Raw genomic sequence first — 72,089 nt, forward strand, 5'->3', positions numbered from 1 at the left:
TGAAGGCTTTCTCACCGTCTGATCCAGCTCAAATTTGGAGATCATAAAGATGGAAGTATCAGCTTTCCAGTACACTTTACAGCTTGGCAATCCAACGGTTCAATCCAAAGATACGCGAAGAGCAAGATGTCCCGTAAACCAGCCGGCAAGCGTTTCCACCCGCGGCCAACAGAGCATTTCCCGCGGTAAGAAGCACCGCGACCGCGGCCAGTGATAACACCGTATTTTGACCACTTTTATGGATCGTTTTGAAATACTTTTTCTATGTTTTTAATTGCTTTTAAGTACATTTATTATGTTTTTCTAGTATTTGTAGTTCCAAGACTCTTTTCAGGTAACTTAGGGAAAAACTTAACAAAATGGACAGAAAACCAGATTTCAGCTCAGAGTCAAACCGTCAGAAGTTCACCCCTGATTGAAGGCCTTCTCACCGTCTGATCCAGCTCAAATTTGGAGACCTTAAAGATGGAAGTATCAGCTTTCCAGTGCACTTTACAGCTTGGCAATCCAACGGTTCAATCAAAAGATACGCGAAGACCAAGATGTCCCGTGAACCAGTTGGCCAGCACTTACACCCGCGGCCAACAAGCATTTTCCCGCGGTCAGGAGCATCCCGACCGCGGCAAACCATACATTCCCCGCGGTCAGAGCACTCCCAACCGCGGCCTTCAACCTCCGAGCCCAAAAAACCCATTCCTGAAGCCCACATTTGGAGAAACCCTAAGTGACGTCCTGAGAGGTCTTGAACACTATAAATACATGTCTTAGGAACCCTAAATCGAAAAAAAAACCTCATATCATCTATCTTTCTTATTGCTTTAGAATACTTTTAAGCTTTAGTTTTTAGGGAGAGAGAGAGATTTGTTCTCTTGAACCCTTGTTCTTTCTTTTTCAATTTCGATTTCTATTCTACATCTTAATACTATGTCTTTGATTTCGTTCATTATGTCTGAGTAGTTTTATTGTTGGGATTAATGGATTTTCGATGGGAATTTATATGTTCGATGAGGATTCCATGAGCTTTTGAGCCGAATCTTAGAAATTTTTCTTCTGAATTCGTTATTAGTGCATGAGGGTAGCGTCATGAACTACAATCTGATCCAGATGCTTGGTGACGCGAAAGTGTTCATCCGGTATCAGATCTAGTTTGGGAGAGCAAAACAAACATAGGAGTGGAAACCTACCTATGGGCGATTTGTGAATTAGGACGAGTCTTAAACATAATGCAATCCTTCTCTTCCAGGGCCAGAGTGGAAACCTACTGGTCAGGGTTGAGAGAGATAGTTTTCTATGATCACGACAGTGGCGTATTCATACGTCCGTGACTCCAGTTCCAAAAGTTTAAGCTAAGATCTTATCAAATTTCCTCTCTAGCAATGTTTTGAATCGTTCGTACCCCTGAGAAAACTTCCCTGAAGCCCAACGCCTTTTCTCCATTGATTTCCTGCGATTTTTCTTTAAGCTTTAGTTCAATATTGTCTTTCCTTTTTAGTTCATTTTCATTTAAGCATTAGAATATCCGTTTTTATCATTTTTAGTCATTTTCGTTAAGTTTAGTTATTACGCCATTTAATTTCCGTACTCTCTTTTAATATTTTGTTTTTACATTTTAAAGACACCACCAAACCCCCATTAAACCGTTTAGTTCTAAACTTCCTTACTTTAACTTATTTTCAAAGGCTTTTTGCAGTAAAAGATCCTCCTTCTCTGTGGATTCGATCCCTAAGTACTACAATTGATCAGCTGTGCACTTGCGGCTATTGATTTCAATTAGGGTAAAACTTGACAACCCTTGACACCACACTCAACACCACATCATGTTTTTGGCGCCGTTGCCGGGGAAGGCACGCACTTACTCGACGTTCAAGCAAAATCCAAAATTGACGAGAGAATTGACGACTTGTCAATACTCTTTAAGAGAAAGCTTGAAGATCTTTCAGCTCAAGTCAAGACCGTCGAAAGCCAGCTAAACGAAGGTGCCGAAACCGTCCAGGAGAGGATGAAAGCAATCGAAGAACGAGTTGGAGCACACGAAGTTCGCATTCGTAAAGCCGGTTGGAGCATCCACACCTTAGAGATCAAACTTGGTGAAGCAGAAGAGACTATTAACTACCACAACAACCAAACCTATTCCTATGTGGAAGAGATTTGGGATGGAGTACACAAGGTTCAAGAGAAAGCAGAGACAATAGACTCAATTGTGGACGAAGTAGTCTATACCCTCACCGAAATCGAAAAGAAGGTCGAAAAGCTTATTCAAGGATGTGAAACGAATGGTTAGACACTTCTCATCGAAGATCTTAGCCTAAAGGAGGAGAAGACGGAGTTAGAAGGTGCAGGAATCAGTTCAGATGGCAGAGGAGCAGACGAAACTGAAGAAACGGCTCGGAGCCCCATTCCCGCGGTCGGAACTCACGTGACCGCGGCCAACAAGCTTCCAGCCGCGGTCGTGAGCATCCTGACCGCGGCAAAGCCCTCTTTACCCGCGGTCCTGGAGTTTCTACCCGCGGCCGGCACTCCTTCAGATGCCCTTCAGCCCTTTTCAACTCCTACAGGTCAATGCTCATTTGATACATCTGCTGGGATGGTCAAAACCCCTTTTCAGGAGCAGACGGTGTATGCTATCAACTCCAAAACATCTCAAGAAGAAAGGAGGTACTCCCTTGCAACATAGTCTTAGCATATGAGGATGAATATGAAGGGCACTACCTCGAAGATGAAGACTATCGTCTGTTCATAGAAGGAGGGAATCCAGACAAAATGGTGGAATTAGGAGCACCAATCTCCAGAGAAAGGTTCATTGAATTCAACAAGTTTGTGAAATCAATCCCTCTTTACACAGGTTTCGATGATATATGGCATCTTGGTTGTTTGCAAGTTTTCTTTAGGTACAGCAAGGAGACAAAGGAGGATATCAGAACCTATTTTGGGAGGGCCAGACGTCTGACTTTTCCCAGAACATCACCTGATGCTGCAGTTTATTCAATCCACCTCCAAAGACCAGAAGAGTGCAGCCACTACACCAACAAAATCAGCAAAGAAAAGCTTGATGAATTCAATGATGTGGTTCGAAATCTGCCTGAAGGAATCACGTTTGCCAGAGCTTGCAAAGACTTCATGATAGGCCACTACTTCTGTGAGAGCAAAGAATCAATCCCTGAGATAGAAGACTTTTTCAATCATGCAAGAAAATGTAAACCTGTTCGAACACTTCACAAAATAGAAGGTATAAGTCAGTTTCTTATCTCTTGTTCTATTAGAGGAGAAATGTTTAAAAACGTGCTATGTGATTCTGGAGCTTGTCTTAACATGATGTCCAAGGCAATTGCTTTGAGACTTGGTATTAGACACCTGCGCAGGACTAGAGCAAAGATTAGCTTAGCTGATGATTCAAATGCAACACCTCAAGGAATAGCTCATAAAATTCCTTTGAGAATAGGAGATTGCATAGTGTCTGTCGACTTCTACATTGTCGAGACGAGAGATGCAACATATCCAGTGATTCTGAGATGGTCTTTTCTAGCAACTTCCGGAGCTATAATGGACTGGCCAAACCGGAGGATTTCATTTGCTAATATCGACAAAGATGTCTTCACAGAAGCTGTTCCATAAAACAGCGAAGCAGGAAAACGTTCTGCAGCAGAAGAGTTTGAAGAAGAGCTTTGGAGTGACGAAGAACCTGCTAAGCAAAGCAAGGAGATGTCGAAAAAGACTTGTTTTAGGACAAGGTCTTCTTCATTGGAATAAGTCACGTCCAACACCAAAAGTCGAGCTAAACGACTTAAAATAAAAGCGCTTAATGGGAGGCAACCCATTTAGGTATTGTATTCTTTAGGATTTTTTTTTCTTTTTCTTTTGATCTTTTTCTTTTTCTTAGTTTCAGGTGTTTCTTATAAAACAAAAAAGCCAAAAAAATCAAAAAACCAGAAAAGACCAAAAAGAAGGATGGTACCTGACTGCTCGGCCCAGCAGGAACCAAGGAGAAGCAGGAAGAGGCCGCGATATAAGCCCCCGCGGTCGCAGGTGTTCGGACCGCGGGAAACTACTCATCGACCGCGGTCGCGTAGTCCTGACCGCGGCCAAGCACCTGGTTGCAGCGGTCGTGCAGCCCCTGGCCGCGGCACTTGGTCGTTGAGATCCAAACCCAACCCAAACCACCCCTTTCACCTCATTTCACCTCACCAATCACCCTCCACCTCATTCATCACCCTCCACCACCTTCATATCAACCATTACCTTCCCAAACCTCTTCGAATGAATCCGGTTCATCTCCACCAGCATCCCGGATCCAGGTAAGTTCTCTTTGTCCTTACCAATTCGATTATCTATGCATTTTTCTCATCCAATCTCGATTTGTTTCACACTGAGGACAGTGTGATTTAAGTCTGGGGGAGGATTTCATCCCTTTCTAACCACCTTTCTTTCATGAGTCTTGCATTATCTACATTTTTTGCATTTTCCTTAAAGTTTTTCAAAATCGGTTTTCAAAACAAAATACGTTTTAAAGGGAATGGTGAACATGAATCAATGATAGTTGACTGTGTGCTTTTAGACTGTTCCTAGTGACATGCTCATTCATGATTTAGGACTAGACTAGGCGGTAGCTAAGCACATTTGAAACGAAGTACCCCAGAGGAATTTGAATGATTTCGATTTAGATGAAGGGATACACTAGCTCTGTTTTATTTGGACTTAATTTGGACTTAATTTTCTCATTGAAGCATTAGACCAGGGAAACGAATCATACATTCAGGACTCCTTTATCCTTTTACCACTCTCTATTGATCCTGGATGGCTAGTTCATCTTTAGCTAGTTCCCCACCTTAACCAATCCTCTTTCAAACCACATGCACTCTTGTTTTCTATTGTCTTATATGCAGATAAGTGCAAAAACGTTGGAGAGAAAGAGGAACGACGCAGTTTTCAGTCACAAGGACAGAGACCTGTGATTTGCCGGAATAGTTCCCGGAAGGATTCAACACAAGAGGAAGCTCAAAAATCTCAAATTTTGGTACAATCTCGTCCTCTAGTCTCTCTCTCTTTAAAAGGCATTTCCTTTCTAAAAAAAAAAAAAAAAAATCCGAAAATAAGAAAAGAAAGTAAATAAAAGCCTTAGAGAGTTTAGAGAGGTCGAATTTTAAGTCCCAAGGCAACTGGAGTTTGATTTTATGGAGTTTTTGGAGATTGTTTTCTGATTCCCGGAAAGAATCTAAGTCTGGGGGAACAGCTGTTTACAACAAAGGAGGAAGGATTATGCAACAACATTTGGCAAGAAGAAGTGATTGAAAACTGTGGTCATCAACAGGTCTTTATCTCTCTTGCGGTTTTGCATATTATCTTGCATCCTCCAGATCTTCAGGTGACCCGAAACACTTTAACTCCACCACTTAAATAGCCCTTTAATGCCAAACGCCGTCTACCCTGGATGATGTCTTTAATGAAAACTCACTATTGAACTTAAAGAATGTAGAGAGCTAGTTGACTGAAATCAAGATTTAGATTGTTTAAGTTTTGCATGACGGAAAAAGTGGACTAGTATCTCTTGTGCTTTGGTGAGAATTTTCTAGACTAAGTTGTGGATTGATGCACTATCTTTGGTCCTAGTTTAGGAGTTCATGTCTATGAGATTTGTGCATTCCCTATTTTTGTTTTCACTTAACCAGTTTAGGCTTTGCTTTGTTTGAGGACAAACAAAGGTTTAAGTCTGGGGGAGTTGATAACACCGTATTTTGACCACTTTTATGGATCGTTTTGAAATACTTTTTCTATGTTTTTAATTGCTTTTAAGTACTTTTATTATGTTTTTCTAGTATTTGTAGTTCCAAGACTCTTTTCAGGTAACTTAGGGAAAAGCTTAACAAAATGGACAGAAAACCAGATTTCAGCTCAGAGTCAACCGTCAGAAGTTCACCCCTGATTGAAGGCCTTCTCACCGTCTGACCCAGCCCAAATTTGGAGACCTTAAAGATGGAAGTATCAGCTTTGCAGTGCACTTTACAGCTTGGCAATCCAACGGTTCAATCAAAAGATACGTGAAGAGCAAGATGTCCCGTAAACCAGCTGGCCAGCACTTCCACCCGCGGCCAACAAGCATTTTTCCGCGGTCAGGAGCATCCCGACCGCGGCAAACCATACATTCCCCGCGGTCAGAGCACTCCCGACCGCGGCCTTCAACCTCCGAGCCCAAAAATCCCATTTCTGAAGCCCACATTTGGAGAAACCCTAAGTGACATCCAGAGAGGTCTTGAACACTATAAATACATGTCTTAGGAACCCTAAATCAAAAAAAACCTCATATCATCTATCTTTCTTATTGCTTTAGAATACTTTTAAGCTTTAGTTTTTAGGGAGAGAGAGATTTGTTCTCTTGAACCCTTGTTCTTTCTTTTTCTATTTCAATTTCTATTCTACATCTTAATATTATTTCTTTGATTTTGTTCATTATGTCTGAGTAGTTTTATTGTTGGGATTAAGGGATTTTCGATGGGGATTTATATGTTCGATGAGGATTCCATGAGCTTTTGAGCCGAATCTTAGAACTTTTTCTTCTGAATTCGTTTTTACTGCATGAGGGTAGCGTCATGAACTACAATCTGATCCAGATGCTTGGTGACGCGAAAGTGTTCATCCGGTATCAGATCTAGTTTGGGAGAGCAAAACAAACATAGGAGTGGAAACCTACCTATGGGCGATTTGTGAATTAGGACGAGTCTTAAACATAATGCATCTCTTCTCTTCCAGGGCCAGAGTGGAATTCTACTGGTCAGGGTTGAGAGAGATAGTTTTCTATGATCACGACAGTGGCGTATTCATACGTCCGTGACTCCAGTTCCAAAAGTTTAAGCTAAGATCTTATCAAATTTCCTCTCTAGCAATGTTTTGAATCGTTCGTACCCCTGAGAAAACTTCCCTGAAGCCCAACGCCTTTTCTCCATTGATTTCCTGCGATTTTTCTTTAAGCTTTAGTTCAATATTATCTTTCCTTTTTAGTTCATTTTCATTTAAGCATTAGAATATCCGTTTTTATCATTTTTAGTCATTTTCGTTAAGTTTAGTTATTACGCCATTTAATTTCCGTACTCTCTTTTAATATTTCTTTTTTACATTTTAAAGACACCACCAAACCCCCATTAAACCGTTTAGTTCATGACTTCCTTACTTTAACTTATTTTCAAAGGCTTTTTGCAGTAAAAGATCCTCCTTCCCTGTGGATTCGATCCCTAAGTACTACAATTGATCAGCTGTGCACTTGCGGCTATTGATTTCAATTAGGGTAAAACTTGACAACCCTTGACACCACACTCAACACCACATCAGCCAGCCACCCATTTCCCGCGGTCACAGCCATCCCGACCGCGGCCAACTACCTCTAAGCCCGAAAGCCCATTTCTGAAGCCCAAAATGATTCCCTCATTTGGAGAAACCCTAACTGACGCCCAGAGATGTCTTGAGCACTATAAATACATGTTTTAGGAACCCTAATCGACAAAATACCTTTTACACCAGCTTGTTTTCTTATTGTTTTACTTTAGCTTTTAGGGAGAGAGAGATCTGTCTCTTGAACCTTTGTTCTTTCTTTTTCAATTTTGGTTTCTGTACTACTTCTTAATACTATGTTTTTGATTTCGTTCATTATGTCTGAGTAGTTTTATTGTTGGGATTAAGGGATTTTCGATGGGGATTTATATGTTCGATGAGGATTCCATGTGCTTTTGAGCCGAATCTTAGAACTTTTTCTTCTGAATTCGTTTTTACTGCATGAGGGTAGCGTCATGAACTACAATCTGATCCAGATGCTTGGTGACGTGAAAGTGTTCATCCGGTATCAGATCTAGTTTGGGAGAGCAAAACAAACATAGGAGTGGAAACCTACCTATGGGCGATTTGTGAATTAGGACGAGTCTTAAACATAATGCAATCCTTCTCTTCCAGGGCCAGAGTGGAAACCTACTGGTCAGGGTTGAGAGAGATAGTTTTCTATGATCACGACAGTGGCGTATTCATACGTCCGTGACTCCAGTTCGAAAAGTTTAAGCTAAGATCTTATCAAATTTACTCTCTAGCAATGTTTTGAATTGTTCGTACCCCTGAGAAAACTTTCCTGAACCCCAACGCTTTCTTCCTTATAGATTCACACCGTTTTTATTTCAAGCTTTAGTTCAATATTCTCATTCCTTTTTAATCGATTTTCATTTAAGCAATTAGATTAATCGTTTTTCTCGTTTTTACCTGTTTTCGTTAAGTTTAGTTATTAGGTCATTTAATTCCTGTATTTTCTCCGTAAGATTCGTTTTTACATTTTAAACACATTACCAAAACCCTCACAAAACTTTCCTGGTTCTAGACTTCCTTACTTTATATTTCTTTCAAAGGCTTTTGCAGAAAAGATCCTCCTTCCCTGTGGATTCGATCCCTAAGTACTACAATCGATCAGCTGTGCACTTGCGGCTATTGATTTCATTTAAGGTAAAACTTGAAAACCCTCGGCACACCACACGCACATCACACACCCCCGTTTAGGGCTGCTAAGAAATGTATTTATAGGTCATATGGTCTTCCAGGTCTCATTTAGGGCTTATCTGAAGAGGAATGGCGAAGTGGGATTTGATGTTAGGCCTTGTGGCTCGTCCTAAGGTCCACCGGGGTTGAGAGTCTTCCAGGTCAGGTAAAACATGTGTTTCCCGCGGGTGAGAGTCTTCCGGGACTGGTGAACTAGATCAACTTGTTCTCCATGTATCTTTTGATTGAACCGTTGGAGCTTCGTGATGTAAAGTGCTATGGAAAGCTGGTTGTCTCTTCTTGATTGTCTCCAAATTTGAGCTGGATCGGACAGTGGGAAGGCCTCCATTTGTTACCAAACTTCCGACGGTCTGACTTTGAGCTGAAAAAGTGGATTTCTTCCATTTTGCCATCATTTTCCCTAAGTTTCCTGAAAAGAGCCTTGAAACTACAAATACATGGAAATCATAATAAAAGTTCCTAAAACTGATAAAACCTTTGAAAAAACATTTGAAATCAATGGTGAAAATGGGTCAAAATCAGGTGTTATCACTTATGTTCATGTTTTCTGAAGTCTTAGGTACATTCGATCTGCCTTTTTTTTTCCAGGTGAAACAGAGGACCAATGTACCAATGTTTTGCAGTTTTGCTGAGGCAAACAGAGTTTTTCCTTTGTTGAATCATTCCGATTAAATCGCAGGTCTCCGTCTTCAGTGACTGAAAACTGCGTTGATCCTCTTTCTCTCCAACGTTTTTGCATATATCTTCATATAGGACAAAGAAAAACAAGAATGCATGTGGTTTAAAAGAGTTTGGGTTAGGTGGAGAACTAGCTAAAGATGAACTAGCCATTCAAGATCAACAAAGAGTGGTAAAAGGAAAAAGGAGTTCCGAATGTATGATTTGTTTTCCTTGATCTAATGCTTCAATGAGAAAGTTAAGTCAATGTTAAGTCCAGATAAAACAGAGCTAGTGTATTCCTTTATCTAAATCGAAATCATTCAAATTTCTCTGGGAACTTTGTTCCAAATGTGCTTAGCTACCGCCTAGTTCTAAATCACGAATGAGCATTTCACTAGAGAATAGTCTAAAAGTACACAGTCACCTATCATCGATTTATCTTCACCATTCCCTTTAAAACGTATTTTTTTGAAAAACTTTAAGGAAAATGCGAAAAATGTAGATAATGAAAGACTCATGAAAGAGAAGCGGTTAGAAGAGGATGAAATCCTCCCCCTGACTTAAATCACACTATTCTCAGTGTGAAAGAAGTCGAGATTAGATGAGAAAAATGCATAAATATATGGAAAAAGGTAAGCAAAAGAGAACTTACCTAGATCTGTGATGCTGTCGGGAATGAACCGAATCGATTCGGGAAGATGCGGGAGGATGCAGGAAGATGTTAAATGATGATGGGAAGTGGTGGGGAGTGGTGGATTAGGTGGAATTGATCATTGTGAGGTGGAATGGGTGGAATTGTGTTGGATGTCGTTTGAACGACCAGTGACCGCGGCCTAGGCTCACGCGACCGCGGGTGGGACATGCTTGGCCACTGTCACGAGTACACGACCGTGGTCGATGTAGGGTTTGCCGTGGTCCAAACTCATGCGACCGCGGAGGTTTAAATGCGGCATAATCCTGCTTGTCCTTGGCTCCTGCTGGGCCGAGCAGTCGGAAACCAATCATTCTTTTGGGTTTTTCTGGTTTTTTTTGTTTTTTTTTTTGGCTTTTTTTGATTTTTGAATAACACCTGAAACTAAGAAAAAAAAATCAATAGAAAAAAAAAAATTCTAAAGAAAAATAATACCTAAATGGATTGCCTCCCATTAAGCGCTTTTGTTTTAAGTCATTTCGCTCGACTTGGTATAGGAAGTGGCTTAGTCCGAAGAAATTGTCTAAAGAAATTGTCCTGAGACAAGTCTTTTTTGAAATCTCTTTGTTTTTCCTAGCAGGTTCTTCGTCACTCCTCTGCTTCAGACACCTCTATTGCAGGACTATTTCCTGCACTACTGTTAAAAGGAACAGCATTGAAGAAGCTGTCTTTGTCGACACTAGCAAATGAGATCCTCCGGTTTGGCCAATCCATGAAGGCTCCAGCAGTTGTTAAGAAAGACCATCCAAGAATGATCGGATGTGAATCATCTTTGGTTTTGACAATGTAGAAGTCGACAAGAACAATGTAGTCTCCTATCCTCAAGGGAATGTCATAAGCTACTCCTCTAGGTGTGGCACTGAATTCATCAGCTAAGCTTATCCTTTTTTTAGTCTTGCGTAGATGTTTAATACCAAGCCTCAAAGCAGTTGCTTTGGACATCATGTTGAGACAAGCTCCAGAATCACAACGAACATGGTTAAATCTTTCACCTCTAATGGAACAAGAGATAAGATTTTGACCTTTGTCTTCAATTTTATGCAGTGTTCGAACAGGCTTCCTTGTTTGGCATGAATGAACAAGTCTTCTATCTCAGGAATAGATTCTTTTCTCTCACAGAAATGGTGGACGATTATGTAGTCTTTACAGGCTATGGCAAAAGTGATTCCTTAAGGTAAGCTTTGAACCACATCGATGAACGAATCTAGCTTTTCCTTGCTGATCTTGTTGGTGTAATAGCTGCATTCTTCATGCTTTTGGAGATGGATTGAGTAAACAGCAGCATCAGACGATGATAGGTGTCTGGCTCTCATGAAATAAGTGTGGATGTTTTCTTTAGACTCCTTGCTGTATCTAAAGAAAACTTGAAGAGATCGAAGCTTCCAAACATCATCGAAACTCAAGTGCGCAGGAATTGTCTTAACAAAATTTTTAACGCGATAAGCTTCTCCCTAGATATGGTACTGGTTATCACTTCCAGGCCTGGTGAGTTGCTTCCTGATGAGTACCCAGCATTTGCGTCTTCAAACAGACTATACTCTTCATCTTCAGAGAATTGGTTTTCATAATCATCCTCAAAAGATAGGGACATGGTGCAAGATAGTGGCCTATCTTCATCCTGAGATTCTTGAGTGCAGATAGAACAGATCACTAGCTGGGTTGGAGGAGTTTTAGTCACTCCACGGGATGCATCATATGATCAGTGGCTTGTATGAGCTGAATAAGGTTAATTAGGGACGAATTGATGGTTAGCCGTGACTGCAGGAGATGCGATTACGGGAAAACGACTTTGGGCCGACGGTAGCCCGAGCACGACTGGGTGGGCCGTTTCTTAGCTGCAGTCATGAGAGATGCGAACGAGGGGAAATGTCTCCGAGGTGAGTTGCTTGATTTGCTTGTTTCTTTGCCTTCTGAGTGGTCTCCTCGGTCTTCTGTGTGAAGTGCTGAACCTTGTGCTCCATGTCCTTGCATAATCTCTTTGACTTTTTCTTTAACCTCATCAAGTGCATAAACAACTTTGTCTAGGGTTGAATCGAGCTCTTCGGTTTTGTCCATGACCTTGTGCACCTTCTCTGAAACTTCAACTGTGAAGTCATAAGACTTGTTTTTGGTTTCATTGAGTATGTTTTCCACATCGTCGAGCTTGAGGTCAAGGTCTCTGATCTTATTCTTAGTATTGCAAAGCTCATAAGTGTATTTGGCTTGCTCTTCCTCCATGGCATCGAATCTTTCACCAATGGTGGCTGCATCCTTGTTTGCTCGTTTTTATATCGATTTGACTAGATCAGAGAGGTCTTCTAACTTTTTTTTGAAGAGAATTGATATACCATTGATTCTCTCATGAAGGGCGGAAGTAGAGACGGCATGAGCATCAACGAACTACTTGATTGTGGCTTCAAGCTGCTCTAGACGGTTACTGATCTGCATGTTCTCATCATGTTGAAGGATTTGGTGAGGTAGGCAATGAACATATGGTCTAGGTTTGACCATAGGAGGCGCGTGGGGATCGTCTCGGTACATAGGAGGCTCACGGCGTCCGTATAGCGGATGGTTCGGATTAGTGTTCTGAACAGAGTTGAGAAGATTGCACATATACTGCTCTTTTCTGCGTCTGGTGGCTTGAGGAGTGTAGTAGAAACCTTTCTCGTAGTAGGGATTTTAGTTCATGGGATCCATTGCTTCAAAGTCTGAAACAAAGAGAACCAAAAATGAAAATAAGTAGAAAATGTGTTATAGAGTCGTTTTACTAACTCTTCTTAGGGTTTTGCGAAAAAGAAAACACATGCCTTCTCCGGCAACAGCGCCACAAACTTGATGTGTGCGTAGGTGAGGGTGTCAAGTTTTACCATAATAAAATCAATAAGCCGCAAGTGCACATCTGATCGATTATAGTACTTAGGGATCAAATCCACGGGGAAGGGGAATCTTTTCCTGCAAACGTAAATTCGGCTGAAAAAACTAAAGAAAACTTAATCTAAAACTTGAATAAAATCGGTTTGGGATGAAAAATAACCTAATGACTAAAGTGTAATGCAAATCGATGTAAGACAATTAAACAAGATGCTGAGTTTTCAGGGAAATTATCTCCAGGGTATGAACAATTCAAAACATTGCTAAAAAGTAAATTTCAAATATCCTGGCTAAAACTTTTAGAACTCAAGTCATGAACGTATGATCATAACCAACTATCTCTCGTAACATTGACCAGTAGGTTTCCACTCTAGCCCTAAAGCGAAAAGATGCAAGCTTGCTTCAGACTCATCAACATTCACAGCTCACCCATAGGTAGGTTTCCACTCCTATGCCATAATTGCTCTTCTCAAACTAGATCTGGCTCCTAATGAAAAATTTCGCAACACTACGAACTTAAATCATATTATAGTTCATGACGCTACTCCTATGCCTTAAAAATAAGTTTAGAAGAAAAAGTTCTAGGATTCGGCTTTAAAAGCTAATGGAATCCTCATTGAACATATATAGTTCCCATCGAAATTCCCTTAAACCCAACAATAGAACTACTCAGACATGATTAAAGAAAGGAAAAATATTGTATTGGAAAGCTGACTAGAAATCGATATTGAAAAGAAACAAAAAGGGCCTCCTTTAGTCCCAAGTCGCGTGCCCAACTCGGACAGGTCTAGAAAGGAGCTTCAGCGAGATAGAATCATGTAAGCTAGGCTGCATTCCTCTCTCGGTGTAAACCGCAATTCTTCATGTGGCTCAGTTCCCTTTGCTCCCTAGCTCTGATGGTGTGTGACTTGATGTGTCGAGAGGGTTTTCAAGTTTTACCCTAATTGAAATCAATAGCCGCAAGTGCACAGCTGATCGATTGTAGTACTTAGGGATCGAATCCACAGGGAAGGAAGATATTTTCCTGCAAAATCCTTTGAAATAAGTATTAAAGTAAGGAAGTCTAGAACCAAACGGTTTAGTGGGGGTTTGGTAGTGTGTTTGAAATGCAAAAACGAAATCTTGAAAGAAAATACGGGAATTAAATGACCTAATAACTAAACTTAACGAAAATGACTAAAGATGATAAAAACGGATATTCTAATGCTTAAATGAAAATCTACTAAAAAGGAAAGAGAATATTGAACTAAGGCTGAAAGAAAATCGGTGTAAATCAATAGGAAAGAAAGCGTTGGGGTTCAAGGAAGTTTTCTCAGGGGTACGAACGATTCAAAACATTGCTAGAGAGTAAATTTGATAAGATCTTAGCTTAAACTTTTGGAACTGGAGTCACGGACGTATGAATACGCCACTGTCGTGATCATAGACAACTATCTCTCTCAACCCTGACCAGTAGGTTTCCACTCTGGCCCTGGAAGAGAAGAGATGCATTATGTTTAAGACTCGTCCTAATTCACAAATCGCCCATAGGTAGGTTTCCACTCCTATGTTTGTTTTGCTCTCCCAAACTAGATCCGATACCAGATGAACATTTTTGTGTCACCAAGCATCTGGATCAGATTTTAGTTCATGACGCTACTCTCATGCACTAAAAACGAATTCAGAAGAAAAAGTTCTAAGATTCGTCTCAAAAGCTCATGGAATCCTCATCGAACATATAAATCCCCATCGAAAATCCCTTAATCCCAACAATAGAACTACTTAGACATGATAAACGAAATCAAAAGCATAGTATTAAGAAGTAGAATAGAAACCGAAATTGAAAAAGAAAGAACAAGGGTTCAAGAGAACAAATCTCTCTGTCCCTAAAAGCTAAAGCAAAAACAATAAAAATATGAAGTAATAATTCGGTTGTGATGAGGTTATCGATTAGGGTTCCTAAGACATGTATTTATAGTGCTCAAGACCTCTCTGGACGTCACTTAGGGTTTCTCCAAATGTGGGCTTCAGAAATGGGCTTTTTGGGCTCGGAGGTTGATGGCCGCGGTCGGGAGTGCTCTGACTGTGGGGAATGAGTGGTTTGCCGCGGTCGGGATGCTTCTGACCGTGGGGAATGAGTGCTTGGCCGCGGGTGGAAGTGCTTGCCGGCTGGTTTACGGGACATCTTGCTCTTCACGTATCTTTTGATTGAACCGTTGGACTGCCAAGCTGTAAAGTGCACTGGAAAGCTGATACTTCCATCTTTAAGGTCTCCAAATTTGAGCTGGATCAGACGGTGATAAGGCTTTCAATCAGGGGTGAATTTCTGACGGTTTGACTCTGAGCTGAAATCTGGTTTTCTATCCATTTTGTTAAGCTTTTCCCTAAGTTACCTGAAAAGAGTCTTGGAACTACAAATACTAGAAAAACGTGATAAAAGTACTTAAAAGCAATTAAAAACATAGAAAAAGTATTTCAAAACGATCCATAAAAGTGGTCAAAATATGGTGTTATCAACTCCCCCAGACTTAAACATTTGTTTGTCCTCAAACAAAGCAAAAGCCTAAACTGGTTATGTGAAAACAAAAATAGGGAATGCACAAATCTCATAGACATGAATTCTAAACTAGGACCAAATATAGTGCATCAATCCACAACTTAGTCTAGAAAATTCTCACCAATGCACAAGAGATACTAGTCCACTTTTTCCGTCATGCAAAGCTTAAACAATCTAAATCTTGATTCCAGTCAACTAGCTCTCTACATTCATTAAGTTCAGTAGTGAGTTCTCATTAAAGACATCATCCAGGGTAGACGGCGTTTGGCATTAAAGGGCGTTTGGCATTAAAGGGATTTTTAAGTGGTGGAGTTAAAGTGTTTCGGGTTACCTGACGATCTGGAGGATGCAAGATAATATGCAAAACCGCAAGAGAGATAAGGACCTGTTGATGACCACAGTTTTCAGTCTTGCCAAATGTTGTTGCATAATCCTTCCTCCTTTGTTGTAAACAGCTGTTCCCCCAGACTTAGATTCTTTCCGGGAATCAGAAAACAATCTCCAAAACTCCATAAAATCGAACTCCAGTTGCCTTGGGACTTAAAATTCGACCTCTCTAGACTCTCTAAAGTTTTTATTTCCTTTCTTTTCTTATTTTCGGATTTTTTTTTTTTTGAAAAGGAAATGCCTTTTAAAGAGAGAGAGACTAGAGGACGAGATTGTACCAAAATTTGAGATTTTTCTAAGGAAAACTAAGCTCCCTCTTGTGTTGAATCCTTCCGGGAACTCTTCCGGCAAATCACAGGTCTCTGTCTTTGGTGACTGAAAAATGCGTCTTTCCTCTTTCTCTCCAACGTTTTTGCACTTATCTGCATATAAGACAATAGAAAACAAGAGTGCATGTGGTTTGAAAGAGGATTGGTTAAGGTGAGGAACTAGGTAAAGATGAACTAGCCATTCAGGATCAACAGAGAGTGGTAAAAGAATAAAAGAGTCCTGAATGTATGATTCGTTTCCCTGGTCTAATGCTTCAATGAGAAAATTAAGTCCAAATAAAACAGAGCTAGTGTATCCCTTCATCTAAATCGAAATTATTCAAATTCCTCTGGGGTACTTCGTTTCAAATGTGCTTAGCTACCGCCTAGTCTAGTCCTAAATCATGAATGAGCAAGTCACTAGGAACAGTCTAAAGCACACAGTCAACTATCATTGATTCATGTTCACCATTCCCTTTAAAACGTATTTTGTTTTGAAAACCGATTTTGAAAAACTTAAAGGAAAATGTAAAAAGTGTAGATAATGCAAGACTCATGAAAGAAAAGTGGTTAGAAAGGGATGAAATCCTCCCCCAGACTTAAATCACACTGTCCTCAGTGTGAAACAAGTCGAGATTGAATGAGAAAAATGCATAGATAATCGAATTGGTAAGGACAAAGAGAACTTACATGGATCCGGGATGCTGGTGGAGATGAACCGGATTCATTCGAAGGGGTTTGGGAAGGTGATTGGTGGTGATGAAGGTGGTGGAGGGTGATGAATGAGGTGGAGGGTGATTGGTGAGGTGGAATGGGGTGAAGTGGGTGGTTTGGGGTCGGGTTTGATGTCAACGACCAAGTGCCGCGGTCAGGGGCTGCACGGGGGCTTATATCGCGGCCTCTTCCTGCTTCTCCTTGGTTCCTGCTGGGCCGAGCAGTCAGGTACCATCATTCTTTTTGGTTTTTTTTGGTTTTTTTTCATTTTTTTTTTTGGCTTTTTTGTTTTATAAGAAACACCTGAAACTAAGAAAAAGAAAAAGATCAAAAGAAAAAGAAAGAAAAATTCTAAAGAAAACAATACCTAAATGGGTTGCCTCCCATTAAGCGCTTCTGTTTTAAGTCTTTTAGCTCGACATTTGGTGTTGGACGTGACTTATTCCAATGAAGAAGACCTTGTCCTGAGACAAGTCTTTTTCGACATCTCCTTGCTTTGCTTAGCAGGTTCTTCGTCACTCCAAAGTTCTTCTTCAAACTCTTCTGCTGCAGAATATTTTCCTGCTTTTCTGTTGTATGGGACAGCTTCTGTGAAGACATCTTTGTCGATATTAGCAAATGAAATCCTCTGGTTTGGCTAGTCCATTATAGCTCCCGAAGTTGCTAGAAAAGACCATCCCAGAATCACTGGATATGTTGCATCTCTAGTTTCGACAATGTAGAAGTTGACAGGCACTATGCAATCTCCTATTCTTAAAGGAATTTCATGAGCTATTCCTTGAAGTGTTGCATTTGAATCATCAGCTAGGCTAATCTTTGCTCTAGTCCTGCGCAGGTGTCTAATACGTACCAAGTCTCAAAGCAATTGCCTTGGACATCATGTTAAGACAAGCTCCAGAATCACATAGCACGTTTTTAAACATTTCTCCTCTAATAGAACAAGAGATAAGAAACTGACCTGCAGTCTTGACCTTATGGAGAATTCGAACTTGCCTCTCTCTGTAGGTGTTGGCTGGTGTCTCGAACGCAGAATAGGATTCACAAAAGAAAGCTACAGCGTCATATTCAATGATTGAATCATTGTATGGCATCTTTATCTCGCTGCACGTCTGGTCTTCTTGGATTGAAGAGTCAGCTGAATCTTCAACACATTCCTTTGCCATCATACAAGGTAATGATTCATGCCAGACTGGTTCTTCATCTGAAACTTGGTTTTCTTCTTCCTGAGTTGCTTTTTTAGGTGCTGGAGGTTGAAGTTGGGACAGAAGATGTATTATTTTCCTCTCAAAACCCAGAGGAACATCTGAACGACCAACTCCCGCGGTCAGAGGAGTCGCGACCGCGGGAAAAGTGCTCTTGGCCGCGGTCAGGACGCTTGGACCCGCGGCTCCGGATCTGACTTGCTCAAAGTCCGTTTCTTCCTTCTTGTACTTGACACGAACTTCTCCTGCATCTTTATTGGGTAGACTAACATCATATGAACTCATACCAGGGCGTTGTTGTGCATCTTCATCAGGATTTTTGGGAGATTTCTTAGAAAGTCTCTCAATTTGCTCAATGTTGGGCATCTGCTCCATTCTTGCATCAATCTCTCGTGCTTTGAGCTCGAGTCTGTTCAGCCTGTGCTCGATCTCTTGCAACTCTTTGTCTGTCTTCTCTCTATACCAGGAAGCGGATTCTCTGACTTCTTTAATCTTCTGTTTTGATTCGACAATATCACTTGAGTTTTGTATGATGTCATACCCTTGTCTTGTCTGCTCTGTTGCGACTTGGTGGATCATCCCAGCTAGTGTTTGTGAGTCCTTGTGGGTTTGCTCTTCCAAAACTCAAACATGATTGGCCATCTCATCGAATTTTTTTGTTGAAATCTTCAGAGATTGAATCAATTTTCTTGAGCAGGGTGTTTTCGGTGAGAATCTGCTGATCAAGGAACTGGTTTATCATCCCTTCGAGGCGTCTCAAACGTCTGCTGATCCTCAAGTTGTCCTCTTGCTGACTAGGGTTCTGAAGTGGAGGATTATAGGCGTGTGGCTCGAAGTAGGTTGGAGGAGGGCCATAAGGATCTTCCCGGCGTCGAACAGTCTCTCTGCGCCGGTGGTACGGGTGGTTTGGCTGGCTGTATCGATCCATGTAGTTAAGATTTTGGGCTTGGTGTTCTTCCCTGCGTCTGGTGGCTTGAGGAGTGTTATAGAAACCTTCCTTATAGTGTATATTTCGATTTATAGGATCCATATCTTCTGAAATGGAAACAAAATAACCGAAAAATGGAAAGTTGCAGAAAATGGGGTTCTAGAGTTGATTTACTAACCTTTCTCGGGGTTTTGCAGAAAAGAAAACGCGTGCCTTCCCCGGCAACGGCGCCAAAAACTTGATGGTATGTGACTTGATGTGTTGAGAGGGTTGTCAAGTTTTACCCTAATTGAAATCAATAGCCGCAAGTGCACAGCTGATCGATTGTAGTACTTAGGGATCGAATCCACAGGGAAGGAGGATCTTTTCCTGCAAAAAGCCTTTGAAATAAGTATTAAAGTAAGGAAGTCTAGAACCAAACGGTTTAGTGGGGGTTTGATAGTGTGTTTGAAATGCAAAAACGAAATCTTAAAAGAAAATACGGGAATCAAATGACCTAATAACTAAACTTAACGAAAATGACTAAAGATGATAAAAACGGATATTCTAATGCTTAAATGAAATTCTACTAAAAAGGAAAGACTATATTGAACTAAAGCTTGAAAGAAAATCGGTGTAAATCAATGGGAAAGAAGGCGTTGGGCTTCAGGGAAGTTTTCTCAGGGGTACGAACGATTCAAAACATTGCTAGAGAGTAAAATTGATAAGATCTTAGCTTAAACTTTTCGAACTGGAGTCACGGACGTATGAATACGCCACTGTCGTGATCATAGACAACTATCTCTCTCAACCCTGACCAGTAGGTTTCCACTCTAGCCCTGGAAGAGAAGAGATGCATTATGTTTAAGACTCGTCCTAATTCACAAATCGCCCATAGGTAGGTTTCCATTCTATGTTTGTTTTGCTCTCCCAAACTAGATCTGATACCTGATGAACACTTTCGTGTCACCAAGCATCTGGATCAGATTGTAGTTCATGACGCTACTCTCATGCAGTAAAAACGAATTCAGAAGAAAAAGTTCTAAGATTCGGCGCAAAAGCTCATGGAATCCTCATCGAACATATAAATCCCCATCGAAAATCCCTTAATCCCAACAATAGAACTACTCAGACATGATAAACGAAATAAAAGCATAGTATTAAGAAGTAGAATAGAAACCGAAATTGAAAAAGAAAGAACAAGGGTTCAAGAGAAAAAATCTCTCTCTCCCTAAAAGCTAAAGCAAAAACAATAAAAATATGAAGTAATAATTCGGTGGTGATGAGGTTATCGATTAGGGTTCCTAAGACATGTATTTATAGTGCTCAAGACCTCTCTGGACGTCACTTAGGGTTTCTCCAAATGTGGGCTTCAGAAATGGGCTTTTTGGGCTCGGAGGTTGATGGCCGCGGTCGGGAGTGCTCTGACCGTGGGGAATGAGTGGTTTGCCGCGGTCGGGATGCTTCTGACCGTGGGGAATGAGTGTTTGGCCGCGGGTGGAGGTGCTTGCCGGCTGGTTTACGGGACATCTTTCTCTTCGCGTATCTTTTGATTGAACCGTTGGATTGCCAAGCTGTAAAGTGCACTGGAAAGCTGATACTTCCATCTTTAAGGTCTCCAAATTTGAGCTGGATCAGACGGTGAGAAGGCCTTCAATCAGGGGTGCTCTTTTGACGGTTTGACTCTGAGCTGAAATCTGGTTTTCTATCCATTTTGTTAAGCTTTTCCCTAAGTTACCTGAAAAGAGTCTTGGAACTACAAATACTAGAAAAAAGTGATAAAAGTACTTAAAAGCAATTAAAAACATAGAAAAAGTATTTCAAAACGATCCATAAAAGTGGTCAAAATACGGTGTTATCAAGCTCGCACAACCATGTAGCACATGACTTCAAATATGTGTGCGAGTTGGTCCACTTCACTCCCAAGTTGCTTGCCCAACTCGCACAATTGTGGACTTAACATTTTTCCTGATCGGGAGCCTTTGACCTCATCCAGGGTTACCTTACCCGCACATCTCAACACGCAGCTCAATTCCCAGAAATTATCCTTTAAGACCATCTCCAACCCTACTGCAAATTTCACTGCAAAATAGAGTTTGGAGCAAGATTAACTCAAACCCTACTCCATATCTCACTCCAAAATGGAGTAAAAAATGGAGTTACTCCATATATGGAGCAAAAAATAGAGTTTCTCCATTTTTTTAGACATAACTCCATTTTGGAGTAAAAATGAAGCTTAAATTGGAGTAAAATACAACTCTATTTTGGAGTTACTCCAAAATAGAGAAAAATATGGAGTCATCCATTGGAGATGCTCTAAGCGCTGCAAGTTATCCAAGTCGCAAAACCATCTCGCAGACTTCAAATCTACTTGGACCACTTCGCATTCGGGAGAGCGTAACTTCCAGGATACAGATCCAAATGGCTTGATTCCAGCAGAGGTGGAAAGGGCACTCAAACATCTCAAACTTTGGTGAAGGAACCTTTGGCGCTTGGGAAGTGCAAGGTTCCCTGGACAGCTCATCTCTGAAGTGCATTGAAACGATCAAAAAGAAGCTCTTGGACCAGTGTTCACTCCAGAGACGGTATCTTTCAGCACATAGCTCCAAACCGGATGATCTAAGATTTTCTAGAATGGGCACTCAAATATCGCAAATATTGATGAAGACCCCGGCAACTTAATCAGACTGCAAAGGCATCGTCCCACGCAATCTTTGTGATTCATCGGATCGGTCTTGAAACTGTAGCGAGACCAGTGTGCTTTCCGGTGAGCTTAACTCTCTGCTCATGACTCCAAATCCAATGATTCCACCTGTTATAGATCCATGACCTGAACATCTCCAAGTTTTATGAAGACCCTGTAATCTGAATTGGACGTTAAGACTTCCCGGACAGGCAATCTTTCTAGACGTATGGGATTGCTCCGGAACGGATGCGAAAGAGGTCTGTCTTCCGGTGGCCGTATCTTTCAGCTCATTGCTCCAAACTCATCGATTCCAAATTTTTTGAGATCTAGACTCCATTATCTTGATCTTTTCTGAAGACCCCGGAGACTGAATCGGCCGGCAAGACCTTCCGGTAACGCAATTTCGGAGATGTATCTGCACTCGGGAACTTTGGCCGAGAAACTTGAACAGCCGGTACGCGTTTTGGCTGAGAAATCCACCCGCGGTACATGAAAATAGCCGAGAAAAAGCTTTCTGCGGTACAGGCTAGCGCCGAGAATCTCCAAAAGGCTGATTTCACCATTTTTAAACCCCCATTCACCATTTCTCCTCCTGGCTTCATCTTTTTTAGGTTCAAACTGCTTCCAAATCACCTGTAAACACTCCAAAACATGCAAGACTCACTTGGACCTAATGCAAACCCCTAAGTCCTAAAACAACACCTAAAGACCTAAAATGAATCATAAGACATGATTTGGAATGAAATATACAACCTAAATGATGCAAATTATGAACATATCACCTAGGCATTTTTCAAAAGAAGATCCATAGACCGAGAAAATCGTCCATGAATACTTCCATGAAATCTTTGATAAAATCTGTGAAGATCGACATCATGCACCGCTGGAAGGTAGCAGGTGCATTACACAATCCAAAAGGCATTCGTCGGTAAGCGAACGTGCCATATGGACAAGTGAATGTCGTTTTTTCTTGATCTTCTCGTCGAATAGAAATTTGGAAAAATCTGGAGTATCCATCAAGGAAGCAATAGTAAGGATGATTAGCTAACCTTTCTAGTATTCGATTTATGAAGGGAAGTGGAAAATGATCTTTTCTAGTTCCTGCGTTCAGTTTCCGGTAATCGATGCACATACAATGTCGAGTTACTGTTCTTGTAGCGATCATCTCGTCTTTATCGTTTTTAATGACAATGACTCCTCCTTTCTTTGGGACAACATGAACTGGGCTAACCCAAGTGCTATCTGAGATAAGAAAGATTATTCCAGCTTCTAAAAGCTTCATAATCTCCTTGTTGACAACATCCATGAGATTAGGGTTCAGTTTGACTTTCGATTGAGTTTTTGGCATTATCCTCTAGATTTATCTTGTGCATACAAAGATCTGGAGAGATTCCAGGTATGTCATCAAGTGAATATCCTAAGGCTTTTCTATGCTTTCTCAGTTCAGACAACATCATTGTGGTTTCTTCTTCTGTCAAACCAGAGTTTACAATGACAGTGTAAGTAGAATTTGGTCCAAGGAAGGCGTACTTAAGTCCGATGGGAAGAGGTTTTAGCTCGACTTTAGGGGCTATAAGCTCGCTCCAAGGATCATTAATTGCTGCGTCAGTGTCTTTAGGAGGTGTAGGAATGTTTGTTTGGTCCTTGAGATCTAGATAATTTAGAGGTTTCCTATAAGTTTCGGACTTATCAAGCATACGTGCGCATTCACACGAAATTTCTTCAAGGAAATTGCGTTCGTCCTTTGTGGGTGAAAGCGTTACACTTAAAGGATCGTCGAGAAGTAGATCTTCATAGACTTCCTTAATAATTCCATCTAACTCATCAATCCAACAAATTTTACCATCCAAAGTCGGTTTATCGAAACTTTTGTTCATGTCAAATTGCATAACTAGACCGGCTAGATGAAGGTCAATTTTTCCTTCTGGGGCATTGATTATGGCTCCGGCTGTAGATAGGAATGGTCGTCCAAGAATAAGGGGATCTTTAGGTTCTCTTTCTAGTTCTAGAACTATGAAATCGGTTGGTATGGAACATTTTTCGATTTCAACGGGAACATCTATTAGAATACCTACGGGTTGTCTAACAGAACAATCAGCTAATACTAAAGAAATTTTCGTGGGTTGGAAAGTGTGGTGTCCTAAATGTTTTTCTACTGAAAGAGGCATCATGTTTATGCTGGATCCTAAATCACAGAGAGCACACTCAAAAGCTACATCATTGATGGTGCATGAAAGTATGAAGCTTCCAGGACCGTTTTTCTTTTCAGGGATTCGGCTTTGCAGGATAGAACTACATTTATGGGTTATCATCATAACGCCTTCTTCAAGAGTTAAAGAATTTGTTAGAATACCCTTCATGTATTTTCTCAAAGCGGAAATCATAGCACAAGCTTCTACGAAAGATAATCTCACATTTAATTGATCGATTAGCTCTTTTAGCTTAGCTTTTTCTTTCTCCTTCTTCGGGGCTCTTAAGGCTCTAGGATATGGTGGTTAAGGTTTGTGGACACGAGTTGGTGGAGGTGAAATCGGGTCTTCCCCGAGAATTTCTCGGGATGTATCTTCTCTTACTTCTTCTCCATCCTTCTCTCCTACCACTTCTCTTTCAACATCTTCAATCGTGATTCTTTCTCTTTCTTTTTCCTTTTCCTTACCCTTTTCCTCACCTTTGGGGTCTTTAAGAAATTCAGGCTCTTTGTAAGCTAATCCACTCCTAAGTGTGATAGATTTCACATGATCGGAGGGATCTGCTTTGCTTGAGTTTTTGAAAGAATTTTCACTTCGCTCTTCTTCAGAATTTTCTATGTTTTTGGAATAAGATTTGATCATTAGGCTAAGGAGGGTGGAAAAATTTTCATTAAAATCTTCTTGCATCGTTTTTAGTTCAGATCTAAGCTCACTAATTTCTACAGACCTAGATTTTTCAAGCTCTAGCATTCTTTTGTTTAGATTTTCAGCTTCAGAAGAGGGAAAACTAGGATAGGGATTGTAATTACCTTGAGTAGCCTATATAGGTTCGGAATGGTTTCCCGCGGTCATATGCCTCGCGACCGTGGTAGAATGGCTCTTGGCCGTGGTCAGGGACGTCACGACCGTGGTGGAAGTGTGTTTTCCCGCGGTCTGAATGAATGGACCCGCCGTGATTAGAAACGAAGGAAAAATCTTGGATTTGATAGACCTCTGCAGTGTTCATCATCTCTTGATCATAAGAATCTATTGGGTTGTTCTAGCAGCCATCAAAGTAACATGTATTGTGCGCCTTGTCTAGTTGTTGCAATCCAAGTCGACTCATTATGTCATGGAGACACTTCATAACTTCCGAGATCTCTTATTTCTTCTCAGGAAGTGCAGAATTGCCAAAGGTTGCTTGATTACGGATGCTGTTTGCAAAACTTTTGATGAAAACACGAGCATCTTCTACAGATCTAGTTGAGAAGTCTCAATTACTTGCTGTGTCAAAAGAGTGTTGTAACTCTGGAGTAATGCCTCGATTAAAGATACCCATCAGGTATTCATCGGTATGTCTGTGATGTGGACAATCTCTTTGGTATTCCCTAAATCTCTCCCAAGTATCTAAAAGATCTTCATCTTCTTTTTGTTAAAAAGTTCTTGTCTTGTTCCTTAAGAGATTGGAACGATTTCTAGTGTAAAAACGAGTTAGGAAAGCCTTTCGACATGCTTTCCACGTTTTTAGTGAAGCAGGTTCTAAAGATTTTAGCCATTTGCTGGCATTCTCTCTCAAAGAGAATGTGAAAAGACTACACTTGCGGTAATCTCCATTTGCTGTAATGGTTGCACATAATTCTTTGATCGTCTCGAGATGGTCCATCGGGTGTTCGGATGAATAACCATGGAATTGATTTTGTTGAACTAAATGGATATAAGGTACCTTAATTTCGGTTTTGCCACCCTCTGGTAGGTCTGGTTGAATAGCTCTTCGATCTCCTATGAACTTTTCGAGTGAATCGAAACCTCGAATTAGTTCTTCATCATCTTCATGTTTTGCCGATCCAATTAGCTCATTGTCATCATAGATCGGTTCTTCAAACTCGTCATCAGTCAGATGATCATCGCTTGGATCACCATCCACACGATATGGTGGATCACTAAGAGTCCCCGGAACATGTTCCCGGTCTCCCATTGTAGAGAAACCTGAAAAAGTCAAAAGAAAAAGTAAAAGTAAACAAGTGTTCTAATGGATTTAAGCTGGGATTCCCAACCAAACAAATCAAAGTCCCTGGCAACGGCGCCAAAAACTTGATGCGATTGTAAACGGGTTATTGTTGTCATTTTACTAAGCTTCAGGTTTTAAATTTATAACCCCTAAATGTCTGCAAGTGCACAGATGTGCGCTGTAGTACTTAGGGTATCGATCCACAGAGACTTAGTTGTTTCAATACGAATTTCCGACAATGCTTAAATCAGACTATAGCTAAATAGGTTTTGGTTTTAATTTTGGGTTTTGGTTGTCACTAAATCTAAACCAGAAAGCAAGAAAATAAAAGCAATTGAAAAATGAAAGCAAGAAATAGCAAGTAATAAGCGATTAAACAAAAGCGAATGGAAGCAGGTAATAAGTGAATGAAAAGCAAGGTTGTAAACAATGGAAAACAAAAGTTGGGCATCAAGGGGTGTTCGCTGGGATTCATGGACCAGGCTATGTCGTTTTTTAACAAGTGATAAAGGTAATCAACTATGTATGTTCTAGAACTCGAGGCACGGAAGTATGAATAACCCACTTTCGCAGTACTAAACAACTATCTCTCGCAACCCTGATCAGTAGGTTTCCACTCTGATCCTAGAAGGGAGAAGATGCAATAGCAGAAAAAGACTCATCAACATTCACAACTCAACTACAGGTAGGTTTCCACTCCTATAGAACCATTGCTCGTTTCACCCTAGTTCAGACAATCAATGAAAGCTTTCGCAACATATCACATCAGATCGGCTTCTAAGTGGCCAGCAAAGAATCACGCAGTAAGATTAAAGGCAAACGACGTACATCTAGAATATTATAAATCCTTAATCTATCGATTCAAAAGCAAAGACACATGAAATTCTCTTTGAACAATCCCTTTAAACCCAACTGGGAAACTACTCAAACATATTGTAACAAAGCATCAGAGTATTGAAAGTTGCAGGAAATTAAAGAAAACAAGGGAGAAGAACGAAGAACAGAGTCGACAGCGGAGGCGTGATGATGCTCTCCTTCGGCGGCTCCTCCTTCTAAAACAGCGGCCTCTCTCTCTAGGGTTTGTGAGTCTCACGAAAATCTAAGCACAAAAACGAACACACACTTTAGAATGACCTAAAGGGGGTATTTATAGCTTCTGGAGTTGTCCTGGACACTTAGGGCTTCAAAAATAACAAAGGGAATCGACTTGGGCTTTAATTGGGTCATCTGGGAAGTGAACGACTAATGTCCGTGGTCGTGGTGCTTCTACCCGCGGGGGAATACGTGTTGGCCGCGGTCCCGGCTCGTGGCTCTCTTCCGGAACTGCATTTTCTGTCATTCTTGCATCGGGAGTATCTGAAGATCTAACCGTTGGATTGTCTACAAACCAAGTGCATTAGAAAGCTGGTTGGATCTTCTATGTTGTCTCACATTTTGGGGGTGATCAGACGGTGAGAAGGTCTTCATCGCTTGTCATACTTCTGACGGTCTGCATTTATCCAAAATTGCTCATTTGTTCTAAATTGCATATCTTTTGCCCAAGTTTCTTGAAAAGTCTTTTGAAACTCTAAAACATTGAAAGCACTTTAGAAACCATTGAAAACAGAGTTAAAACACCTGCATAAGACATATTTATGATCCATAAAAGTGGTCAAAATACTGTGTTATCAATGACGAGGCGTTTTCGTTTAAGTGACGCCGAGTCGTGTATAATGATAACGACGAGGAGTATTGAGTAGACGATGACGAGCCGTGTTTAATGATAACGACGAGGCGTTTTCATTAGACGATGCCGAGACGTGTTTAATGATCACGACGAGGCATTTTCGCCAAGGCTTTTTCATTAGGTGATGCCGAGCCGTGTATAACAAAGAGGCGTTTTCATTAGACGATCCCGAGCCGTGTTTAATGATCACGATGAGGCGTTTTTGCCGAGGCGTTTTCATTAGATGATGCCGAGCCGTGTATAACGACGAGGCGTTTTCATTAGACGATGTCGAGCCGTGTTTAATAATAACGATGAGGCGTTTTCATTAGATGATGCCGACCCCTACATAACGACGAGGCGTTTTGTTTTTTATTAACCAGAGATGATTTCAGGCTGTTCGTTGAGATTTATTTATTCTATCTCAGAGAGAGGTCCCCATTGAGGTGAGCTGTTTTAGCTTGTTTTGAGAAAGGATCTCCGACTAACACCGAAGCATTTTTCAACTAAGTGACGTGCTCTATAGGCCTTGTTCTCTTTGAGAGACTGATTGTTCGTGAGGAAGAGTCGGGCGTTGCAGCCAAAGTGTTTAGCTTGAGCCTGTTTTTCCATGCCGAGGCGATAGGCCAGGGTTTCTTATTGTCGAGGCAAAATTTCAAGAGGATATAGTGTTCTCTTTGGAATATGACTATAGACCAGCGTCCCCAAGAGGGTGAGTGTGTTTTGCCAGGTTTTAAGAGTTCACTTCGGTTTTAGAGAAAGCGATGTTGTCTCGACTTATAATCTAGGGCGACCGATATGTTTTTGGTCTGAAATTTGTATAGCGCGCTTAATTTTTATCCATAGAGGATGTAACTTGCACCCTCGTCCTAGAAAAAGTGGTAAAAGTCCGTTTAGAGAACTTTGTGTTTGTTGTCTCATTGTGGCCAGCAACGAAACGAGGTGTTTGGTTTTAAATACCAAAGTGAAATGGTAAAGAGCAAGAATTTTGCCGAAACAATGCGAGATCAATAAAGCAATTTGTAAGTCAAGTAAAAGTCTAGCCCGATGCAAAACAAGTGAATAAGAGACCAGCCGAAGTGAACACAAGTGAATGAAAAACTAGTCGAGGTGAAAATAAATCTAGAGATACCAGACTCGACGAGCTAAAAATTTTTAAAAATGGTGTAAGTATAAATGTATACGTACTCACTCCCCCCCCCCTTTTAGGAGGGGGGACAGCTGAACCCGTCCGAGGATGGGCTACCTACGTACCTTTTGCAAGGATCAAGCCGTCCCGTAGTTCACGTTGGTCGTGGTGTATCCTTAGTGATAGTTTTTCTTCAGATCCGGAGTTAAAATTGAGCTCCGGATTGCTGCTTTTGTCGCTTTGTATTTCTCATCTAAATTCTTCATTTGTTCCCCATTCACGATAAAGTCTGATGATCGATACAGAGCGTCCTGGATTGTTTGCGACGTGCTCAGCGCCATCTCCCGTCGAAAGTCAGATTTGTACCACAGGGATTGCTTTAGGGCTTCAAGGGCGGCTTTGTCACTTATTCCTTATACTTTGGAAACAACAGCTTTGAAACTTGCCATGTAATCCCAAAGCGGTTTATTAGGTCCTTAAGATAACGTCCATAGATCGGCGTCGGAGGTGCCTCGGTCCATAAACATCGAGTACTGCTTCAAGAACAAGGTTGAGAGCTGCTGGAAGCTGTTGATCGAATTACGTTCATGCCTTGAGAACTATTCCAGTGCGGCCCCTTTGAGATGCTCTACGAACAGCAGACAATAACCGGCGTCTTTTTCTTGCTTGGTTAGGTTGGCAGAGTTCCTCGTGAAGGCTCGTCCCATTGCTATGCGGAACGCAGTGATATGAGCTTTCGGGTCGGTGGTTCCTTCATAGAAATAGATCCTGACTTTCCTGGGCTCGGGGATCCTAGCCTCTGTGATCCTCGTCGTAAACGGAGTCCTCTGGATTTCTTCAAGAATCTGATCGATCTCTGGTGTAGCGCTTATTGCGTTATGAACCTGGGATTTCACGACGTGAATTTCTGCAACTGTCTGAGCCATGGAGGCTCAGAGCTCTTCCTCCTATTGGGTCAGTGCGCGGGTCATTCTCCTAGGTGGGCGAGGTCACTCCTGGTCTTCTCTCCTCGGCTCGTCTTTGTACTCCGCCTGCTCGACCCATTGAAGGTTCTCTTCCTTTTCAATTGGATCGTTATCGCGAGTCGGGTTGGTGACTCCATCAGTTTGGATGCCATTAAGCGCCGAGGCGAACTCTTCTTAACTTATCTGCCGAGCCGAGCCGTTTTGCTGCAAGTGTCTGGTACTGTCACTATGCTGGGCGTCCACGTCGATCATGTCATTTTCCTCCTCATCACCTCGCCGTCTTGAGTTCCGACGAAAGTGGGAGCGGCACGGTCATGTTGACTCGGGTTGCCGCTGGAGTTTGTTCGTTGAGGGGACAAAACATTGGTGAAGCCATGGGATTTCTTGTGCCGCTACCGCATGCCTGTCAAAGCGTCTCTTGACTCCATCTGTCGGATCGGAGATCTTGGATCTCCAAGTCGGATGCTATCTTTCAGCCGTTATTGCGTCGAGTCTCTCTGTGATCGCCTCGTTTCTCTTGTCCAGCTCTTCAATCTTCTTCATCAGGGTGGACAGCATGCTCCTCATCTCGTTGTGAGTATCAGTGGTTGTCATCGCGTTCGCTAGAGAGCATCTTTCTCCGTGTTGTGGTCGTTGTTGTTGTCGTCTCCGGGTGCGTCGGTTGTTATGTTCTTCGGATCTCAAGCTCTTGACGATATTGAGTAAGAAAATTTCGAGATCCCCACAGATGGCGCCAAATTGTGTGAGCCAAAACTTGCACAACAAAAAATTTGTTAAGGAAAACTTAAGGCATCCGAAATCTCTAGGGTTTATTGCAAGAACAGTAAGATCAAAATAAGAGTTTTTGATGGAAAAGTGTTTAAGTCTTATTGCTCTCGAGTTGTGAAAAGTTACATAATGAATTGTTTACAACGACTATTTATACAGAGTCTATGAGCCGCCTAGCCGAGAATCTCGGGAGAGATTTTTGGAATATTTCTTTATCGCCTCGCGCGGCCGCCGCCTTAACATTTCACCTAGGGTTTTCGGACGGGTTTCATCCTCCGCGGCTAAGCCTGTTAGCCATCAAACATCAATCAGCTCGGCCCACACGTCTGGCGATGCAGCTCACCCTTCATTTTCTTTTCAGCTCGGCCCACTTGCTCTTAACCCTGGCTCGGCCCAACTCACACCTTAACATGGCTCGGCCCACTTGCTCTTTCTTCCAGTTCGGTCCACTTGCACCTCAACAGGATTCGGCCCATCAAAAAGGAAGCCCAGTTCAGATCAGACATAACTAGACATAATATCTCAAACACTTAGCCTTTTTATAAGTGGGTAAACTTGTTGAGGGTGGAAACCAACCCAACAAAAAGAATTTAGGATTAAATGAGTTTATGTATTCTTAGAGAGAGAAAGAGAGAGAGTAAGACTTGCAAAGAAAGAGAGAGAGTAAAACTTGCAAGCGATATTCGCAACAATCTTGCTTGTATGGTGTTTTCCTATTTCTACAATTTAAAGCATCATGAGAAATAATAACTATAAATCACAAAAGCCAATTTCAAACAAGAAATAGACAGCTATCTTATATATTCTAAGATGAGAATCTTCTATGTCGTCTTCGTATTTGTTACCATGTATATACAGAAATCAAACTCCATTGATTTCAACTATTTGTCTGCTTTTAATTTCGGAGATTCTAATTCCGACACGGGTGATCTCGTTGCTGGCCTTGGCATTCGTCTTGATCTTCCTAATGGACAAAACTACTTCAAAACTTCTTCCCAAAGATTCTGCGACGGACGTCTTGCCATAGATTTTCTAAGTAAGGTTATTCTTCAATTTATATTCTCCTTTTAAGATAATCTTTAAAAACACTTCTTTCATATAATAGATATTTTCTCTTCTCCCACTATTTATTGTTCAGTATTTATTTTATTAGAATATGAACTAAATAGCCCAATTTTTTTTTTATATTTGTAATAACGATAGATGCTAAAAATACTAAATAAGTTGGTTTACTGAACGTGATCATGATTTTTTTTTTTTTACGTGATCATGATTTTTAAAACAAATATATAGATTTCTCGGTTAGGATTAATTAACAAATATCATACTATTTTATCCATTAACATTAAAATAATATGCTATTTTATTTTAACCAAGTGGAGTGGTTCAATAGGTCGTAGTTGAGAGTTCACTCTGAATGTTCGGTAAAGTTCGAATTCTCCTACTGCAATTTCAACCATCCGTGATCAACCTTAAGCACTTTAGTGACAAGAAAACCTGAATTTCTATGTACCGCATGGAATTAGTTTGGTTTTCAGTCCGGGATACCCCGTTAACAAAAAAAGATAAAAAACATGCTGTTTTATAAGATATTATTATTTGTCAAACTAGGAAAAAGGTATCGTTTAATTATGTTTTTGTCACCATGATTTTGTCGATTTAGACAGAGAACTTTACTATCTAACATGGAAGATTTACTTTTATTTCATCTACGATTTATTTAAAATACTTTATTTATAATACATGTTGAGTTTACATATTAAGCTTACCCATGTTGTACCAGAAATTTAGTTTGCTTAACTAAAAAATTGAATGCTAGGTAAAATATATAACTCCTCGATTATTTCAAAATAACATGTTTCTACTTTTGTTGTGTTTACGTTTAACTTGAAACACTTCACTATTCTTAATAAAACAACATTTTCAAATCGTAAACACAAATAGGAATCACAAATTTTAAATTCTCTTTCTATTTTGTATTTTGTGTTATGCGTTTATATTTACATAATATGCATCGTAGAGATTGCAAACCGCAACACGAACACATGAAGAAAAAAAAATATATATATATATCAAACACTCATTAGCAAAATGATAACGCAATAACACTAAACGCGAACATGTCCTGTTTTCTTCATTCAGTACCAAACATTTCATCTCCATGCACCTTCCTCACGAAGCAACTTTGACGTAATCTCGAAGCAACCTTATATTATACATTTCCTGAATCTAACCTCCGTTACATTAGTTTTAATTTTGTTTCTTAAATTCTCATTACAAAAGAACTTAATGATTTCTAAATATGAAAATAAGGCTTGAATACTACAAACCTGAAACCACTATTTGATTATATAGATTCTAATAGTTTGTCATGGTTGTTCTAGAAACTTAATATTTAGCTTTTTAATATACTCTAAAATATTTTTGATTTGACAAAAGAAAGCAAACTGATTCGTATAGTTCTGTTCCATCGGAAGATTTTTGTTTCACCATAACATTTTAATTCTACTTTAAATAAAATAAAATAAAAAATCCAAAGGTGGTGCGAATTGAAACAGCTAATTATGGTTTCATCATGGCCAATATATAAAACATTTATACATTACACTGATATTTAATTAGCAGTATATATTATTTTAAAATAGGAGTCAAGGCTCTAAATGTAAACGAAATTAATATAGTAGACCCATTTACATAGACTGATCAAAGATGTACACATCATCTATTAAATATTAATCAACCACCAAAGTGTTATATAGTTTCCTTGACTTACCATCCTCGCATTAATTTGAATTAATATTTTTTACCTTACATCAAAGTATTACTCTAAGAACCTAACATCTTACAAATTATGATTTAGAAATTTAATTCTATACAAGTTAAACGATCCAATTGTAGCCGTTTCTTGAAATGTCGAATTACTGTGTAATTCGATATAATGAACGTGTGATTATGGTCGATATTTCATATTATTTATTTTGAATCTAACGATATTTCATATGTTGGCCATAACTAATGAAACCATAACTAACTGTTTTTTTTTTTTTGGGTACATTGCCATAACTAACTCTTTCGGTAAATGTTACAGTGAAACAAAAACTACGATCGAACTATACCAAAGAGGTTGCATACGTATTAAACCATTGTTAAATTAATTATGCTCTAAAAAGTTTGTCATGGTTGTTGTCGACACTTCATATTTTGCTTTTTGAATTTGATATATTTATAATAATATATGGAAAATTAATTATTTTAGCGAATAAATAAACCATTTGTATCGTTCTCTTCAGAACATATGCCTCTATTGCTTATTTCCAACCCTATGGCTCCCATTGTAAACTATCTCTCAATTATTATCTTTATCTTCATCTTCATCTCCTTCTTGCCCTCATCTCTCTCCATTATCCTAAGATATCCGGCAATCATCAACTTTGGGGACTCGAATTCCGACACAGGCAATCTCATCTCCGCTGGGATTGAAAGTGTTAATCCTCCGTATGGCCAGACTTACTTCAGGCTTCCCTCAGGAAGATATTGTGACGGCCGTCTCATTGTAGATTTTCTATGTATAAACCACTACTAAATCCGAACAAAACTGATATTTTTCTTTATTGAAATGACTTTCTTCGATTTGGTTATCACTACATAGCAATGGTTTTGACATGTGTGTTTGTGTTGTACAGTGGATGCAATGGACATGCCATTTTTGAATCCGTATTTGGATTCATTAGGATTACCAAATTTCAAAAGAGGATGTAACTTTGCAGCAGCAGGATCCACCATTCTTCCCGCTAACCCAACCTCGGTTTCTCCTTTCTCCTTTGATCTTCAAATTTCTCAATTCGTCCGGTTCAAATCTAGGGCCCTTGAACTACTTGCTAAAACAGGTGGGGCTAATTTTTAAATTTGTTGGTTGGTGAGATGTGATGTGTATATATTATGTGATGTATAAATGAAGCAAATATTTGTTTGATGAATTTTGCAGGAAGGAAATATGAAAAGTACTTACCCCCACTTGATTATTACTCAAAAGGGCTATACATGATTGATATAGGCCAAAATGATATCGCTGGTGCCTTTTACTCCAAGACTCTTGACCAAGTTCTTGCCTCTATTCCTTCCATTCTTGAAACTTTTGAAAATGGACTCAAGGTAAATCACAGTTTATTACTTTTTTACTAAACAAGTTATTATAAATTTGTCTTAAATCGGAAAATGATTTTTATCTAAATACTTAGAAATGAAAATTGCGTAAAATATAGAATATTTAACTTTTGCAAAATTTGCACTAACCTATTTGCAATAATAACATTATGGCAAAATTCTAAATACATATAAGTAGATTTCACGCATCATTTTTGTAGATACTATATTTAAAAAAGAATTAAATAAGATTCATATTATTTTGACAGAGGTTGTATGAAGAAGGAGGAAGAAACTTCTGGATACACAACACAGGGCCTTTAGGATGTTTGGCTCAAAATATTGCTAAATTTGGGACAGATTCAACAAAGCTTGATGAGTTTGGATGTGTTAGTTCCCATAACCAAGCAGCCAAACTTTTCAATCTTCAACTCCATGCCCTCTCCAACAAATTTCAAGCACAATTCCCTGATTCAGATGTTACTTATTTTGATATCTTCTCTATCAAATCCAATCTCATTGCTAATTATTCGCGATTCGGTAAGAGTTTTTTGCTATTTAATCCTAATTTCAAAACAACTTATTGATCATAAACGTCTTATGATATGTTGGTTATTCCAATTTAGCAACTAATTTCGATTGTTTCAGGTTTCGAAAATCCGATAATGGTGTGTTGTGGAGTCGGAGGGGCACCGCTAAATTACGATAGCCGCATTTCGTGTGGCCAAACTAAAGTCTTAGATGGGATACCAGTAACGGCCAAAGCTTGCAATGATAGTTCCGAGTACATAAACTGGGATGGAATTCACTATACCGAAGCTGCAAACCATTTTGTTTCAAATCAAATTTTAACCGGGAAGTATTCCGATCCACCGTTTTCAGATCAGATGCCATTTATTCTAAGCTTAAAATTTTAATAAAATGCTGTTACTATTGGTTGGTTTAATTCATTCGTTGGGTTCTTGTCATTAGATACTTATATTGCTCAAATAAACTGATTTACCAATAAACCATAACCAAATAAACCACAAAGGTAAAACGGGGTTGGTAGTAAAGTTCTGACCTGACCGGTTTGGTATATACGAGAGTGAACCAATTACACTACTTCTTTGATACATAAGCATAGTACTGTGCCATGGGAACAACAAAGGCAATTACAAGCAAACCTCCAACGACAAGACTGAACTGTCCCCTCTTCTCTTCGGTTTCTTCTTTCGTTTTAAAATTTGATTCTCTCTTGTTATCCTTCACTTCCGGGCCACCGGGATCTGGGAGACCGTCTATTGCTGCAACCAAACGTTTTGCGCTGCTGTATATCGCCTCGTTGTATTTTTCGTCTGTCGCTAATACTGCACCATTACACATTCAAACACTAATGATTTCCAATACCTATGAACATAGTTGATTTCTAACATCAGAGCAAAAATTAATTTTGGTAGCTACTCCCTCTTGGGGTTGAATGTTTTGAAAAATCAAATTTGTTTCATCAAAATAATAGATGTTTTCAATCTTTCATTCAAAACTAGTATGTTTTCTTGTTTCCAAGTTAGTCAATACTGATTGAAAGAAAGATTGGATACAAAAGAAAAATTTAATATATAGAGTTATAGAAATACAAAATATCTTATGTTTAATGTGTGTGAACTACTGATGGTACAATTCACAAATAATCGGTTAAGTAGGACCACAATGTTTCCAATTTGTGACTAAAAATCTGAACTATAACTAAAAACCTACTATCTCGCTATCTCTATAAATTTTCAATGTTCCGACATTATAAATTGATAGAAATTTTACAACTTTTAATATAGGAAAAAAAGCCGATCCGAAACTTTGAAAATAATAGATACATTTTATCAAAATTCGAGTCAAAATGAAAACCGAAACCATTTCAAATCATCAACATTATAGGAAGTTCTTATTTGGTTACTATTATATATAAACCGAAAAATCCGAATCTAGATTAAAATTTGTTATTTTCTGCATCCGGATGCTGCATCAAAACTGTAACAATATGCTATATACTCTTCCAGACCGAGAGATCCATACCCGGAAGATTTTCAGAAACGGTAGCATCAAGAATCTTTTCACCAACAGCTTCGATAAAAGCTGGACCACCAGTAATCGCTCCTTCCTTCTGACTTGTGATCAAAACAACAATACCCTTATTGTTACCTTCTTCAATCGAAGGGTACCATTTCTCCAAAACCTGGTCTGCATACTCAAACGCGTCTGCTTTACTCTGCATTTAACCCAAACCCATTCCGGTTCAACTTATTGGTTTACAAGAAAAACGTTTTCTACCAAAAAATCTTCCAATTGAACAGTTTTCTAAATTTTATTATCAACTCCAAAAAATGCCAGTCAAACCTACACAGTCAAATTTAACCTGCAATATATAGAACCATTCTGTGTTCATTTGAAAAGCTTTTATGATCATAAACATCAGAGTTCTACATTCTAATAGTCTTTTTGGACTCCTTATTATCAGGGTTTCGAATTGATATATAGTTTATCATAATTTAATAGGTTTGACTATGGTAGCAACGGGTTATATTGCGGGTTAAAATCTTTATTTTTTTAGTTTGACTTGCTTTTTTGAATAATGTCATTTGGAGGATTTTTTTTTTCAGAAAAACAAAAATAGAAACCCTTTTATATAAGGAAAAATAAAATAAAAATAGAGCAACGGAAACTCACAGTGAGCTTTCGAACAGTAATGAAATTGAGCCGAAGTTTCTTTCGGTATTCAAGATCAGATAAAAGTTTCTTAAGATCTGATTTCGTGACTCGACTAAGAACACCAGCGTCGTCGACTACGTAAGTTTCTTTTGGTGGACCATCGTTGAGAATATTGAACTCAGAGGCTGTGGCAGTGCCAACAGGCGAGAAAGTAAGAGCCAGAGATAGAGCCAGAGCAGCTAGTCCTTGCTTGGCATCTGTTAACCAAGATTCCGGTTTAGCGCTTAACCGAATAGAAAGATGTTTCGGGCTGGAGAAGCTGGGATTCGAGAGTGATAGGGAAGAAGAATTGAGTTTGGTTGGGTGAATGGATGATGGTTTGGGATTGAGAGGAGGAGAGAGAGAACGAGGAGAGAGAAGAGTCTCCATTTTGTTAGAGAAAATGTGTTCTCAGAGATGGAGATTTTCTTGCATTTTCTTGCGTTTGTTTGGATCGTGAAGCAAGTCAAGGATTGGTGGAAATGTTAGATTTCTGGATAATGTTTTATTCTACGGCTAAGGCCAACCACATTTTTGTGCAACCACATTAGTTATGCGACGACGTGGCGTTTTATTGTTGAAAAGAGGCAATGCATATGAACTAAAGTATCAAACACTATACTTTCTCAGTTTCTCCTTTCGTTTTTTGTCGACTAAAGTTTTATTAAAAGCCCAATGGGCATAGAATAGATATAACAACAGCCCTATATTAAGGTGTTAATTGGCTCACCCATTATTAGTCATAAAAGCTACGTTTGCAGTTAGTAACGATTAGTGGCGTATTATGACAATCTTAAAAGTAGCTTTAACCCACTTTGTAACGTTTTATACCGTTGAAATCGAGAAACTGTTTCCCGCAAGAGTTTGCAGTTACGGGCAATGATGGATAAAAAAAGAAAAGTTATGCTAAAAAAAAGAAAAAAATCATATTAAAATAATCCTAAAAACTTTACTGTATTGTCTTCTACATATATAGACTCTAGTCCTACTCTGAGAATGTTGTTCAGAGTGATGAGCTTTATGGATCAGACTTTGACAGGAATCCAAGAGGAGTTGTGAGTGTAGAAGAGGAAAATACAAAGAAAGACATCAGGTCTCTCAATGAGAAGCTAGATAAGATTCTCCTAGCTTCCCATAAGTCAGTCAATTTTGTTGAAGATGTGAATCATGTGTTTCAGGACAATGCTGAAAGGAAAGACATCTCATCTGAGGTGAATTTTGTAGGTGGCCAACAAAGTTACCAAAAGGGCTATACCTACTACAAGAATCACCCCACCCAGAACTTTACCCTCAAAACAATAACCAACAGAGTTTTGTTCCTCCCCAACAACAAAGTTTCCAACAGAACTCAGGGAATAAGGATCAAGAGGTGCAAAACCTGCTCCAGCAAATCCTCCAAGGTCAAGCAAGTAGTGCCATGGACTTCAACAAGAATATGGTAGAGATCAACACCAAGGTGGATTGCACTTATTCTGATCTTATAACTCAGGTTGCAACCTTGGCTTCCAAAGTAAAGACTATAGAGAACAAAGGGCCACTCCACCTCTCAAGCTCAAGGATCTATACAAGGGACATCACTTGCCAATCCCAGAGAATACTGCAATGCAATCATCTCAAATGCTGAGAATCATGATGTTGTGAAAGAAATTGAGAATCTTCTTCATGAAAATGTCTCAACTGAGAAAACTGTCACTGATGAGGATAAGGACGCCATAATAGAACAGTCTAAAAGCCTATTCTATGATCTCAATGAGGACATTGAAAAAGAAGGGGGGGATGCAGTGATGTGTACTGTCGTGAGGGTTGTCAAGTTTTACCCTAAATAAAATCAATAGCCGCAAGTGCACAGCTGATCGAATCCACAGGAAAGGAAGATCTTTCTTGCAAAAGCTTCGAAAGAAATGTGAAGTAAGGAAGTCTAGAACCAGGCGACTTTTGTAGGGGTTTTGGTGGTGTCTTTAAAACGTAAAAACTAATCATAACGGAAAAATACGGGAATTAAAATGACCTAATAACTAAACTTAAAGAAATCGACTAAAAACAAGAAAATGGCTAGACCTAATTGCTTGTATGAAAATCGGCTGAGTGAATGAAATACTAGACTAAGAACTTGAATGAAAATTGGTGTAAATCTATAGAAAAAGAGGCTCTGGGTTTTCAGGAAAATTCTCTCTGGGGGATGAACGATTCAAAACATTGCTAAAGAGTAAATTAAAAAGATCCTAGCTGAAACTCTTAGAACTCGAGTCACGAACGTATGAATACGCCATGTCGCAATCATAACCAACTATCTCTCTCAACCCTGACCAGTAGGTTTCCACTCTGGCCCTGGAAGAGAAAAGATGTAGTAAGCTTAAGACTCATCAATATTCACAGCTCTCCCATAGGTAGGTTTCCACTCCTATTCACGGACTCATCAATAAAGCTACTCATACATGATTAAAGAAAGCAAAAACATTGTAATGAAAAGCTGAGCAGTAATCAAAATTGTAGAAGAAACAAAAAGGGTTCAAGAGATAGATCTTTATCTCCCTGAAAGCAAAGTATTGAAAAGCCTAAAAAGTATTCTAAACAATAAGAGCATAAAAGATCATACGACTTAGAGTTCATAAAACATGTATTTATAGTGTGCAAGACATTTCTAGGCGTCACTTAGGGTTTCTCCAAATGAGGCAATCATTTTGAGCTTGAAAATGGGTTCGGGGTCGGACAGACCAATCTCCGCGGCCGGGAAGGTCGGGACCGTGGTGAAATGCTTGTTGGCCACAGGTAGGAATGCTTGCCGGCTGGTTTACTAGATATCTTTCTCTTCGCGTAACTTTTTATTGAACTGTTGGATTGCCAAGCTGTAAAGTGTGCTGGAAAGCTGGTAGTTCCATATTTAAGGTTTCCAAAATTGAGCTGGATCAGACGGTGAGAAGGCCTTCATTTGGGGGTGAACTTCTGACAGTTTGACTCTGAGCTGAAATCTGGTCTTCTATCCATTTTGTTAAGCTTTTCCCTAAGTTTCCTGATAAGAGTCTTGAAACTACAAATACTAGAAAAACATAATAAAAACACTTGAAAGCAGTAAAAAAATAGAAAAAAATATTTCAAAACAATCTATAAAAGTAGTCAAAATACGGTGTTATCATGCAACTAGTTCTGATATGAGAATCATGCAGTAATGATTCTGAGATTGCTGAAGGAAAAGATCAGAGAATAGTTCAAGCAAGGACAGCTGATGGAGTCTCTAGCACTGGTTCAACAAGGGTGAAACCCAAATCTATTCCCAAGCTAGGTAATCCAAGAAAGTTCTCCAACTTATGCTCTCTTGGAAATTTGAAAGTGGACAATGCTTTGTGTGATTCTGGATCAAGCATCAATGTAATGTCTTTAGACATGGTGGAGAGACTAAGGATCAAGACTCTAAAGCATCACCCCATCTCAATCACCTTTGGAGATTCATCCTCAAAGAAGCTATATGGAATCCTTGAAGATTACCCACTAAAGATTGGTGAATGCATAGTTCCAACTGATTTTGTTGTAATGAAGATGAAGAAGACCAAAGAGCTTCCTCTCTTGCTTGGAAATCCTTTTCTAAACACCACAAGAGCAAGGATTGACTTTGATACTGAAAGAGTGGTGCTTACAAAGGTAGATGATGAAGTTTTCTATCCTCTTAAGCCTCCTCTTGCTGGATTTTGTGGAGTTATATCTGAGGAAGTTGATGAGTTTAAAGAGTATGAGATGAAGTATGTGGTGAGCACTGGAACTATAGAAGAAGCTCAACCCTTAGCAGCTATGTAGAAGAAGAAAGAATCCCTAATAAGACCTGATCTTGAGTTTGAAGGGGATTTCTTCAGTGATGATGAAGCTTGCTTGGAATCTCTATCTCCAAGTGAGAAAGAGATCAGAAGCAACAAAGGCAATGGTTCAGGGTCCCAAGACAAGAACCCAACAAGCACCAAATCATTCACTCTTGGGTCCTCTTCTCAAGTCTTAACTCTCACTCCATGGAAGTTTGTGGGTGGAGCTGTGGAGTACAAGATTTAAGGCAATGGAAGATCAAGACATTTTGCCAAAGTCAGAGCTATACTCACACAAGAGTTCAAGGACCAGGGAACTGATGGTGTTCAAGAGCTGATGAACAAAGACATCATGCTTGAAATCATGGACAAGACAAGGAGCATCAAAGCTCCTCCTCACCCTCAATAAGAAAATAGTGTAAGAAGTCAAACTTAGAGACTTAAAACAAAGTGCTCTTGGGAGACACCCCAAGCTTATCCTTGTAAATAGTTCTTTCTTGCTTTCTTTTGCTGTTTTTAGGATATTTTGATGTTTTGTTTAAGACACCCCAAAATTGAGCTGGATCAGACGGTGAGAAGGTCTTCATTTGGGGGTGAACTTCTGACGGTTTGACTCTGAGCTGAAATCTGGTCTTTTATCCATTTTGTTAAATTTTTCCCTAAGTATCCTGAAAAGAGTCTTGTAACTACAAATACTAGAAAAACATAATAAAAACATTTGAAAGCAGTAAAAAACATAGAATATGTATTTCAAAACGATTCATAAAAATTGTCAAAATACGGTGTTATCAACTCCCCCAGACTTAAACCTTTGTTTGTCCCCAAACAAAGTAAAAGTCTAACCTGGTTAAGTGAAAACAAAAATAGGAAATGCACAAATTTCAGAGACATAATTTTCTAAACTAGGACCATAGATCGTACATCAATCCACAACTTAGTCTAGAAAATTCTCACCAAGACACAAAAGATACTAGTCCACTTGCCATGCAAAACTTAAACAATCTAAATCTCAATTTCAGTAAACTAGCTCTCCACATTCATTAAGTGTAATATTGAGTTCTCATCAAATACATCATACAAGGTAAACAACGTTTGGCATTTAAGGGCTATTTAAGTGGTGCAAAGTGTTTCGGGTTACCTAATGAATCTGGAGGATGCAAGATATTATGCAAAACCGCAAGAGACATAAGGACCTGCTGATGACTGCAATTTTCAGTCACTTCTTCTTTTCCAATGTTGTTGTATAATCATTCCTCCTTTGTTGTGAACAACTGTTCCCCCAGACTTATATCCTTTCCGGGAATAAAAAAAATGATCTCCAAAACTCCATATATTCGAACTCTAGCTTGCCTCAAGGATAAAATTGATCCACTTAGATTCTCTAAGGTTTTATTTCTTTTCCTTTCATTTTTTTTCTTTTCTTTTTTGGATTTTTTTTTTGAAAGGGCAAAGAACCTTTTCAATAGAGAGAAAGTCTAAGGGACGAAAATGTACCAAAGTTTGGCGATTTTTCTAGGACAAGCTGAGTTTTCTCCTTTGTTGTATCCTTTCGGTAAAGCTTCTGGCAAAATCGCAGTTCTTCCTCTTAGTGACTGAAAATTACATCGTTGCTCTTTCTCTCCGACGTTTTTGCACATATCTGCATATAAGACAATGGAAAACAAGAGTGCATGTGGTTTGAAAGAGGCTTGGTTAAGGTGGGGAACTAGCTAAAGATGAACTAGCCATTCAGGATCAACAGAGAGTGGTAAAAGGGAAAAAGAGTCCTGAATGTATGATTTTTTTCCTTGGTCTAATGCTCTATTGAGAAAATTAAGTCCATGTTAAGTCCAAGTAAAACAGAGAAAGTGTATTCCTTCATCTAAATTGAAATCATTCAAATTCCTCTTAGGTACTTCGTTTCAAATGTGCTTAGCTACCGCCTAGTCTAGTCCTAAATCATGAATGAGCATGTTGATAACACCGGATTTTGACCATTTTTATGGATCACTTTAATATCTTTTACATGTGTTTTTACTCCATTTTCAAAGGTTTTCAAAGGATTTCTATGTTTCCGGATTTTCAAAGACTTTTCAGGTAATTTGGGACAAAGAGGCACAAAATGGAACAAAAAGACTCTTTTGGATAAATGCAGACCGTCAGAACTCTCATGGAGAGACGAAGACCTTCTCACCGTCTGATCACCCTCAAAATTGGACAACTTATAGAAGAATCAACCAGCTTTCAAATGCACTTGGTTTGTAGACATTCCAACGGTTGGATCTCAAGATATTCCATTAGCCCCGGAGCCACTCGAAGTCGGCCAGCAAGTCGCGCGACCGCGGCCAACAACCTATTTTCCGTGGTCAGAAGCTTCCCGACCGCGGCCAACAAGCCAATCCCGCGGTCACATCACTCCCGACCGCGGCCATCAAGGTCCGAATTAAAGCCCGCATATCTGAAGCCCAAAGTAATTCTCAGCCTCAATTCCGGAACCCTAGAGACCATGGAGTATTGGAGACTATAAATACATGTCATTTAGGTCGTTTTTAGAGAGAGCCATTCATACTTTACAGAAACCCTTTTCCTTTAGCCGTTTTTATGAGATTTTTGTAGAAGATTGTTCAAGTCCGAGTTCTTCAATAGAGAAGCTTTCTTTATCTCTTTTCTTTACTGTTTTTCATTACTTTTATTAAAACCGATGATGATGTCGACCTCAGCCATGTCTGAGTAGATCCCGAGTTGGGCTTAGGGTTCCCGAAAGGGGCTCTCATAATCGATTAATACATCTAGGTTTATAGATCTGGGATTTCGACCTGTTCTCTGTTTATTCTTGTTCTTATTGCATGTATGCTTGATTGATCACCTAGTATCTGATCTAGATAGTTAGTGTTGCGAAAGGTTCATTAAGTATCAGCCCTAGAATGAAACAGGCGATTTTTCCGTAGGAGTGGAAACCTACCTGCGGCGAGATCGTGAGTATTGATGAGTCTTGTGCAGCTCTTGCGTTCTCTCCCTTCCAGGGCCAGAGTGGAAACCTACTGGTCAGGGTTACGAGAAACAGTTGGTTATGATCACGACAGTGACGTAGTCATACCGCCGTACTCTAGCTCTAGAACCCATATATTGTTATCTGTCAATCCCAATCTATCTACTTTAGTGTTAAAACCGATTATGACCCCTTTAGAGTTCCCAAAAGCTCAGAGTTTTTAGCCATAGTTTACAATTCCATCGATTTTTATTTGCTTACTTAAACCTGCATTTCAATTCCTTAGTTCGATAATTTACTTGCGTTATTAGTCTTTCATTCGATATTTTACTTGCTTTATTAGCCTTTCATTCAATTTCTTTACTTGCTTCCTAGGATAGATTTATTTGCTTTCTCTTATTTTAGTTTAATTCGTGACAAACAACCAACTTTTAAAAACCAATTTAGTCTAGACATAAAGTTAAAAACCGTAGAAGAATACCAGGCACACAAATCTCTGTGGATTCGATCCCTAAATACTACAACTGATTAGCTGTGCACTTGCGGCTTTTATTTGTTTTGTTAAGGGTAAAACTTGTTCCCTCACGCAGTTGACACGACCATCAAGTTTTTGGTGCCGTTGCCGGGGATTGGCTTGTTTCGCTGCCTTTAGCTATTTTTCTTGTTTTAACTTCTGTTCTAGACACCTGATCTCTAGTTCTTTCTTAAGGTTTTTCTGAACTATCTTTCCCTTCTTTTGTTTTTCTCTGAATTGATGAATACTAGGCGCAGACCTGTAGAAAACATTCCAATTCTAGACGAGATAGACAGACACGAAAGAGAACTTCGAAGACTTAGACGAACGCAAGGAATGGCAACGACGACCAGCCTGGATATCCTATTAATCGAACTTTGAATATGGATCAAGACGGGTCCGAACATGGAGAAAACAAAGAGAATGATCACATAGAAGGTGATCATGCTCGACAAGATGGAGAGGAGGATGAGGTTCCTCAAAGAAACCACCAGAACCGAGAGAGAGAAGGACGTGAAGATCTTGATCCACCCATCAATGCAGCCGATGGTGACCACCCAGCAATGCAGCCGAATGAACGCATTCACCGCTCCATTCCGCCAGCAAATCAACACCGAAGACAAGCCAGAAACCATCACACAGCTGATTTTGATGCACCTACTCAAAATTTTCAGAATCGATCTGCGATTCAAGTACCATTTCCGAACCGGAATGAGTTTGAGGTCAAGCCTCAAATCATCTCATTGGTGAAGCAAAACCAGTTCCATGGAGTTCCTTCTGAGCATCCAATAGACCATATCGAGCTTTTTGAAGAAATTTGTAGCATGATGAGAACAAATCAAGTTCCACCAGACTATTTAAAGTGTAAGTTGTTCCCTTTTTCATTAGCAGATAAAGCTCACCGTTGGTTGAAATCTTTGCCTGCAGGATCGATTACTAATTGGGAAGAATGTAGAACTGCTTTCCTGAATCACTTCTACACTAAGTCACGGTCGAACAATTCGAGAACAAAGATCTCAACCTTTCAACAAGGGACAACTGAATCTTTCTATGAAGCCTGGGAGCGTTTTAAGGAGTATGAACGTGATTGCCCTCACCATGGATTTCATGGATCAAGCCTGCTGAGCACATTTTACCGAGGTTTGCAACCAAAATACAAACTTTCACTTGATACAGCTAGGAATGGAGATTTTGGACAAAAGACGATAACCGAAGGAAGAGCTCTCATCGAAAATTTGGCTCAAGCCAATAGCAATGACTGTCCTGAATACGATCGATCGATGAAGCAAGGCGGAACAGACAACAAGGAGATAACCGAGTTGAAGAACATGGTGAGCCAAATTCTGAAGAGCAACAATCGCCCAATCCATGCTTGTGAGACCAACGATGGCGCAGAAGATTGAGGACCTAGTGATATTGATCACATTAATCAAGCCTTCCAAGAAGAAGATGTGAACTACGTAGGAGCACTGGTGCCATATCAAAATCGCTCCAACAATAGCTTTAACAACAACTTCCGGAATGCAAATTACAACAATCTCTCTTACCGCAATCCAAATGTGGAGAATCCTAAAGACCAGTACTACCCACCTCAGCAAAAATCCTTTCAAATAGTACCATATCAACCGCGACAGCCATATAACTACCAAGGTACGGGTTTTAACAATCAATTTGTACAACAGCAGGGAGTCACGACGAACCAGCTAGCTTCACAAATCGGTAGACTTGAACAGTCCATCCAACAACTCGTTATGACGAACGAAAAAGCATCTAAAGATGTGAACGTGAAAGTGGACTGCATGTACAATGATCTGAACGGTAAGTTTGAATCTTTATCTTCGCACGTCAAAAAGCTAGACGTGCAAGTCGCCCAAACAGCCGACTCTATGAAGAGGCAAAGTGGAGTACTTCCAGGAAGAGTTGAAGATAACCCTAAGAAGTTTTGCAACGCCATAACCACATTGCCCGAAGAAGAGGCCGGAACCGATGGAAAGAAAGAAGAAACCCCAATCTTTGTACCACTGTACAAAGACATCGATCCCAAGCAGCCACCGTTTAAGGTACCTGAACGATCACCGTTTCAAAGGCTTACAAAAGCCGATGATCCGGGACGTTTTGTTTTCCAATGTTTCATTTCAGGAATCAAGTTTACAGACTGCATGTGCGATTCCGGAGCCAATGTCAACATCATGTCTAAGACATTTGCCGAAAAATTGGGCATAAAAACCTTAAGGACGTCGAGGGTTAAGGTTTTTTTTGGAGATTCATCTCAAAAAGATACTGAAGGAGCAATTCATGATCTACAAGTTCTAGTGGGAGACAACATTGTTCCAGCAGATTTCCAAGTCCTTGGGATGGATAAAGACAAGGAGAGGCCACTCGTTTTCGGGAGACCATTCCTAGCAGTAATCGATCACGCAAACCGGCATGCTGTTTTCCTTAATGTGGATCGAAAAAGGTACTATCCGACTATCTTAGATGAATTTCAAAGCAAAGGAAACAGGCCAAAAGAGAAAGAAAAGGAGAAGCCGAAAGCTTTTGCAAAGATCAAGATCATCATTCCACCAGATGCAACAGAAACTAGCGAGGACCAAATCCAGGAGCTGATCGAAAACACAAAAAGGGTTTTAAACAATATTAAAGTCCGAAAGAAGAGTAAAGGAAAGAAGACGGCTCCTCAAGGAGAAGAAGTAAAACCTCCAGCGACCGGAAGTCATAAAGGCACATCAAGTGGAGTGCCATTCAAATCAGCCTGATTCCTCATGCTTGCGTCGAGCTAAACGACTTAAAAAAAAGCGCTTAATGGGAGGCAACCCATTTAGGTACTCTTTCTTTTAGTTTTCTTTTCCTTTTTACAATTTATGCTTTCTTTTTCTTTTTAAGTTTTAAGTATTTTATAAAACAAAAACACAAAAAAAAAATCAGAAAATTAGAAAAACCAAGAAGAAAAAGGTAGGTGTTTAGCTGCTCGGCCCGGCAAAGACGAGAAGATTGGACAAAGGCCGCAGGAGGAAGAGCCGCGGTCGCGACTGACGGAACCACGGCCAGGGGTGCATCGACCGCGGCACCGTGAATGTGACCGCGGCCGAGCCCTCAATCACCGCGATCGCGCATCTCCTGACCGCGGCCGTTGGTCGTTGAGGTGACGCCGCGGATTTCTGCTGTTTCCCGGTGTTGCCTGGTGTTTGTCTGGTGTTTCCCGGTGATTCCCGGTGTTTCCCGAAATGTTCCCAGTAAAACCCGAAAAGATCTTCCGTAAGTTTTAAACCTGCCTAATGTGCAAACAAGAAAGGTAAGTTCCCGTAAACTTAAAAATTTCCAGAAATTTTCCGTTTTTGCTTCAAAAACGCTTTTTAAAGAAAAGAAACAAACTTTTTGGATCAAAACTCCTTCCTCCTTCTCTTTCAAAAGACTTGGAGATTTAGGAGAAAGAACACATTTTTCAATTCTTAAGTTTTTTAAGAGATTTTTGGCTCAAACCTCACTCTTTTTCAAAGCTGATTTCAATTCCGCCATCAATTCTCTCTTTCCAGCAAGGTATGAACCTCAAACTCGCCATTCTTACTTGATTTTAGAACTTAGGGTTTTCTTTAAAAACCCAAATCGTGGTCTATTGATGGTGGAAATAGCTTAAGAATGATAGATTATCCATTTAGGTTATCTAAAAATCGATTTTAGCACCTAGCTTAAGAGGAATTGAGATTTTTGAAATTTGGATTCTACATGCTTCATAAAAATCGAATTTGGAACAGCAAAATTGATGAATTTGATTAAGTCTTGTGTGATTAGTGATTAGTATTGGGTAATCTTTAGAATTTACATGGAAATTGCTCATAAAAACCGATTTTTAGAAGATTTCTATGTTAAGAACATCAAAAATCCAAATCTGGTCATGAACAACTTGATTTCTCTGATTTAATATCGCTTTTGTTTGCTCATGGTTTTAATTAATCTCTTTATGCTAGTATTAGTAAAACAGATCTTAATGTGTTGAAATCAGCATCTATATTCACTCTTTTTCCAAGAATCATTTCGTTTTGCAGAAAAATGGACCAAACCAGATCCCGAAGGAGCCGTCGCACTGGTGGCAGCTCTGAGGACATTCTCGATGATGCTACTCTGGGAGAGTACATGCTGAACCAAGCCAGACCGAGAAGAAGAAACTATGTGATGAGATTGCTCCAGCACTCAAGAGAAACGCGAACACCTCCCGAGCCACCACAGATTCGATACATTGGGAGGGAGACAAACCCAAGAGTGGACTATGCAAGACGTTTCAAGAAGCTGAACATCAAACCCACGCCTTGCATTGATTATCATACACTCGAGATGCTTGGAATCAGAGAGGATGTGATCTGGTACATCGATGCACTTAGGCTGAGACCCTACATGGAGCTGAACCTTCCGACTTATCCTGAGCTAGTCCGTGAGTTCTTAGCGACTATTACACTCCACCACACGAAGAGGAGGAATCCCAGAGCATCAGATTGCATCTTGTCATTCTCTATCCGCGGACAACCTTACTCTCTCACCATCTCTGAGGTTTGTGAAGCTCTTAAGCTTCCATACACTGATGGCATTTACCTTGAAGATGAACCTGATCTTAACCTGTGGAGAGAGATGGGTCATGGAGTCTATGATAGTGGGAGATCGAAGTCAGCCCTTCTTACTCATCCAGCAGTGAGAGTTGTGCACAAACTCTTAGCACACACGATCTTTTCTAGAGCCAACATGGGAGGTGTTTTGAAGACTGAGCTCATTACACTTCAGATTCCGTTTATGGACGACCCACGACTTGCCTGTTTTGCCTGGATCATAGCTCAGAATATGGTAAAGGTGAAGCATGATTTACATGGTTGCGAGGACGCTACTCCAGCTTTCGGGAGTACTATTACAGCGATACTACAGGCTGTAGGATTCGATTTCTCATCTGATGATCCACTTCCCGATGTCTGGTATAATCTACTTTATCTCTCTCGCGATCACACTATCTCTCGTGCCGCTTTCGATCCGGACAGGTTTGGTTACAAGTATTGCACTGGCACTGAGGAGCACCGAGTCAGCTTGCCTTCAGCATCTATCCCGAGATTGTGTAACGGAGGACGTCCACGATGGACTCCGGAACCTGATGATTTTCTGCCATCTGTACCTCGTCTACCATTCACCATTGGCCAATACATAGTGGCCAAGGCAAAGCGTGATGCAGCTGCGGCCCGTGCTCATTTTCAGCCATATATTTCGACCGGCCACACCTCATCATCTACATAATCAAACACTCATTCCGATCTAGAGCGCAGAGTTGAGAGACAGGGACGACGCTTTGAGCCCGTTGTCACCTTCCTACAGGAGCAGCACCAGTTCGCAGACGACACATCAGAGGATGAGTGATTGACCAGCACTTCATTACCATCACGGTTCTATCATCATTTTCTTTTCTTTTTATTTTATTTCGCTTTTATTCACCATCTTCTCACCAACTTTTTCACACTGGGGACCGTGTGATTTAAGTCTGGGGGAGGATGTCTATCCGTACTAATCATTTTCTTGCTGCTGCTTTTAAATTCCAAGTACTTTTTAAATTTTAATATGTAACCTATTCGACATTAAGTATTTTTTAGGAATGTTTGATGCAAAACTATGATGATTTAGACCTGCACACTTCTACACTATGCATGATAGCTCATTTGTGGTTAGCACTAGACTAGGCGGTAGCTAGAGTACTTGCACTACGAACTCCCACCAGATGACTTCTATTCATGGAGATTCTTTCTGACAGGAATATACTAGCTCATTTTATTTGGACTTAATATCGATATCTAATTTTCTCATCCTTGATTTTAGGCAGGCATCGACATACACATCTAGGACGTCTTTTACCCTCACTTTTACCACTCTTTGTCGTCCTAGATGACCAGTTTATCTTTATCTGGTACCATACCCTACACCCAAAAACCTTATTTTCAATCCTCATGCATTCTCTCTTTAGTTTATATCAGCAGATATGTGCAAAAACGTCGGAGAGAAGAGGAGCGACGCAGTTTTCAGTCACACACAAAGGAGATTGAATGGAATTGGGAAGGAAGAGTATCAGAAACATCATGAAGCTTTACAAGATAGATAATAACTGGTAATTTCGTGCTCTCTAAGACTCTATATCTAAAGGTGTTCCCTTTATCTTTAAAAAAAAAAAAAAAACGTGAAAAGAGAAAGGGAAACAAAAAGCCTATTGAGTCTTAGATTGTGGAAATTTGTGGAGCAATAAGCAACCACTATTCGTTTAAGGAGCTATGGTTTTGAAAGATTTACAAAAATCTAAGTCTAGGGGAGTTAGGAGAGAACCTAAGGAAGAAGACTAGGAATCTATGGCAAGAAGAAAGTGACTGAAAACTGTGGATAACTGTGGATACCAACAGCTTCACTCTCTCTTGCGGTTTTGCATAATATCCTGCATCCTCCAGATCTTCAGGTAACCCGTAAACACTCTAAGCTTTACCCCTAGAATAACCTTTTTAACACCTAGCCTAGATTGCCTTGCCTAGACTTTCTTTGATGAGAACCACAGAGATTTTTAATGAATGTTAAGAGCTAGTTGACTGGAAGTTAGATCTTAGTGCATAGATTTCCGCATGACGGATTAACGGACTAGTTATGCCTGTATTGCTAGTGAGAAATTTCTAGGCTATTCCCGATTGATGCATACTGATTGATATTGGTCTAGAAGTTTGGTCTCTGAGATTTTGTTTAGTTCCTGCGTTTTCAAACCTCTCACCGAGATTTAGCCTTTGTTTTGTTTGAGGACAAACAAAAGACTAAGTCTGGGGGAGTTGATAACACCGGATTTTGACCATTTTTATGGATCACTTTAATATCTTTTACAGGTGTTTTTACTCAATTTTCAAAGGTTTTCAAAGGATTTCTATGTTTCCGGATTTTAAAAAACTTTTCAGGTAATTTGGGACAAAGAGGCACAAAATGGAACAAAAAGACTCTTTTAGATAAATGCAGACCGTCAGAACTCTCATGGAGAGACGAAGACCTTCTCCCCGTCTGATCACCCTCAAAATTGGACAACATATAGGAGAATCAACCAGCTTTCAAATGCACTTGGTTTGGAGACATTCCAACGGTTGGATCTCAAGATATTCCATTAGCCCCGGAGCCACTCGAAGTCGGCCAGCAAGTCGCGCGACCGCGGCCAACAACCTATTTGCCGCGGTCAGAAGCTTCCCGACCGCGGCCAACAAGCCAATTCCCGCGGTCACATCACTCCTGACCGCGGCCATCAAGGTCCGAATTAAAGCCCACATATCTGAAGCCCAAAGTCATTCTCAGCCTCAATTCCGGAACCCTAGAGACCATGGAGTATTGGAGACTATAAATACATGTCATTTAGGTCGTTTTTAGAGAGAGCCATTCATACTTTACAGAAACCCTTTTCCTTTAGCCGTTTTTATGAGATTTTTGTAGAAGATTGTTCAAGTCGGAGTTCTTCAATAGAGAAGCTTTCTTTATCTCTTTTCTTTACTGTTTTTCATTACTTTTATTAAAACCGATGATGATGTCGACCTCAGCCATGTCTGAGTAGATCCCGAGTTGGGCTTAGGGTTCCCGAAAATGGCTCTCATAATCGATTAAGACATCTAGGTTTATAGATCTGGGATTTCGACCTGTTCTCTGTTTATTCTTGTTCTTATTGCATGTATGCTTGATTGATCACCTAGTATCTGATCTAGATAGTTAGTGTTGCGAAAGTTTTCATTAAGTATCAGCCCTAGAATGAAACGGGCGATTTTTCCGTAGGAGTGGAAACCTACCTGCGGCGAGATCGTGAGTATTGACGAGTCTTGTGCAGCTCTTCCGTTCTCTCCCTTCCAAGGCCAGAGTGGAAACCTACTGGTCAGGGTTACGAGAAACAGTTGGTTATGATCACGACAGTGACGTAGTCATACCGCCGTACTCTAGCTCTAGAACCCATATATCGTTATCTGTCAATCCCAATCTATCTATTTTAGTGTTAAAACCGATTATGATCCCTTTAGAGTTCCCAAAAGCTCAGTGTTTTTAGCCATAGTTTACAATTCCATCGATTTTTATTTGCTTACTTAAACATGCATTTCAATTTCCTTAGTTCGATAATTTACTTGCTTTATTAGTCTTTCATTCGATATTTTACTTGCTTTATTAGCCTTTCATTCGATTTCTTTACTTGCTTCCTAGGATAGATTTATTTGCTTTCTCTTATTTTAGTTTAATTCGTGACAAACAACCAACTTTTAAAAACCAATTTAGTCTAGACATAAAGTTAAAAACCGTAGAAGATTACCAGAAATACAAATCTCTGTGGATTCGATCCCTAAATACTACAACTGATTAGCTGTGCACTTGCGGCTTTCATTTGTTTTGTTAAGGGTAAAACTTGTTCCCTCACGCAGTTGACACGACCATCACATGTCACTAGGAACAGTCTAAAAGCACACAATCAACTATCATTGATTCATGTTCACCATTCCCTTTAAAACGTATTTTGTTTTGAAAACTGTTTCTGAAAAACTTATAAAGAAAATGCAAAAAGTGTAGATAATGCAAGACTCATGAAAGAAAAGTGGTTAGAAAGGGATGAAATCCTCCCCCAGACTTAAATCACACTATCCACAGTGTGAAACAAGTAGAGATTGTATGAGAAAATTCATAGATAATCGAATTTAGTAAGCCAAAGAGAACTTACCTGGATCCGAGATGCTGATGGAGATGGACCGGATCCATTCAGGAAGATGTGGGAAGGTAATAAGTGGTGATGGGAGGTGGTGGGAAATGATAAATAAGGTGGAATGGGACTTGGTGAGGTGGAATGACGTGAAGTGGGCGGTTTGGGGTCGGGTGTCGTCTGAACAACCATTGGCCGTGGTCAGGGCTTACGCGACCGCGGTGAAACCTTGCCTGGCCGCAGTCACAAAGATGCGGACGTGGTCGAAATGGAGTTGGCCACGGTCAAAACTCCTTCGACCGTGGGAGCTTAAATGCAGCATGTTTCTGCTTCTCCTTAGTTCCTGCTGGGCCGAACAGTCAGAGACCATCCTTCATTTTAGTTTTTGGTTGTTTTTATTTTATTTTATTTTTTTTTAATTTATAAGAAACACCTGAAACTAAGAAAAAGAAAAAGATCAATAGAAAAAGAATGAAAAATCCTAAAGAAAACAATACATAAATGGGTTGCCTCCCATTAAGCGCTTTTGTTTTACGTCTTTTAGCTCGACTTTGGTGTGGGATGTGACTTAGTTCAGTGAAGAAGGCCTTGTCCTAATACAAGTATTTTTGAAATCTCCTTGCTTTGCCTAGCAGGTTCTTCGTCTCTCCAAAGCTCTTCTTCAAACTCTTCTATTGCAGGACGTTTTCCTGCTTTGCTATTGTGCGAGACAGTTTCTGTGATGACATCACTGTCGATATTAGCAAATGAGATCCTCCAGTTTGGCCAGTCCATGATGGCTCTGGAAGTTGCTAAAAAGGACCATCCGAGAATCACTGGATGTGCTGCGTCTCTTGTTTCGACAATGTAGAAGTCGACATGCACAATGCAATCTCATGTCATGGGCTATTCCTTTAGGTTTTGCATTGGAATCATCAGCTAGACTAATCTTCGCTCTAGTCCTACGCAAGTGCTTAATACCAAGTCTCAAAGCAATTGCCTTGGACATCATGTTGAGACAAGCTCCAGAATAACAAAGCACATTGTTAAACATTTCACCTCTAATCGAGCAAGAGATGAGAAACTAACCTTTAATCTTGACCTTAGGGAGAGTTTGAACTTGCCTTTCTTTGTAGGTGTTGGCTGGTGTTTCAAATGCTGAATAGGACTCACAATAGAAGGTTGCAGCATCATATTCAATGATTGAATCTATGTATGGCATCTCGATCTTGCTGCACATCAGGTCCTCTTGGAATAAGGACTCCACCGAATTTTCGGTGCATTCCATTGCCATCATACAAGGTATGGATTCCTCCCGATCTGTGTCTTCATCTGAAACCTGATTTCTTTCTTCCTGAGTTGTTTTTTCAGATGCTGAAGGTTGAGGTTAGGCTGGAAGGTGCACATTCATTCTTTCATATCCTGGAGGTGAGTCTGAACGACCAATCCCCGCGGTCGTGAGATCCCCACGGTCGGGGACCTCGAGACCGCGGGAAAAATGGTCTTGGCCGCGGTCAGAGTAGACGGACCCCCGGCTCCGAATGTGACTCGCTCATAGTTGGCTTCTTTTTCCTTGCAGTTGGTACAAACCTCTTCAGCCTCTTTCTTTGGTAGACTACCATCATCTGGTCGTCTATTGGTTAGTTCTGAACTCATACCATGGTGTTGTTGTGTCTTCTCAGTAGGATCTTTTGGAGATTTCTTAGAAAATCTTACAATTGGCTCAACGTTGGGGATCTGTCCCATTCTTGCATCAATCTCCCGTGCCTTGAGCTCGAGTTTGTTTAGCTTGTACTTGATTTCTTGCAACTCTTCGTCTGTCTTCTCTCTATACCAGGAGGCGAATCTCCAACTTCTTTGATCTCTTGTTTGAATTAGATAATATCACTTGAGTTTTGTATGATATCGTACCCTTGCCTTGTCTGTTCTGCTGCGACTTGATCGATGATCCCAACTAGGGTTTGTGCGTCCTTGTGGGTTTTCTCTTCCAGAACTCTGACATGATCAGCCATATCATCAAATTTTCTGTTGAACTCTTCAGAAATTGAATCAATCCTCTTGAGCAGGGTGTTTTCGGTGAGGATTTGCTGATCAAGGAACTGGTTTATCATTCCTTTGAGATGTCCCAGGCGTTTGCTGATCCTCAAGTTGTCCTCTAGCTGACTAGGGTTCTGCGGTGGAGGATGGTAGACGTGCAGCTCAAAATAGGTCGGAGGAGGACCATAAGGATCTTCCCGGCGGCGAGCATGCTCTCTGCACTGGTAATATGGATGGTTCGGTTGGGTGTATCAATCCATGTGGCTGAGATCTCAAGCTTGATGTTGTTCTCTGCGTCTGGTGGCTTGAGGAGTGTTGTAAAAACCTCCCTCATAGCAGAGATTTTGATTTATAGGGTTTATTGCTTCGGGAACTAAAACAAAAAGAACCAAAAAATGGAAATATGCAGAAAACGAATTCTAGAGTCGATTTACCAACCTTTCTTAGGGTTTTCCGGAAAAGAAAACGCGTGCCTTCCCCGGCAACAGCGCCAAAAACTTGATGTCTGCTGTCGTGAGGGTTGTCAAGTTTTACCCTAAATGAAATCAACAGCCGCAAGGGCATAACTGATCAATTGTAGTACTTAGGGATTGAATCCATAGGGAAGGAGGATCTTTCTTGTAAAAGCCTTCGAAAGAAATGTGAAGTAAGGAAGTCTAGAACCAGGCTATTTTTTAGGGGTTTTGGTGGTGTCTTTAAAACGTAAAAACTAATCTTAACGGAAAAATACGGGAATTAAAATGACCTAATAACTAAACTTACAGAAATTGACTAAAAACAAGAAAACGGCTAGACCTAATTGCTTGTATGAAAATCGGCTGAGTGAATGAAATACTAGACTAAAACTTGAATGAAAATCGGTGTAAATCTATAGAAATGAGGCGCTGGGTTTTCAGGAAAATTCTCTCCGGGGGATGAACGATTCAAAACATTGCTAAAAAGTAAATTAAAAAGATCCTAGCTAAAAATTTTAGATCTCAAGTCACGAACATATGAATACGCCACTGTCGCGATCATAACCAATTATCTCTCTCAATCCTGACCAATAGCTTTCCACTCTGGCCCTGGAAGAGAAAAGATGCAGTAAGCTTAAGACTCATCAATATTCACAGCTATCCCATAGGTAGGCTTTCACCCCTATGGTCGATCTGCTCTTCTCGAACTAGATCTGGCCTCGAATGAAAACTTTCGCAACAGCCAAAACCTAGATCATATTGTAGTTCATGACGCTACTCTCATGCATTATAAATAAGTTTAGAAGAAAAAGTTCTAGGATTCGGCTTCCATAGCTAATGGAATCCTCATTGAACATATATAGCCCCCATTGAAAATCTCTTAAACCCAACAATAAAACTACTCAGACATGATTAAAGAAAGCAAAAACATTGTATTGAAAAGTTGAGCAGTAATCGAAATTGAAGAAGAAACAAAAAGGGTTCAAGAGATAGATCTCAATCTCCATAAAAGCAAAGTATTGAAAATTTTAAAAAGTATTCTAAAACAATAAGAGCATAAATGATCAAGCATCAGTGTTATGTCTTTAGACATGGTGGAGAGACTAGGGATCAAGACTCTAAAGCATCACCCCATCTCAATCACCTTTGGAGATTCATCCTCAAAGAAGCCATATGGAATCCTTGAAGATTACCCACTAAAGATTGGTGAATGCATATGAAAATGAAAATGAAGAAGACCAAAGAGCTTCCTCTCTTGCTTGGAACTCCTTTTCTAAACACCACAAGAGCAAGGATTGACTTTGATACTCAAAGAGTGGTGTTTACAAAGGTAGATGATGAAGTTTTCTATCATTTTAAGCCTCCTCTTGCTGGGTTTTGTGGAGTTATATACGAGGAAGTTGATAAGTTTAAAGAGTATGAGTTGAAGTATGTGGGGAGCACTGGAACTATATAAGAAGCTCAACCCTTAGCAGCTATGGAGAAGGAGAAAGAATCCCTAATAATACCTGATCATGAGTTTGAAGGGGATTTCTTCAGTGATGATGAAGCTTGCTTCGAATCTCTATCTCCAAATGAGAAAGAGATCAGAAGCAACAAAAGCAATGGTTCAGGGTCCCAAGACAAGAACCCAACAAGCACTAAACCATTCACTCTTGGATCCTCTTCTCAAGCCTTAACTCTCACTCCATGGAAGTTTGTTGGTGGAGCTGTGGAGTACAAGCTGATAGATCATTTAAAAATCTTCTGCAGGTGTTTTTACTCCGTTTTTAAAAGTTTCCAAATGATTTCTATGTTTCTCGAGTTTAAAAGACTTTTAAGGTAACTTGAGAGAAAAATGTGCAAATTGGAACAAAAAAGTACTTTTGGATAAATTCATACAGTCAGAATTCTCAAGGAGAGACGAAGACCTTCTCACCGTCTGATTATCCCCAAAATTATATTCTTAATAGAAGACTCAACCAGCTCTCAAATTCAATTGGTTTAGACACATTCCAATGATTGGATCTTAAGATATTCTATTTACCCCGAAGACTGCCTTGGAGCTTTGTAACTGCGGCCGGCCTTCCATCCACCACGGGCAGCACAGCACGACCGTGGCCAAGTATCCATTCCCCAGAGTAACGCCTCATGCGACCGCGGCCAGCAATCTCCTGCTTAAGAAGCCCATTTTCGAAGCCCAAGTTATTTCTCGACCTTAATTCTGAAGCCCTAGACGTTCCAGAGTACTAACGATTATAAATACTTGTCATTTTGGTGTTTTTTTTTAGATATGTCTTTCATGCTATAGACAGATACACAATTCCCTTAGCCATTTTTATTGATTTGTAGAGAAGTTTTCTCAAACATGGATTGATCAATAGAGAAGCTTTTCTTCATCTCTTTTCTTTACTATTTTTATTGTTTTCATTAAAACCCATGATGATGTTGTTCTCAGCTATGTCTGAGTAGATCCCTTGTTGGATATAGGGTTCTCGAAAAGAGCTCTCATAATCGAATAAGACATCTAGATTTTTACATTTGAGAATTTATTTATGTTCTTCGTGTATTCTTGTTCTTAAGGCATGTATATTTGATTGATCACCTAGTGTCTGATCTAGATTCTTAGTGTTGCGAGAGTTTTCATTACCTGTCTGACCTAGAATGAAACAAGAGATTCTTGCATAAGAGACAAAAGCTATCTATGGGTGAATTGTGAGTACAGACGAGTGTTGTGCAAGCTATTGCGTACACCTGTTAACAGGACCAGAGTTGGAAGCTACTGGTCAGGGTCGTGGTCACGAGAGTGATGTAGTCATACCACCGTACTCTAGCTCTAGAATCCTATATATTTATATCACCCAAAACACCAATCTATAATCTTAGTTGTTTGAAACCGATTATGATTCTCTAGAGAGTTCCTAAAAGCCCATCGTCTTTTATTATTGTTTTACGCCCATCGATACTTACTTGCTTTCTTAGATAGTTTTATTTTCCTGATTTTAATTAGTTTAGATTGTGACAACCACAAAACCTCTTAAAACCGATTTAGTCTAGACATAAACTTAGAAATCGTAGGAAAACACTAGGCACACAAATCAATGTAGATTTGATCCCTAAGTACTACAACTGATCAGCTGTGCACTTGCAGCATCGTTATTTTATTTAGGATAAAACGTGTTAAGAAACACCAACACACACATCACTAGACCTGCTGCTAATTCTGCTGACTATCAACGTTGGATCCACACTAACTCAATGCTTGTTGGATGGCTTTATGCAAGTCTCGATCCAAAGGTTCAGAAGGCGATTTATTTCGTTGAAAATGCCAAAGTTTTGTGGGACAATTTGAAGCCCTGATAATCTATTGGCAATGCTTCGCGATTTGAGTCATCAAATCAAAGCCTCAATTGTTGGATGTGCCCAGGATGGACAACAAGTTTCTGATTAGTTTGGCAAACTCAAAGTGATTTGGGACGACCAACATGACTTTGAGCCTTTAATTGATTGTGGCAGCAACAATTCTACATTTCCTAAGCGCATCAAGCAGCTTCAACGTCGACAATTCGAACGCATCCATCAGTTCCTTGTGGGACTGAATGGCTCGCGGTTTGTTACTACCGGCACAAATATTCTTGGTCTTCTAAACCGAGATACAGACATGAGTCTTGATCAAATATATTCTGAAATTATATCTGAAGAACGACGTCAGACTGTTGCTAGAAGCAAATAAGAGCGGATCGATGATGCCTTTGGAATTGCGGTCGAAGTAGACGTCAATGCCATCTCATCTGTCACGTGTCAGTCGTGTCAGTCTCAGGGAGCATGCACTCAATGTGGTAGGAAAAATCACTCGGTTGACAACAGTTTTAAGTTTCAGGGTTGACAACAGTTTCAAGTTTCTATCCATGATGAATTTCATGATCTTCCTAGCATAAGTAAAGATACATGATATCTGATTGTCAACATGTTGAAATCAGATCCATCACACAGCCACGAAAAAATTTCTGGTAAGCATTGTGTTAAGTTTTGCTTGACTCCAGAGCATCTCATCACTTGACAAACAATGATGATCTGCTCGTGGAGAAGCATAGTATCATTCAAGAATTATTGTTCATCCAAACAGCAAGCATACATTTGCCATTAAAGAGGGAACTATGCATATTGGAGATCATATACGGCTTGCTCGTGTTCTCTTTGTTCCCGATCTCTCCTACACTAATATTTCCTTAGCTTGACTACTTTGTGAGATGTCCTGTTTTGCTATGTTCATTGATAAAGTTTATCTTATACAGGAACGCACTTCAAAGATGCTGAAAGAGAGAGAGGGGGAGCGGTTATCATATTTGTGGCATGGTCTCAACTCAAGCTAAAGCAAAACTCTATGGCATGAATGTCTAGGTCATCCGTCTTCGAAAAATATATACATTGATTTATCTACTTTGTCGGATTATGATCATCATAGTAGTGATATAAGTGATTTTTGTGAAGTTTGTATGCAAGAAAAACAAATAAGATCTTGTTTCCTAAAACCATTGATAAAGCTCAAGTATGTTTTTCTTTGATTATGGACAATGTCTCGAGACCCTACATAATTGCTTCTTTATGTGGAGCACATTATTTTATCACGGTCGTTGATGATCACTCGCTTGCCATATAGAGATATCTTCTTCTTACCAAAAGTGAAGTCGCTATACATCTTAAACAATTTGTAGCGATCGCTTCCAAACAGTTTGGTAAAGCTGTCAAAATTCTTTGCAGCGACAATGGGAGTGAGTTCATTGGCCTTCGTTCGTTTTTCAAAGAGCATGGGATTCAGCCCCAAACGTCTTGCGTCTACACACCTCAATAAACGGTCGTGTAGAGCGCAAGTATCTCTACATCCTTTATATAATGCGCTATCTCCTTTTTCATGCTAACTTACCTATTAAGTTTAGAGGAGAAAGCATTCTCACTGCTACCTATTTAATAAACCACACTCCCACTGCTTTGTTGAGTGGAAGTAATCCATATGAGGTGCTTTACTCAAAACCTCCGACTTATGATCGTCTTGTTGGAATTTTGATTATCGAAAAACAGAAAAAGAGATCGAAGGAACATAGCTAGTATATCTCACAATTGAAACTTTTATTAACGTGAAAACTGTGTTTTACTTTAACAACAACAATAGTTTAAATAGTTTTTCAAACAGTACAAAGGTGAAGAGTTGTAACTCTTCTTATTTGTGACTCTAACATAAGACACGACTCTTGGTAAATAAATTACAACCATTGACACAAACCCAATCATCAACTAACACTCCCCCTTAATTGAGTTTCTGTTTAACTCCAAAATTTCTCCTTAGTTCTTCAAACCTTGAGATGACTTCACGTTTTCTTCACGTGCCACATCTTCCACGTTCGTCACTTTTTCCTTCTTATAGATGATTGTTGCACTTTCTTGAGAAGAGTTCCACTTGATTGTAAAAATCTTCCAAACCATTTTTGTCTCCATAATCTTCTTCCCCATGGGATACAAGATTATGCATTGCTTGTTCAAACAAGACACGATATCCACTTGATATCATTGCGGAAGTCTTAGGAATTTTTTTGTCAATCCAGGAACTAGAAAGACATCCTCCTTCACTCTTCTTCCTCTGTTAGTCATGATAGTGATATCTCCTTTCCCAACCGTCATTACGACTTCTCTGTTTCCAACTTCGATTAGAACATTGATCCTTCTATCAAGTCTTGTGAAGTATCTCTCTTCTCTTGGCATATGAGTTTTGCAACCACTATCGACTAACCACACATCTCTTTTAGTGATTATCAGTGCTTCTTCTGTTTCACTAAAAAACATATGATCTTCGATATCTTTATCTGCAAGATCCATGTGTGCCTAATAATACTTATTTGAAAAACACTCTCTTACAAAATGCCCAACTTGGCCACAGTTGTAGCACCTCTTCGAATGTTTGCTGTGATCCTTCTTTTTCTTCCAGCAGTTTGATTTTGTGTGGTTTTTGATGACACCGTATTTTGACCACTTTTATGGATCGTTTTGAAATACTTTTTCTATGTTTTTTATTGATTTCAAGTATTTTTATTATGTTTTTCTAGTATTTGTAGTTCCAAGACTCTTTTTCAGGAAATTTAGAGAAAAACTTGGAGAACTATTAGAAGACCAGATTTTCAGCTCAGAGTCAAACCGTTAGAAGTTCACCCGTGATTGAAGGCCTTTTCACCGTCTGATCCAGCTCAAATTTGGAGATCGGAAACATAGAGCTATCAGCTCTCCAGCACACTTTACAGCTTGGCAATCCAACAGTTCAATCAAAAGTTATGCAAAGAGCAAGATGTCGCGTAAATCAATCGGCAAGCATTTCCACCCGCGGCCAACAGCCATTTCACCATGGTCAGAGCTACCCGAACGTGGCCAAGCATCCACTCCCCGTGGTCACACACTTCCCGACCGCGGCCAGCCATCTCCGAGTTAGAAGGCCCATTTCTGAAGCCCAAACCATTTTCTCAGCCTCAATTCCAGAACCCTAGACACCATGGAGCATTGGAGACTACAAATACTTATCATTTAGGTCATTTTTAATGGAGACGAAATACTTTAGAAGAAATTTTACTTTAAGCTTTTGTTTTTAGGTTTAGGGAGAGAGAGATCTATCTCTTGAACCCTTGTTCTTTCTTTTTCAGTTTCAATTATTACTCTGCTTTTTAATACTATGTTTTTGATTTCGTTCATCATGTCAGTGTAGTTTTATTGTTGGGTCAAAGAGATTTTTGATGGATATATATATGTTCGATGAGGATTCCATAAGCTATTGAAGCCGAATCTTAGAACTTCTTCTTCTGAATTTACCCTTAATGCATGGGAGTAGCGTCATGAACTACAATCTGATACAGATGCTTGGTGACACGAAAGTGTTCATCCGGTATCAGATCTAGTTTGGGAGAGCAAAACAAACATAGGAGTGGAAACATACCTCTGGGCGATTTGTGAATGCTGACAAGTCTTAAATATAATACATATTTTCTCTTCCAGGGCCAGAGTGGAAACCTACTGGTTTGGGTTGAGAGAGATAGTTGTCTATGATCACGACAGTGGCATATTCATACGTCTGTGACTCTAGTTCGAAAAGTTTTAGCTAAGGTCTTATCAAATTTACTCTTTAGCAATGATTTGAATCGTTCATATCCAGGAGAAAACTTCCCTGAAACCCAGCACCTTCTTTTCTATAGATTTACATCGATTTTATTTCAAGCTTTAGTTCATCATTTTCATTCTCTTAATCGATTTTCATTTAAGCAATTAGGTTTAGCCGGTTTCTTGTTTTTAGTCGATTTCATTAAGTTTAGTTATTAAGTCATTTTAATTCCCGTATTTTCTCGTTAAAATTAGTTTTTACGTTTTAAAGACACCACCAAAACCCTTACAAAAATCGCCTGGTTCTAGACTTCTTTACTTTATATTTCTTTCGATGGCTTTTGCAGGAAAGATCCTCCTTCCCTGTGGATTCGATCCCTAAGTACTACAATTGATCAGCTGTGCACTTGCGGCTATTGATTTCATTTAGAGTAAAACTTGACAACCCTCACGCAGACACACATCGAGTTTTTGACGCCCTTTCCGGGGAAGGCATGCGTTTTCCTTTCCGCAAAACCCTAAGAAAAGTTGGTAAATTGACTCTAGAACCCTTTATCTACATATTTGTATTTTTCGGTTCTTTTTGTTTCAGTTCCCGAAGTAATGAACCCTATAAATCGAAATCCCTACTATGAAGGAGGTTTTTACAACACTCCTACGGCCACAAGACGCAGAGAAGAGCCGTACATGCGCAATCTTTACGACGAAGTTCAATGCTCAGATCCAAATTACTGAGCATTCCTGGACGAGCCCTACACGCCTCCAATGGCAAACCCTATATCATCTATGCATTGCCTGCCTCACCAGATTCTCCAGCAAGATGAGAACGCCCAGCTCAGTAATCAATTGAGTCAGCTTGAAGCCGTAATCAAGCAGTTCATCGAAGCTCAAGCAGTTACTACAGCTGCTATTAATGAAAGGATTGATGGAATATCTAAGCTTTTCAGTGGGAAGATCGATAACCTTGCTTCCCAGGTCAAATCAATAGAAGAACGAGCAACCAAGGACGCAGCCATAATCGCTAACAGGTTTGACAGCATGGAGGAAGAACAAGCAAAGCACAACTACGAGCTCCGCAACACTAAGAACAAGGTCATGGACCTAGATTTTAAACTCGATGATGTGGAAAGGCCCTCAACGAAGCTAAGAATGAGTCTTACGACTTCACGGTCGAATTATCGGAGAAGGTCTACAAAGTCATTGACAAAACCGAGGAGCTTGATTCAACCATGGACAAAGTAGTCTATGCTCTTGATGAAGTTGAAGAAGAGGTTGAGGAGATCATGCAAGGACCTGAAGAGCAGATTCCAGCAGCCCAAACTAAATACTTGAGCCTAAAAAGGAAGTACAACAAGCCAGAAGACCCAAGAGATCATTCAGGAAGCAAAGGAGCAAGCAACTGCAGGCACTCAATTTGGAGACACTCTTCCGCGGTCGTGTCACCTGTGACCACGGCCAAGAAGCTTTCTCCCGCGGTCGTGCTTGGCCTACCCGCGGCCCATAGCCGTTTCCCTGCGGTCACGTCTCCTGCAGCAAAGGCCTACCGAACAAACTTTCCAAAACAGGCTCGTTCGACCCATACAAGCAGTTGTTTGTCTGATGCACCTTCTGAAGTAGCTAGACCTCTCTTCCAACAACTAATTTGCTCCATCAGCACTCAAGAATCTGAAGACGAAGCCAAGCCATTACCCTGCAACATGGCCTTGTCTTGTGAAGACGAGTATGAAGAGCAATACTCTGAAGATGAAGAATATGGATTATTCGTTAAGGATCCAGATGCAGGATATTCCTCAGAAAAAAGTATGGGAGAAATTCAATGGATCACTAACAACCTCAGTAGAGTGAATCAGATAGAGTTTAACAATCTGGTCAAGACATTCCCTGCTCACCTCAGCTTTGATGATATCTGAAAATTTGGTTGCCTACAAGTCTTTTTCAGGTACTGTAAGGAGTCTAAAGAAGACATCCATAAGTACTTTAAGCGAGCTCGATACCTAACATCACCAGAAGCAGCTGTCTATGCAATTCACATTCAAAGACCTGAAGAATGCAGCTACTACACCAACAAAATCAGAAAAAAAAGCTCGATGAGTTCAATGATGTAGTTCAAAATTTATCTGAAAGAATCACCTTTGCCAGAGCTTGCAAAGACTTCATGATAGACCACTACTTATGTGAGAGCAAGGAATCAATCCCTGAAATAGAAGACTTGTTCAATCATGCCAGAAGAGGTAAATCTGTTCGAACATCTCTCATCTCCAATGCAACACCAAAAGGAATAGGTCATGACATTCCTTTGAGAATAGGAGATTGCATTGTGCCTGTCGACTTCTACATTGTCGAAACAAGGGACGCAGCACATCCAGCGATTCTCGGATGGACTTTTCTAGCAACTTCCGGACCTATAATGGACTGGCCAAACCGGAGGATTTCATTTGCTAATATCGACAAAGATGTCTTCATAGAAGCTGTCCCATACAACAGCAAAGCATGAAAACGTTCTACAGCAGAAGAGTTTGAAGAAGAACTTTGGAGTGACGAAGAACCTGCTAGGCAAAGCAAGGAGATTTCAAAAAATACTTGTCTTAGGACAAGGTCTTCTTCATTAGACTAAGCCACATCCTACAGCAAATTCGAGCTAAACGACTTAAAACAGAAGCACTTAATGGGAGGCAACCCATAGGTATTGTTTCTTTTTCTATGATCTTTTTCTTTTTCTTAGTTTCAGGTGTTTCTTATAAAACAAAAAAAAACAAAAAAAAATAAAAAAAACCGAACAAATCAAAAAGAAGGATGGTTCTTGACTGCTCGGCCCAGCAGGAACCAAGGAGAAGCAGGAACAAGTCGCAGTTAAGCCCCCGCGGTCGTGAGAGCTCTGACCGCGGCAAACACCATTTCGACCGCGGCTGCGTTTTCTAACCACGGCCGAGCACCAGTTTACCGCGGTTGCGTGACCCCTAACCGCAGCAAATGGTCGTTCAGATGATACGCGACACCAAACCACCCACTTCACCTCATTCTACCTCACCAAGCCCCACTCCACCTCATTCATCACTTCCCACCACCTTCCATCACCACCTTTCACCTTCCCAAAACCTTTACGAATGAATCCGGTCCATCTCCACCAGCATCCCGGATCCAGGTAAGTTCTCTTTGGCCTTACCAAATTCGATTATCTATGCATTTTTTTTATCCAATCTCGACTTGTTTCACACTGAGGACAGTGTGATTAAAGTCTGGGGGGAGGATTTCATCCCTTTCTAACCACTTTTCTTTCATGAGTCTTGCATTTTATCTACACTTCTTGATTTTCCTTAAAGTTTTTCAAAATCGATTTTCAAAACAAAATACATTTTAAAGGGAATGGTGAACATGAATCAATGATAGTTGACTATGTGCTTTAAGACTGTTCCTAGTGACATGCTCATTCATGGTTTAGGACTAGCCTAGGCGGTAGCTAAGCATATTTGAAACGAAGTACCCCATAGGAATTTGAATGATTTTGATTTAGATGAAGGAATACACTAGCTCTGTTTTATATGGACTTAACTAGGACTTAATTCTCTCATTAAAGCATTAGACCAGGGAAACAAATCATATATTCAGGACTTCTTTACCCTTTTACCTCTCCCTGTTGATCCTGAATGGCTAGTTCATCTTTAGCTAGTTCCCCACTTTAACCAAACCTCTTTCGAACCACATGCACTCTTGTTTTCTACTATCTTATATGCAGATATGTGCAAACACGTTGGAGAGAAAGAGGAACGATGCAGTTTTCAGTCACCAAAGACAGAGACCTGCGATTTTGCCAGAAAACTTTCCGGAAGGATTCAACACATGAGGAAGCTCAGTTTGCCTTAGAAAAATCTCAAATTTTGGTACAATCTCATCCTCTAGTCTCTCTCTCTTTAAAAAGGCATTTCCCCTTTCCACAAAAAAATTAAAAAATCCGAAAATAGGAAAGGAAAGGAAACAAAAGCCTTAGAGAGTCTAGAGAGGTCGAATTTAAGTCCCAAGGCAACTAGAGTTCGATTTTATAGAGTTTTGGAGATCATTTTCTGATTCCCGGAAAGAATCTAAGTCTGGGGGAATAGCTGTTCACAACAAAGGAGGAAGGATTATGCAACAACATTGGACAAGAAGAAGTGACTGAAAATTGTGGTCATCAACAGGTCCTTATCTCTCTTTCGGTTTTGCATATTATCTTGCATCCTCCAAGATTCATCAGGTAACCCGGAACTCTTTAATCCACCACTTAAACAGCCTTTTAATGCCAACCGCCGTCTACCCTGGATGATGTCTTTGATGAGAATTCACTTTTGCACTTAATGAATGTAGAGAGCTAGTTGACTGGAATCAAGATTTAGATTGTTTAAGTTTTGCATGACGGAAAAAGTGGACTAGTATCTTTTGTGTCTTGGTGATAATTTTCTAGACTAAGTTGTGGATTGTTGCACGATCCATGGTCCTAGTTTAGGAGTTCATGTCTCTCAGATTTGTGCATTCCCTATTTTTGTTTTCATTTAACCAGTTTAGACTTTTGCTTTGTCTGGGGGAGTTGATAACACCGTATTTTGACCATTTTTATGGATCGTTTTGAAATACTTTTTCTATGGCTTTTATTGATTTCAAGTACTTTTATTATGTTTTTCTAGTATTTGTATTTCCAAGACTCTATTCAGGAAATTTAGGGAAAAGGTTAACAAAATGGATAGAAGACCGGATTTTCAGCTCAGAGTCAAACTGTCAGAATTTCACCCGCGATTAAAGGCATTCTCACCGTCTGATCCAGCTCAAAATTGGAAATCTTAAACATGGAACTATGAGCTTTCCAGCACACTTTACAGCTTGGCAATCCAACGGTTCTATCAAAAGTTACGCAAAGAGCAAGATGTCCCGTAAACCAGCCAGCAAACATTTCCACCCGTGGCCAACAGCTATTTCACAACGGTCAGAAGGTACAGCCGCGGCCAAGCATCCATTCCCAGCGGCTGATGGGCTACGAACCTAGGGTTATTTTTCATACAAACCCATTGGTCCATAAAGAAAGTTTTAAATTTATAAAACCCTAAAATCTGAAAGTGCACAGATGTACATTGTAGAACTTAGGGTGTCGATCTACAAGGAGCATGTCTAATCTGCAAGAAACAACAAACTGGGAAGTAAGCAAAGTTATAAACCAATAAAAGCTTTGGGGTTTTTGGTTAAGAATCCAAAACTAAACATAATCTAATATTCACAGGAAATAAAATGCATTGCAGAATGAATTATTAAAAGAATATCTAAAACATATCGACTCAAACTAAAGACTCTTAAACTCATAGGTGGCGATTTAGACCTCTCCGGTTTACTCTAATCGATGTATGGTGCCATTTCCAATTAGGTTCCGGGCGATTTATCTTCATCTGTTTCTGGAAATCTGCATGGAACTAGAATATACATATGTATGATTAACCAACTCTCGTCATCTTAATCAATTAATCACTTAGATATAGCAATTAACTCTCCCGCTCATGCTAAGCTTAAGATCATGCATTAGCCATTGAATTCGTCTGCTCACATCTTCTCTATAGGTAGCTTTCGACTCCTATAGCAACGATGTTCTTTTGAAGCTAGGTACGGATGATCTGATAAAACACTCTCGTTGCTCTGATCAATCATAGGCTCAGAGGATAGGTCATGAATCTACTCTCATGCAATATGAACAACTTAGAAGAGATGAGATCCAGAAAAATGGTTTAGAACTATAGAAATCCTAATCGATATATATGGTTGTCGATGACTCTTAAAACAACTTGACTCTCTGGGACAAATCTACATGATGCAAGGAATGACAAAAGACATATAAAAATGCAAAAGAATGAAACAAAAAATTTAATAAGAAAAAAAGGAGAAAGAACAATGGATCTGGGGAAGAATCCCATCTCCATCGCCTAACCCTAGAAAAACGGAGTTTGACGGCTCAAAATCTCATTACAGGAGCACATACCTGTTTAGGGCTGCTAAACAATGTATTTATAGGTTCTGTGGTCTTCCAGGTCTCATTTAGGATTTTTATGAAGAGGAATGGCGAAGTGTGCTTTGATATTGGGCCTTGTGGCTCGTCCTAAGGTCCACCGGGGGTGAGAGTCTTCCAGGGCATGTAAAACATGGTTTTCCCGCGGGTGAGAGTCTTCTAAGACCGGTAAACTGGGTCAACTTATTCTCCATGTATCTTTTGATTGCACCGTTGGATCTTCGTGATGTAAAGTGATATGGAAAGCTGGTTGTCTCCTCTTGATTGTCTCGAAATTTGAGCTGGATCAACCGGTGAGAAAGTCTTCATTTTCCGCTGAACTTCTGACGGTCTGTTTCTGAGCTAAAAATGTGGATTTCTTCTATTTTGCCATCATTTTCCCTAAGTTCCTGAAAAGAGCCTTGAAACTACAAATACATGGAAATCATAATAAAATTTCCTAAAACTGATTAAAACATTTGAAAAAGCATTTGAAATCAATAGTGAAAAGGGGTCAAAATCAGGTGTTATCAACTCCCCCAAACTTAAGACTTTGTTTGTCCTCAAACAAAACAGTTCAAATCTGGAAAAATATCATTCAACAAAAATGAGACGGAACTCAAAAATATCAGCAACCATACTTCTAGACTTTAATTATGGACATTGTATCAATCAGATCAAGTCTAGAAAATTGTCACCAAGATACAAACATAACTAGTCCGTTAATTCGTCATGCGAAAATCCACACACTTAGAACTAACTTCCCGTCAACTAGCTCTTAACATTCATTAAAAGTTTCAGTGATTCTCATCAAAAGATATTAAACAAGGCATTCAAGGTTAGGTATCAAAAAGGCTTTTTAATGGTAAGGCTTGATGTGTTTAGGGTTACCTTTTTCTGGAGAGACATGACATTATGCAAAACAGCAAGAGAGGATGAAACTGTAAATGCCCCCACAGTTTCAGTCACATTCTCCTTGCTTTAAGATTTCTGATCTCCTTTCTTCAGGTTCTCCTTATAGTTCCCTTAGAAAGACTTGGATTTTTGTCTAGGTTGTGAATCCATAACTCCTTACGTGAATACCTATTGCCTTGACTCAAGTGATTTCGGCTTCTAAGACTCTTTAGGCTCTTAGTTTCCTTTCCTTTCTTTCTTTTTCTTTTTTTTCGTTTTTTTTTTCGGAAAGGGGAAACTGCCTTTTGACTTAGAGTCCTAGGGAGCACAAAAATTACCTTTAAGAATGAGCTTTTCTGAGGCATCATAAGATTTCTGGCACACTCCCTTCTGGTCTCTTTCAGTCTTTCTCTTGAGTGACTGAAAACTATGTTGTTCTTCCCTCTCCGGCATTTTTGCACATATCTGTCGATATAAAATTAAGAGAGAATGCATGAGGTTTGAACATGAAGGTTTGGGTTAAGAGTGTGATACCAGCTAAAGATGAACTGGCCATCTAGGACAACAAAGAGTTGTAACAATAAGGTAAAGATGTCCTAGATGTATATCATGATGAGGAAGAGGATGAGATGGTCGACGATTCACCAGGTGAGGTGAATAAGGCTCATCTCGATGGTGTGGAGGTCGCGAGTCTCCATGGTGGTGGTTCGGATGATCTGGCCGAACTGGATGATTGGAATCACGCCTGAAAGGTGATTCACATGCGCAGGGAGCTTCACACAGGTCGCAAAACCATCGCTCAGGGTTAGGGTTTCTTCTTGGATGATCCATGCTTTAAAGATTTCTGAAACTAGGGCAAACAGAAGAAAGAATAAGCAGAAAAAAGAAAAAGTTAGATTGTTTATGAGTTTGGTTTACTTCCTATGATGTTTTGACAGAAACTTGACATATATATAGTCTTCTGTGGCTTCAACCTCCTAGGTTTAGACCTCTAGTGACTAAGAACCTCCCCGGCAATGGCACAAAATTTTTTTTAATGGGCTACGGGCCTAGGGTTGTTTTTCATACAAACCCATTGGTTCATAAAGAAAGTTTTAAATTTATAAAACCATAAAATCTGAAAGTGCACAGACGTACATTGTAGAACTTAGGGTGTCGATCCATAGAGAGGATGTCTAATCTGCAAGAAACAACAAAACTGGGAAGTAAGCAAAGTCATAAACCAATAAAAGCTTTGGGGTTTTTGGTTAAGAATCCAAAACTAAACCTAATCTAATATTCACAGGAAATAAAATGCAATGCATAATGAATTGTTAAAAGAATATCTAAAGCATATCGACTCAAACTAAAGACTCTTAAACTCATAGGTGGCAATTTAGACTTCTCCGGTTTACTCTAATCGATGTATGGTGGCATTTCCAATTAGCTTCCGGGCGATTTATATTCATCTGTTTCTGGGAATCTTTATGGAAATAAAATAGACTGAATATAGCATAACAGTTCAAATCAGTAGTAGCTTTCTTAATAGACAAAAGATTAGATGTGAATGAGGGCATGTAAAATACTTAAGATCAGGCATTAGACATTGAATTCGTCTGCTCACATCTTCTCTATAGGTAGCTTTCGACTCCTTTAGCGACTATGTTCTTCTGAAGCTAGGTACGGATGATCTGATAAAGCACTCTCGTGGCTCTGATCGATCATAGGCTCAGAGAATAGGTCATGAATCTACTCTTATGCAATATGAACAACTTAGAAGAGATGAGATCCAGAAATGGTTTAGAACTATAGAAATCCTAATCGATATATATTCTTGTCGATGACTCTTAAAACAACTTGACTCTCTGGGACTAATCTACATGATGCAATGAATGATAAAAGACATGAAGAATGCAAAAGAATGAAACAGAAAAGTTAATAAGATAAAAAGGAGAAAGAACATCTGGGAAAAAATACCCATTTCCATCGCCTAATCCTAGAAAAACAGAGTTTGGTGGCTCAAAATCTCATTACAGGAGCACACACCCGTTTAGGGCTGCTAAACAATGTATTTATAGGTCCTAAGGTCTTCCAGGTCTCATTTAGGGCTTCTATGAGGAGAAATGGCGAAGTGGGCTTTGATGTTGGGCCTTGTGGCTCGTCCTAAGGTCCACCGGGGTTAGAGTCTTCCAGGACAGGTAAAACATGTGTTTTACCGCGGGTGAGAGTCTTCCGTGACTGGTGAACTGGGTCAACTTGTTCTCCATGTATCTTTTGATTGCACTGTTGGATCTTTGTGATATAGAGTGCTATGGAAAGCTGGTTGGCTCCTCCTGATTGTCCCCAAATTCGAGCTGGATCGGACGGTGATAAAGTCTTCATTTGAGGCTGAACTTCTGACGGTCTGACTCTGAGTTAAAAATGTGGATTTCTTCTATTTTGCCATCATTTTCCCTAAGTTTCCTAAAAAAATCCTTGAAACTAAAAATACATGGAAATCATAATAAAATTTCCTAAAACTAAGTAAAACCTTTGAAAAAGCATTTGAAATTAATGGTGAAAAGTGGTCAAAATCAGGTGTTATCAAAGCTGCAG

The 72,089-nt window shown here is 39.8% G+C and overlaps 2 protein-coding genes and 2 non-coding genes across 5 annotated transcripts; 2 read left to right on the plus strand and 2 right to left on the minus strand.

Moving 5' to 3' along the window:
• Window positions 1-24,984: 24,984 nt before the first annotated feature.
• LOC112082403 lies at window positions 24,985-25,092 on the plus strand. Its single transcript, XR_002897075.1, has one exon. It is a non-coding gene; the product is annotated as a small nucleolar RNA R71 (small nucleolar RNA).
• Window positions 25,093-30,997: 5,905 nt separating this feature from the next.
• On the plus strand, window positions 30,998-35,664 carry LOC18009855 (GDSL esterase/lipase At1g54790). Of its 2 annotated transcripts, none has more exons than XM_024159988.1 (5): window positions 30,998-31,240; window positions 33,888-34,091; window positions 34,190-34,356; window positions 34,617-34,887; window positions 34,996-35,664. In XM_024159988.1, exons 1-5 carry the CDS (start codon window positions 31,015-31,017, stop codon window positions 35,262-35,264), a joined length of 1,137 nt encoding a protein of 378 aa, XP_024015756.1. In that variant the 5' UTR covers window positions 30,998-31,014; the 3' UTR covers window positions 35,265-35,664. The 2 variants fall into 2 exon arrangements, with proteins under 2 accessions (XP_024015756.1, XP_006392486.1); XM_006392424.2 differs by lacking the exon at window positions 30,998-31,240 and adding an exon at window positions 33,521-33,770.
• Window positions 35,319-37,528, minus strand: LOC18009720 (UPF0603 protein At1g54780, chloroplastic). Its single transcript, XM_006392425.2, has 3 exons — window positions 37,048-37,528; window positions 36,397-36,589; window positions 35,319-35,696 (listed from the first exon to the last, which is right to left on the minus strand). The coding sequence occupies exons 1-3, from the start codon at window positions 37,456-37,458 to the stop codon at window positions 35,449-35,451; spliced, it is 852 nt and encodes a 283-aa protein (XP_006392487.1). The 5' UTR covers window positions 37,459-37,528; the 3' UTR covers window positions 35,319-35,448.
• A 7,809-nt stretch (window positions 37,529-45,337) lies between these two features.
• Window positions 45,338-45,443, minus strand: LOC112082254. Its single transcript, XR_002896906.1, has one exon. It is a non-coding gene; the product is annotated as a small nucleolar RNA R71 (small nucleolar RNA).
• Between the last annotated feature and the right edge of the window lie 26,646 nt (window positions 45,444-72,089).

This window comes from Eutrema salsugineum, unplaced genomic scaffold (genome assembly GCF_000478725.1).
Source record: "Eutrema salsugineum unplaced genomic scaffold, Eutsalg1_0 scaffold_8, whole genome shotgun sequence".
Classification (NCBI taxonomy): domain Eukaryota; kingdom Viridiplantae; phylum Streptophyta; class Magnoliopsida; order Brassicales; family Brassicaceae; genus Eutrema; species Eutrema salsugineum.

What these genes read in the sequence shown, in the direction of transcription:
- LOC18009720 (XM_006392425.2), bottom strand. Translation starts at nt 37,458, where the DNA reads ATGGAGACTCTTCTCTCTCCTCGTTCTCTCTCTCCTCCTCTCAATCCC. An exon ending in TTACTGTTCGAAAGCTCACT is followed by an intron (nt 36,590 to 37,047) that starts GTGAGTTTCCGT and finishes GGTTAAATGCAG; the next exon opens with AGTAAAGCAGACGCGTTTGA. An exon ending in CGTTTCTGAAAATCTTCCGG is followed by an intron (nt 35,697 to 36,396) that starts GTATGGATCTCT and finishes GTAATGGTGCAG; the next exon opens with TATTAGCGACAGACGAAAAA.
- LOC18009855 (XM_006392424.2), top strand. Translation starts at nt 33,527, where the DNA reads ATGGCTCCCATTGTAAACTATCTCTCAATTATTATCTTTATCTTCATC. An exon ending in TGAACTACTTGCTAAAACAG is followed by an intron (nt 34,092 to 34,189) that starts GTGGGGCTAATT and finishes TGAATTTTGCAG; the next exon opens with GAAGGAAATATGAAAAGTAC. An exon ending in CTTTTGAAAATGGACTCAAG is followed by an intron (nt 34,357 to 34,616) that starts GTAAATCACAGT and finishes TTATTTTGACAG; the next exon opens with AGGTTGTATGAAGAAGGAGG.